Here is a 72,089-nt window from a genome sequence, read left to right as displayed (position 1 = left end):
CTTTTCTGTTTCAAATCAGATTGTATTTTTTTACTCTTTTCCTTGTAATTCAGAGTGAAATCTTAAAATCTAAAGTCACTACCTGGTCCAAGAAGTCATCCACCAGCTATGTAAGAGGCAATCTGGAAGAAAGCGATTGCATCAACCAGGCTAATAATAAGTTAAGCCTGAGGCTGATTTTCTGACACAGCAGTGCTGAGGCTATGAGGGAGATCAACAAACAACAACCAGTGGAGGGAGAAAAAAAGGAAGGCAGGCCTCTTATTGAGGCAATTCACATCTGCCCGACAGGGGGTGGAATGACTGCCTTGGGAAGATAATTGTGCCTGGAGAAAATCCAACCACAGGAACACTCAGAATTTTATCAGCAAACCACCTTCCTCCTTCGCTGATAGGCTCGGATATGAAAACTGGCAAGGTGCAGGTGGGGAAGCTGGGAGTGTCATTACTGGAGGGTCACCGCACATATGATAACCCTCACCAGTCTTTTATTTCTTTCACTTTGTTTATGCTCTCCACTCGGTTGCGTGCTTGATGAGGTAAACACATTGGTCTCCTGGCTTTTGAAATCAATTGGATTCTGGATTTGTCTCGGCAGGCTCCTGACGGACCCTGTGGTGCGGCCTGTTATGGGGCCGTAAGGAGTGCTCCTGCTGCCCTCCTTCCCTTCAAATACTGTGAGAGGAGGCACAAAAGCACTCATCACTAACTCAAAGGCGCAAGCAAAGATGCCACCACAGTCTCTCCTCACCCTGCTTCACTCAGCTCTCCAACTGTGTTGCAGTATTGGGCAGAGGCCAAAACAACGCAGTATTTGGATGAGCCTTGTTCCTGTGAGAGACTGTAAAGTAGGTTGAGAGGACAGCCGTGCACACAAGCCTCTTCCTAAGCTAATGAACATTCTGGAAAATAATTAACGAGATGCAGCCAAATGTTGTGTTTGACCTTAGCTACCTTCATCTGTCTCCTCTAAAAGCAGCTCCATTTTACAGCTCACGATGGCTTACTTATCCATTAGTTTTAGTCTATTGGTAGATTAATACAATTCATATTACATTTTGTTAATTGATGGCAAGTGTGTTTCTCCTGGACACAAATTACTTTGCATAACCTTTGGATGTGCATTGTTAACACTGTAAATTTATTTTTTTCCCCTTTTAATTCCAAACAACAATCTTTTTTTAATCTTTAAAAAAAAAAAGAAGGCTTGCGTGCATAAACCTAACCAAATGTCATGCAAAAACAAAACATTCTCAAGATTTGCACCACTTCTGCTGCATCTTTTTGTGGACTCTGTCAGTCTAAAATTGGAGTGTTTGCTTTCAGAGTTTTTTTGTTATTGAGACAGATGGTGCTTCAATGCACCAATGCCAAGGAGCACCTTGTGCTCATGTCAGGGATACTTGCAGCTTTGACAAACTGGCAGTATTTTAACACCCAGGGAATGAGAATGGGCTGGCTGTTTCTATCAGTGTTAATGGAAATATAAGCGTAAATAAATATGATATACTGGTTTGAGACCAGGCATCCAAAAATAACGAAGATACGTGTTCTTTTATTCTACCTGCATTACCGGGACAATTCCAGCTGTTCCATCTACTATTTCCATGATATTAAGCTTAGTTCACTGTTATTAAATTGATCCAATACTCTTCTTTACCTCCTTTTTTCATGCCAATAATAATCTATTTCCAGTTCTTTAAAGCAATTTTGTCATTCTGCCTTTCAAACTCTTATTTGTGTAACCCACCTGCATCCCCACCTTATCGTGGATGTTTAGAGAGTGTCATCCATGTTTACATCTACCACCTGCTCCACCACCAGTGCCTAGACTCTGGGGGTCCTGTCCTACTTCCTCCCATTGTGCGTATAATGTCAGCAAGTCATCTTCAAGCAGTGCTCAGAGTCTCTATATCAATAAATAATGTTAATTACTTTCACTTGATCTCTCTTTATTGACATCAAAGTTATTCATGCATGTGTGATATATGATGAAAAGGTGGTGATGTTTAAGGTGCTGTGTTCAAGTCAGTGTACACTACATTTCATTACTGTTTAGTTTAATTATCCATTCTTCTGTGCCAAGGTGACATATTGTAATTTTTACTCATATTTGACTGTTTGATGAACAAAATAATGACCTGCAGTTGAGTTCGGTGGAACGTTTTCTCGCAAATGGCAGATCTGTGCGCAAGCAAATATCGAACGCCATTTTTATCTGCATCTGAAGTGAGCGTTTGATTTACTGTGTGCTTTCTTTTTTATTACAGCTGTTTCTTGATTGATCAAATTTGTTTTTTTATGCAAATGCAAATGTTGCCCTCCGTGTTTGCGCAGCGGCACACATAAAGCTGTTCCAAACTTACTGTTTGAATTGTGCTGTAATATGTTTTTCCTACATTCACATCAACACAGCTCTATGTAGAATTCTAATGCTGGTCAATATAAGAAATGGGTTCAATTTACAACGACACATAAAAGTGGAAACCAGGATCGCGTATGAGAAACAAAATATTTTGCACATTTTCTTGATACAGTCATTAACACTGATTGCTTAGCTAAATGGAGATAAATGCAATTAAGTAAAAAAAAAGTATTCAGTTTCTGTAATAGGTAAATTTCTCATTTGTGATAGCTACAGTGATATATTATTAAATCACAAAGCTTGAGCCGTCTTCCCATTTGGGGGTGTCAGGCTATAATGTCAGCACAGTACCTGACATTATTTGTAAAAGGACTCTTCAGCAGGTTTCTGTCAGAAGGGCCTGAACCCAATCCTCCTGGCTGAAGGATCATCTCCTTAATTACCAGGTCACCCTGACACTGAAATGAGGTATGATTTATGAGGAACATTACAGTTCAAGTGTTCATAACAGTAATAAGAATCCAGGACACTTAAGGATGATTACAATTATTTCTGCGGTTCAATTGTTCAGGGACCAAGAAGGATGTGCACTCATGGTTCTCTTAATCAGGTCTGAGCTGATTAGTGGTTGTAAATAATCTTAATATTTATTTTAACCTACTTTAGGTAAGAGATGAGGTTGGATTTGTCTCTTTACTGCTCATATCCTATTAGATTAGTTGGCAGGTGTGAAAAAAGGCACTACTTTGCTTTTTTTTGTCCCACCAAGGTCATTGGAATTCAAAGAAAACAGACTTTTAAAGAAGATTTCTAATGTGACGAGATAGAAAGGCAGACTGCAGTGAGATATTCCCAGTGGTAGAACTTTTGTGATAGTTTGTGAAATAGCAAGGCAGTCTGTTCAAGGCTATTGCTTCTCGCTCCTGCATTAAATGCACAGGCATAAATATATCAGTTCACATGCGCTCGCTGGGAGCAGTCGAAAGGTGTCCGGGGAGATGAAGGAAATCAGTTAATGAAGCATGTGCAGCATGTGCAGCACATGAGTCTGACTGAAAAGAGATGGCCCACCCAAGAAAAATCGACATCAGCTGTTTAAGCACTCTTCTTAGCATTATTTCCATTTAACCATGACTATAATCATTCTCCAACCTCAGCACCTTTTTTAAATTTGGGAATGGTAGAATTATAATGTTTTAGAAGGCACTGTTAAAAAATGATGATGTCAACAGGGACAGCGGATCACCTGAACAGAAACAAAGACCATACAATCTCACAGTTTAATCTCAAGGACTAGTTTTAAAATGATAGATAATACAATTTTTAAAAGGGGATTATCAAATATTTCCTCTTTGTGTTTTGTCTTTTGTGTTTAAACACAAAAATAAAATAAAAATTATCATATACAAGAAGATATCTGCCCTGGTCCTATCATCTGGTTTTAGATAATACACAGCCTTATTTAATTTGCCTGTTTCCTTCGTAGCATCTTTCGTAGAAGTCCAGGAGCAGCTGTACACTTGAATTAGCTTGATTACTGCAGACACTGATAAATAAAGACCTTCACTGAAAAGTTCAACAGTGAGCTGACATGCAGCAGTATTTCTCAGCGCATGTCGAATAACTTAAGGTTGGATCAATAGGCGAGTCCCTTTCTACATCAGGCGAGTCTCCAGCAAACTACCCCTAAAGAGCCATTATTTACTGCTTGCCCACATTGCAACAAATGAACCCAGCATGGGCCCATTAATGTGTAATTAGAGAAAAGAATGAGACAAATATTTAACAACACGAGTGTTTCTGCTCATTAGATCAGCTTCAAAAGGGGAATTATTAATGCTTTCCAAGCTAGGCCTAGTGATAAGCTCGGGTTACAGGAGAAAAAGTTCAGCTGTGATTTATTCCTCTGCCGTGGCATTGTCTGTCTGTCTGTCAGCAAGATTACACAAAACCCGCCAAGCTGAACTTGATAACACCAGGAGGAGACGTGGAACACTGGCAGTTTTAAAAAGGCAAAATTGCAATCCACTCTTCAGTGCCTTACTGGTTTAGTTAGCTTACCAATGATATACTGTTGCTTTTTAAGTCTTGTTAAGCAATGCAGAAATCTCCTTGTGATGCCACAAAAATAATAACATGATATCAGATTAATTGCAAATAGGGGATTTACTTTGTTCTGTCTCCAGTTTGCCACTCAAAAGCTACTCCGTATACATATTTACCTAAAACGTGTAATGTTTCTGGTTTAAGACCAGGAGCAGATACAAGTTGGGATTGTGCCAGGAAGGGCATAAGGTTGTCATGAACTGTGTGTGGAGCAGGCCGGAGAGGACCCAAATGCAGACTCACAGAGACGGGACTTAAACTCAAAACACAGCTTTATTCGCTGAACGAATAAACAATACAAAACTAAACTGGGAAATCTAATGAACTGAACACACAGGGAAAAACTCAGAAAATCACACACAACCATGAGTGAGACTGCAACGCTGGACAGAAGAAAACAATTCCCTTCCCTCTGTATTTAAATATACAGGAAACACACGGGGAACACAGCTGAGGCCAATTACACACAACAAAACAGAGGACGCAAAGCTAAACATAACATATGAGACGAGGTACCTTCAAAGTAAGAGAAGCAAAACAAAACACAGCGCACAGGCAGGAGACTACCAAAGTAAAACAGGAAGTAACAGTGACACATGCCCAGAGACGCAGACAGACACACAGAGACATGACTGGGAAAACATGGATTAAGAATGAAACACAAAGAAGGAAGCAAGACACAAGAACTCAAGTATAAACACAGACACACACAAAGAGACACAGGGAAAACACATAAGAGGGAATCTAATAATCAAAAGCTAAACAGAACAATCTTGGCATTATAGAATAAACTCAAGACTAACAAAGTGGACTTAAACATAAACCATAATAAAAAATGACAAAAACTCAAAACGCTGGGTGAAATGACCCAGGACCATGACAAAGGTATAAAACTACCCTCTGTGGCGCTCTGGTCTTGTGAGCAAAGAAACAGCTGAAAGCAGTAGCATCTCCATGTACAAATTCAAGGCATGATTTTGCATTTATTTGTTATTTTGGAATTTTTCAAGCATAAAGTAATACTTATTACATTGCTGTAATGGTATGTTAACAATATCTTACTTTTCCCCAACTTTGTTGTTTAAAAAATTATTCATTAATACTGCAATGAGACATTTTTTCGGCCACACTGGTTTGGAATCAAGATGTGAACACACAACTGACATTATCACCTTCTGATCTGATGTGGTAAACAGTTGCTCATTTACACATCCAACAGATGCTGAGCAACATTAGCATTCATTTGAATTCATAATGAATCTAAGTCCAGTATTTACACTCTGCTCAGTCTACTCTGAATTTGAACGCCTCTCTTTAAACCGCCGCTTTGTTCACCGGATACCTTTTTCTGCTGTTTGATGCTGTGTGTGCTTTCACCAACACAGTAACAGTCAGTTAAAATACCAAGATTACAGGCCGTAATCAATGAGATGAAGAGAACTGCGAGGTTGGGTGAATTCACGGGGGGGGGGGGGGTCCTCTATATGAGTGACTGCTGAGCCATTTTCACACATTAACTTTGAACAATTTCAGGGGAGTCATGTGAGGATATTGGCCACAATCTCTCACATGCAGCCCAAAGCTGGTCAGCATGCTTCAGATGCATTTTCAGGGAAGGGAGATGCCTGGATAGAACGTGCAGGATGCAGACTTGCTAGCAATAAATGCACTGGGCAATTAACTGTGGTGACTAGTGAGGTGACAGGTTAAAAACCTACTAAGGTGGTACATTTCTGTGTCACATGCACATCTGTCAGGTGAAGTCTGGAGAAGTTCAACACTGCACCGCTTTTGTGAACACTGCTCTGTACTGATCTGCGGTGCTTTAAATATGCTGCAATAAAAAGGGTCAAATAAACAATGTGAGTACGAGTGATATTTTAAATATCACACCAGGTGTCTGGAGCGTTGGCGTTTTGATGAAAGATGCTTCCTCTGTAAGTCAGCCTGCATGGCATTAACAAAGCTTCAAACTCAGAAATTCCATTGCTATATGGATCCAAGAAATCCAACTGGCTGAGTTTCAGCTAGCTTCATCATCAAAAGTCAACATCTTTATCTGTGTAAACAGAGAAAGAAAATCTCAGTTCACAGTGAATTGCTGTGAAATACGAAACCTTGGTTTCACAGGGATTGCATTAAAGATTGTACCTGGCACTCTCTATGACTTAACAGAAGCACTGGAGTTAGTGCTGACTGAATTAAGCATACTGTAGGGACTGGTTGCAGTGGGAAAAGTGCTATCCAGCCTTAACTTACTCCTGTTGCTCTGATTAAAATTAATGCAGTAGCCTGCTTCATTTCGCAGTGGTGAAGCGTCTTCATGTAATGGTTAATTCATACGCTGGTTTTGTTTTCATCGTATTCCATATTATATTTGGGCTGTGTTTAGTCTCACCTGGGAAGAATTCCTTCCTGTCCATCCAGTTCTCAGTGGCAGTTGATCATGCTCCACAACATCCCCCATAATCCCTTGCTCTGCTTCCATTTGATGTCATCTTTTCCCGGGGATTAGCAAGGGTGCCCTGAGGGCTTGTGATAAGCATGCCTTCTTAGAACAGCCCAGTCAATGAAAAAAAGAATCAGGATACTTAAAAGTTTCACTTACACATACACAGATGGCAACGCACATACAAAAACACACAAATATGTCATACACCAGAAAACTAAAAAGAAACTCATACATGATCACCAAATACCGTCAATTATTCATCCAAATCTTTGACTGTGGATAAACCAATGGAAATTTACCAAATGAGAAAAACACTTAGAATATAATTTTGCCAATTTATTCATATATATATATATAATATAAATGTTCCCAACTGCAGTTTATCTGTGAGCAGTTGAACAGTGAGCCCCGAGGCTAGAGTGCGATGGCTGTGTGTGCAGAACTGTTTGGATAAAAACAATATTCTGTCAATTACACACTGAGTTTTTGCAGTGGTCCCTGTAGACTGGATTTTTTTTAAGCATTTGGAAGTTTGTCCAGGGCATTTAAGTTTTGAAATAATATTTGGCTTATATCCTTTCTGTCCCTCCCAAGTGCAGATTGATCTCATAAGCCTTATAGACAATAGAAATAAAATCGAAAAATTAAGCTTTTTTTCCCTCTTCTTTTTTTTTTTTTTAAAAAAATACTACTAATTTATCTCACTCAACGACAAAAAAAGGTAGCTGACAACAAACCCGAGAGGATGTAAACTGACATTTCAAAGGTAAAATGCACAAATGACAAGTGAAATAAACTCAGTGACAAGACTTTGAGGCCCGCTGTTAAAAAAAGGTCCTTTTATTCTTACACAAAGCTAATTGGGTGAAAATCAACCCACTGTTTAATGCTTTTCAGAGTAGTAAAATTCTACCACTTCAAAATGAACTGAAATAAACCACAAGTATAGTCCAACCACTTTTATGCACCTGTCAGACCACAATAGAGCAAGAAGCAGAGAGGACTGAGGACAGGTTTAATAACCAGAACACAAAACCGCATTACTACACCACCGTCATGATCTGACATCTTGGTTTTCAGTCAATATCCAGCGATCAATACTTGGACCATGCTGAAACCAACATTTTCAGATGATACCAAGCATAAATGATGTATGCCATGGCTGAGTTATTGACCCCAGAATGAGAAAAACAAAAACAAAGTATATACATAAACAACAGTCTCAGAGACCCAGATGTCCGCGTGTATTTAGGGCTGTCATTACTCTAACATGAGATGCTGCCACAATTTATAGTCCCGTCTCCTTTGCACATTCTTTCACCGCTTATGCACAGAAAAATAGGATCATCTGCATCTCTCTGGAGGACACCCCCATTGGGCTTTGTGTGGCTTATATGTGTACTACTAAAAATTTTCTTCTTTGCACTTCTAATCATTCAACAGATAAGGGAAGGGTGGGTTGTTCTCAGTGAAAAAAAATAATAATGAGAGACACACAAAAAAAGTTAATGAGGTTTTTCCTGTATTACACCTCTAGAGGCAGGGGTCCGCTAAGCAGCAATGTCATTAGACAGGAATTAAACTGGGACTGTTGTTTTGCTGTGCTATCAATTCATGTGCTTTAATTGCATAACCGAAGTGTTGTGCCAAAACAAGGCGAGCTGAAGATGCAGCAGCGTGAGTGTGACTGTTGCGTGTGTCGGTGAACAGAAGCCCTATTGCTGTTATTCTTCTAGAAAATAGGGTTTCTATACACACACACAATGCAACCCTGCTTTCTTTTTTTTTGTAAGTGCAAACTCTTAAACTGGAGCAGACACAAACTCAGTCCCAAGAGGAGCAATACATTAGCGAACACCCTTTAGCAAGCTGGGGACTATGTCCTAATAGTATTTTAAAGCAGCTACTCTTGGCAATCCATCATGGAGATAGCAATCCCAGCCTGTCCCCTCATACCGCAATCATCATACACACAGGTGGCTCTATGCACATTTATGCACCAGGTAATTCATAGGTGGAAAAAACAAAAAAAAAACCAAAACAGAAATATGCAACAAAATAATAGAACCTTTAGCTATTTTAAAGTTAAAGTAATCTATGTTTTTATCAGCCTACTAGAAGAGGAAAAAAATCCTCTTCTAGTCTACCTGGTCTGTGCACCGCAGAGCAGGTAGACAGCAATGACTTTGCTCAAGATAATGTCATTCAAAAAGAAACTGTCCCACTTCTTTAACACGCAACCCGTGTCCTCAAAGCTGAAAGCACTTTAGGGAATAAAATAGGCCACAGCTACATCTCTGGGAAATGCCATGTGAGCTGTAAGGTTAAGATATTTTGGGGGATAGCGATGGTGTTGGGGGTACGTTTGTTGAAAGAATAATGCAAGATACCAATTAAATAAAAACACAGATGGTATAAAACATAGACAGAACCACCCACTAGTTTTGGACTGTGTTTTAAAGCTTCAACAGAACAGAACACGACCTTATATGGACAAGGGTGGAATGCTAATTCATCAGCTAACCAAACGCATAAAGTTTATGAATGCAACAGCTAATTAGTGCCATATAACAAAATTCACTCACCCAAACTAAAGCACAAACATCTTGGTTGATCAGTACCCCACAACAATAATATTAGCAACATTACTTGTTAAAAGCGTATATTTATTTTCTTTTCATTTTTATATCTGTTTATTAGCTTGCTTTGCACTGATGTAACTGGAGCCTCGTTGTCTCATCTCTCTGTATGCTGCACTGGATATAGCAGAGATGACAATAAAGTTTACTTTGACTTTGACTAAAAATTCTCCAAAAGAACGTAACAGCACAAATGTAGTAAAGGACTCTGGTTTAATGACCAGAAATAATGGCCGAGGCCTAGAAGACGCTGATTAGCTCCATCTTCCAGCTGGTTGAGTTGGGACACCTGTCATTCAATGCTGTCATGCTGTCAAATCAATTATCCAGGTGGATGAAAATTCAACCCAGAGTTGTTATGAAGAGGAAAATTATCCACACACCAAAACTGTATTTTTGTACCAGACTATAAATATGGTTTTTAATGGTGTGAATGTGGGGATAGCAACTTTGCCTCAAGTGGCACCAAGAGGAACTGTAGTTTTTGCCACTTCAGCGCTGGCTGTTTTTTTCAGTCTCTATGTTGCCCCTCGCGTCAAAATGCAAGAAGTGGAACTACAGCAAAGCTACCGTTGGGTGAAATATATATGGATTTACTAAACCTACTGAGAAAAATTTATCTAAACTACTGACACTATACATGTGATGCATTTTTAAAAATGGGCTAATCTCTATGCTTTTAAGAAAGTAGTAATGAGGCTATTACAGAAAACAGAGCTGCTCAATTACCCAAATAACTAATGGCTTGCAACACCTTCCCTCAAGATTTCTTAACAAATTGATAAATCTTACTTCATAACATTAAAAAAAATTTAAAGAAATACTGCTGTCTTTTATGGCCCTAAATTATTTTTTATTATTGTCAGGCTATCTGAATAAAACAAGCAAATGTAGTTGAAGTACTAGTGGTCTCTTGCAAAATATACATATAAAAGAATCTCCTACTGTAATACATTACTCTGCATGAACTGAATGACACACATTTCAATTCCATGCAATGGATAAAAGCAGGTACATTCAAATGTCAGCTCAATAATAGAAAGCGAAACAATAATTGACAGAGATAAGGAAGAAAAGAAATCCACTGCTATGTTAGGTTCACTTATCTTGGAGTAGAGTTTGCTATATTTATTTAAACAATATAATCTGTGAACTGAAAACTGTGGTGTGGAAGTGAAAGTGAGGAATCAGCCCTAAGATTGTATTATGTTTACTGTTATTGTTGATTTGACAATATTATCCCATCATGTCTGTAGAGGCTGCTGAATTGAACACCATTGATTCGAACAGAACAGAAATGTCAGGGAGAACAGGCGCAGACAGACCAATACACAGACCAAAATCTGACAGATGTGTCAAAATATAAAAATACTACATTTTCTTTTCATCTCTCTGTTTTTTTTTCTTCCCTTTGTTGAGTGGGGGAGTAGAAATGTTTCCCTCCCTGCCACATTCCCTTTCCTTTGTTGCACTGGGATGATGAAGGCCTTCTTTATTCTCACACCGCCGCGCTGACTGAGTGATGCTTTGTTCAAAAGCGTGTTAATATTTTCATTTGCCTGATTGCATTATGAAGAAGTTCTTTCAACTCTGGGGAACAAAAAGCATAGAGAATAGTGGGAAAGAGTTTAACATATCCATCCTCAGCCCGCACACCTCAACCCTTCATGACTGCTATTCCTCCCAACCTTTGTAATTGAACCTGAGATATCAGGATGGGCGGTGCTGATGCCAGGTGCATACTAAAAATAGTGCTCTCTCATTGGACCCTCTCCTAGGGATGCCATTTTGTCATGAATTATGCATATATGCAAATACGGGACAAGAAAATGGATTACTTGAAAGGGCACCTGTGGTTCCCAGCTCAAAGATATACGCAACAGGGGAAATGAAGCAAACTGAGCTATCATTTAGCTGATGCACAGCTGTAAGAAGTGGAGAAACACTCTCTCAGACAGTTCAGTAATTCAAAAGTGGGTAATGACTGATAAATGGAGACAAAATCAAAAGCAGACAGGAGTGTATATATGTAGGTATGTGAAGGGTACTCTCATCTTTCAACTCTTTATTCACAAGATGTTTAGTGTAATTACTTTTAAAATTTAAGGAAATTTAAGGCAAGCTGGAGCACAGTATAGCATAATTTCTTACTACTTTAAGTTAACTTAAATGATAACAATTTGATTAAATGCAGCATGTAAAACACTACTACTACTACTACTACTACTACTAATAATAATAATGTCCAAGTTTTGACATAAGTGTCTATGTGATAAATAAATATTTTATGATATCAACGTTTATTAATCTGCACAATTTGGTCCAAAGACTGTATATAAAAAGATTGATGCAGGCACAATGACAGTCAGTACTTCCTGTTTTGAGGCCATGAGTTTTACAAGATACCAGTGTTAAATAGCAGAGCTATTAGCCAACACCAGCAATCTTCTTTAGCAAGGTCCAAAAATATACTGGTAATTTACACAGAAATGAATAACTGGTTATCAGTGTTTTCTGCTGATTTAATTATGAATAAAGTAGTAAAATAATATACATATTGAGTAATGTATGGGATGGGATTTTGGAATTTGGTGCTATCGACAAAAAGTCTGTCAAAAAGGCAAATTCAAGCTGTAGCACATTCAAATTCAATACCACAATAGGTACACTGAAACCCAGCTACATTATTGATCCACTGAAAATGATAATAAAAGCCTGTTGTCCTGCAAAACAAGTGGATTTTTTAAAAACAGATGAGAGCTACATAGACCATCTGAAGCCAAAACTTTAGAATTCTTCAATGCTGCACGAAAAGCACCTTTAAAGTCATATTTTCCCCATAACTAAATGCTTTTTAGGTGTTTTAAAAGCACTCCACCGGTGGCTGTGATTAAAAGTAATTACTGACTGATGTTACTCTGGTTATTCCTGTGGTATTTCCAACAGCCAGTCATATTTAGGCTTTTACTTTATCAAGTTATGGATTACTGTGTGCCACTGCTCAGGGTCTTCTACTACATAAAGGAACCTCTAAGGTAAAACTGCAGCAGACATAAATGTGCTCTGCTTTATTCAATCCCAAGGCATCAGAAAAGAAAACCAATCTTACCCAGCATTTCTCTGCTAGTGTCTCTGAATCCATCGCTTTAAATACCTCCTCTTACTGGCACCTACTTATATATGACTTCCCCGTGGTATAGTGCACTACTTGCTATCATCATGCTCTGCAGCTGCAGTCTCTGCATTTGGAAGCTTCTCTATAACCATTACAATTAATTGTTAAAATGTGAATGCAAAATTAAATCTACGATACCACTGAGAAATTATAATGTATGCACGGACAAATGCATGCAAATGTTTGCACCGAGTTGATTCAAATTTCAAAACCTTGTAGTCCAAATATGAAGCAATTCTATGACTGCATCCTGATATCTGAAACTTTCTAAAGGTCCGAGGGAGATGAATGAGGTCTAGCCTCTTGCTGTGAAATAATCCCCTTCCTCCCTGACGAAGATTCATCCAATACAAAGCAAACTAAGGCACACTTTCTTTTCTCCTTTCATGTGGGCACAAGAGAGCCACACACAGCCTTCTATAAAGTGTTGAAAGCAGATGGATGCACTGTTAGTACTGAGCAAAGGTGACAGCTCTCAGTCATCCGCTCACTGCAGGTGAAATTGGGGTCTCAGTCTTGACACAGGCGAGACCCATGTGACTGGGGCTCAGGCTTAAAAAGCCTGAATGACAGATACATAGAGGAAGCACAAGAACAGGGTAACAAGAAGCCGGGAAGCTGGGCTAATATCCTTAGTCACACGGATGTCTCTGTGCTTACATGTGCGGATATGTGAACTTCATGCTCTGCGAGTATGAATAAAAATTGATTCTGTTGTCTCTAAAGAAACAGAGCAATTATCCTCTATGTCTCCCTCCCATCTGCTGTTTTTGTTGTGCCTAAGATGTCTAAGCTATGTTGTCTAAGTGTGCTGGCTGGGGAAGACATATTTATCCCATAAGCTTTTGTCTCATTAGGAGAAGCTATACAAGCGTATTTCCCCAATGTCCTCTGCACATGTAATACAAAGTTCACCCGCTCTAAGCAATGTTTTCTTACATGTTACACAATGAACATCAGTTGACTGCACTGAAAGCATCCTTTAGTCTTTCTGTAAACTTTGCAAACAACATTGCTCTTTGTTATGCTTAGGTGCTTAATTAGAGGCCAATCTATCACTATAAATATTGGAATGACTTAAATATAGGTAAACTGTATTTACATAAACACATTACATTTCTGTACATTTTTTGTGTTTTGGTTATTAAAAGATGATGGCTGGTTATTATGACTGTCTTACTAGTCACAGTAAGTCCAACAACCAATGACTACTGATATAGTCCACTAGTGTAAATCCAATCTTGCATAGACATAGACAGAACCACCTAAATTATACAATTGAGGTACCTGAATGATGCAATCATATGAAAGATGGCTTGCAGTCTTGAAAAGAACGACCAGATGGGGATAAGATATGTTATTACTGTAAATGACGCTGCTGTTCTCATTTGCACAGCATCAAATATTGCTGTTTTGCCAGATCTGCTGGCTTTACATTAAATATACAAGTATAGCTTTCGTGTGACTCCCAACTCATTACGTTTGTACACATATAAAAGAACCCTTAGAATTACATTTAAATGCTCAGACTAAACATTGTTCTTTAATTTGGTTTGGTTTGTGTAAAGGGGAATACTTAAACCCAATTTAGCTTTGCTGCCCAAAGCTAGTCCAAGCAGTCACTGAAAGTAAAAGTAAAAAGTGGGTGGAAAGGAAACAAATTAAAGAGGAAACACAAAACTCCCAAAATGGACATGAATCAGAGCCTCCTCACTGACCTGTGACTTTCTCAACTGCCACCCCCCTACTTACTAATGCAGGCTTTATCAATCTTTGTGCATCTAATATTTCAACAAGCATTGCTTCAAACACATTTTAAGTTATAAGTTTCCACAACCTGCAACATGTGGTGGTGATTATCTAGCACAGGCTTTGGGAAATCTTGCAAGTTAAAACATTTGTTGGCCATGAGATTATAAAACGTGTCGCAGCCTTACATCACGAGAATGATCGAAATTTGTGTACATACAGAAGGCTTCAACATGTGGCTCCGTTTAGCGATTGTGCTTTGCAAGGTTATTTATTTATTTATTTATTTTTACCATATTGAATTCTCCAGGTGGCAGTCCACTAAATTAGCAGCTCGGCCAATTGCTGATAGCTGATATATTCATCCAATTGCTCAAGCCCTTGGGGTATGTGCAGGTGACTTCACAGCGCTTCATAAAAATAAACTTATTTGTGCTCTCTGGTAGCCAAATAAATAATTAAAACACTTTCTAATTAAAACCAACATTTTTGGCAAATGTGTGTTGCAGTTTGTTTGATACCCATTTTGCAGCATGATTAAACTGTAAATTCATTAATGATTGAAGTCAATTTTTAAGCACACATGTCAAAAACATTCAGTGTGTCGAACCCCTCCGATGAGAATTGGCCACTGTTTGAAAATACTCACTACTGTATTTGTGGGTCCGTGTCTCTATGTGACTTGTAACAGAAGTAATTGCGATGGTGCGGTCGCATGTCCTTGTAATGTGTGTGTATTTGTTCATGTAGGTGCTTGTGTGTGTTTGCGTCCACCTGATCTCTTGCCAGTTGTGGCCATTAGCTCAAAGCTGAGGCTGAGCGGACGTGCAGGTCAGAGTTCTGATCTAATCTGGAGGATCTGTGTCTGATGAGGTCTCCACTGTAAACAGAATGGCCAGCCAGAGCCAGCTACAGAAATCATGGAGCCACTGGGCAGCAGGGATGGAGTGGGCAGGCAGACATTAGCACAAGGGTAATTGCTGTCCCCGCGGCAGCCCACTGAATGACATCTAATATTGCTGGGGAGGGTAGCTAACCATTACCAGTGAAGTCCAATTGGGCTCGAAAATGGTTCATCATACTCCCCGGTCGACCAATTTAGCCTCCTATGTTGTTGTGTCTGAGAAAGGTATGGCAACTAGATTATTGATTGTCCTTGAAATTTTTTATACGCCAATGTTTTTCATAGACTTTGAACCGACAGCATTGTAAGGCTAAAGTGAAGAGGGTGACTGCTGCATTTATGGATGTGGTGCATTGCAGAGGCACGCAAGCCTGATAATTGGGGGCCTTTGGCGACTTAATCTAACCGTAGGCTCCCTCTGCTTTGCAGGATTTGAATTTACTAGAATAATGTGCTTTATAAGCAAAATATGGCCTCATATGTGCTTTGTGTTTGTTTGCAGCTAGTTTCATCATTCTGTAGCAATTCATTCTGACATATTGAACATGCTTTGATCGCTCTCTGAAGCAAAAAGGCTTCATTTTAAGAAGACATATATTTTTAAGCACAGTAAGTGTCACAGCTCATGCTTGCATAGCTGAAAGTTTTGTATGAAGGAGGAAGTGTCTCATGAATCCCCACAGGGAATGCGCACAATTATAAACAGATGCTGCAAAAGAAGGAGTAAGTAAATGAAGCCATATATTGGAATGATGAAACAGTTACTTCACAGCTACCGTTTACAGACGTCATCCGGACATATTTCGTTTCTCCCCATTACAGTGGAAATCTGTGATCCCAGAAGAACTTGTAAGTATTGAATTAAATGCTCCTTTTGATCATTTATTGTCGGCAGATATTTACGTTTGGATTTTTCCCCCCTATCTAATGTAACATTGCAGACCTAATTGCTCCAATTTATTTCTGAACCCAATCTCTCCTTTCTCGCATGCCAAAAAGCTTGAAACCAGGCTGGAACCCATCTGCTTCATAGCCTCCAGATCAGCTCTACAGCTGGTCTTCAGGCCCTGGCTGATGCACAGATGTGGGATTTCATTTATATAGCTTTACTTGGCCAAGAAAACACTCCTTCAATTTGGCAATTTAAATTTGCAGAGGTGAAAAGTTTACTCATGCTGGACAATTCCAACATGATTGTGATTCATACTTAAATCCCTGCAGTTGGACTTCATGAAATATTTAAGAATTTGATTGCTTTCCTAGTGTGTGTAGTTTCCACTTCCTTTGCTATGCATACACTTTCCTGCAAATTTTGTCATGGTTTGAACCTAGCTCTCAGGTCTCTGAAAGGTAGCACAGCTGCTTAAGTGACCTCAGCGTGTGGCATCTTGTGTGATCCACCTGAAGAATACTCCCTCCAGCTCTCTTTGTAAACCAAAACATTAGTCTACCAACATCTTACTCAGAATTTACACACTCACTCTTTCCTCATTTGAACTGCTCAAAATCGACTCAGCGGCAGAGTTGCTTTATCTTGCACGTGCTCGGACTCCAGTTCACCTAGTATCTTAAAAAGCAACATTGCATTGTTTTGACCCAAGAGTATGAATCAGTGAGTGCTGGGTACTTAACTCAGCAGTAGCTCTCCAGGACTAAAGGTCATTTCTGTGCAGTTGCTACTACATATATATCCTCAGTGATGCAGCTCCAGGCATCTGTGGGACGGACAATGTCGTTTGACAGTAGCATAATCTTTGTTGTGTCACATGTTAAAAGTATGACTGATTTTATTGTTACTATTAATATTATTTTTAATAATTTCAGGCTTTTTAACATATTTATCTTTCATTTGGCTGTCTCTCTCATTGCTCATCTGCTTCTGTTGGAACTACAGTACGTGATTGTTCCTCATTTTACGTAAGTTCTTAGTAGAGTGACATCAGTAGGTAGTTTTATACTGTATTAGAGAAGAAGGCATCTGCAGTATGCTTATAAATGAACCGATCACTCTGTCATTCATTTTGTCACAAGCCAGCTGGACCTGGCAGCAACCAAGCAGCAACCCAGTGCTAGAGGGGAACCGGAGGGGAGCAAGACACGGTGTATGATTATCAAAGAAAGCAGAGGGCTGTGTATCTAAAGCTTAGCAGAGGCAAACTAAACAACAAGAAGGAGGGACGTGGGGGAGTCATCTGGGTGGCAGAATGAGTGGGAGAAAGAAAGAGAAACGGCGACTAAAATAAAAGAATGATTCTGATTGAGAGGAAAACCACCGCTGCTGACAATCACGTGGGAACTGATGTTTGATTAGGTGTGTGTGTGTGTGTGTGTGTGTGTGTGTGTGTGTGTGTGTGAGAGAGAGAGAGAGAGAGAGAAAGAAGGAGGGAGGGAGGGAGACAGTGGGTGTCTGCATGTCTTTGCATCTGTATCCGCACAGCGAGGCACTCACATGGGAAGTTTCTCCCAGGGGCTGTTGTTTGTTTCCTGTCTGTCAAAATGTATACAGGAAATTTTCATAACATATTCAGACAGACACCTAGTTGGTGATGGTGAACTCTGGAGGTCACACAATCTTCAGGGGAAGACGGTGTTTACTGTGCCAAAGATTTTATGCAAAATAGTTTATTATTCATAGGAGTTCGTACATGTCCGGTATTTTCATTCCTTTTGTTTGTTCCATGCAGTGGTTCTAAATGTATAGGATGCATGAACTAAATAGATTCGCTAATAAGTCATGAGTCTGATCTATAGGTATGTAAACATAGCCTTATATGTGTCACATTAACAAGGACCAATGGTCCTGGATGACCGTTGTCCTCTCCTTCCTACATTTACTGTTGTGAGAATCTCAGCAAACCTGGGCAGCATACCAATTGGACTTTTGGTTCATAGTTTTTTTATTATCTCAAACCTGCTCTGAATGAGAATTGGGTTTACTTAATTCACACTGTACAATGAATGAACAATTCTTTGTACTGGAGATATATTAAAAATAAATCTAATAACACCGGTGGCAACTGTCAATACGCAGCATTGTTGCTAACTCGAGAATGGATCCTGAGCTACAAGCCAAACTATACTAGCTGATTCCAGCCTTAGAGCTTTTGAGGTTTTCGTATTTATACTTTGTTTTTTAAAATATGCAATCAGAAGACTTCATGATTTTATATCCCCGACTAATCGCATGGCAAAATAATAAGTAGATTGATTCACAGTGGAAATGATGACACTGTCTATAACTTGAATAAAAATTATTTTCTCAAATATGTTCTTCATACCAAACACATATTTTAGGTTATTTACTAAGTAAGTAGTCTTACTTCTACCTTACTCAAGATCTATGCTACAGAAAAGTAGTATAATTTATCACCTTTTACTGATGACTAATTACTTACAAAGTGAATGAACAGGATACAAAACATTGTTTTCATCTTCGTGTAATGGCACTTGCATTAATTAGTTTTTTTGTGTTGAGTGCTTTTAATTTATATGCTTCATGCATTTGAGAATTTTCACATGTGATACTGAATTATGTATATAACCTGAATTATTTGTCCCCAAAGATAGTCCCAGATGTTTTTTTTGGTAAATAACACATGCATTTACAGGTTTTTTTTTTTTATTTTTTTTTTTAGGTCTTTACATGGTGCAATGATTTAAAAAATTGATTCAAACCTGCACCCCCTAAAGAGTAAGTCCTCACTTGTGGGTTCAGTTTTTTTTTCCTCATGGCGAGTATGAGAGCGCTTCCTTCCAACTGCTGGCGTGAAATGATAGATAAATACATAAACAGTAAAGTGAAGCGGGACACCTGCCTCCTTCATAAAAAAGCTAAACTCAATTTCTGGTAGCAGTTAAATTTAATTTGCCAAACCAGTCTGGCTCTTTACGTTTGTTAGGAAACAGTGCTGTATTTCCCCCCCAAAGGATATATCTAATTTACTTTGGGAAATTGGAGGACATTTTAAGAAATTTTAGGTTGTTGTAGAACAACACACAAGGTAAACTGTGACAAATCTCTGTGATGAAGCATGAGAGAAAAATCTGAACCTTCACTGAAGGTCCCTTTGCTTGCAGTTACTGTTAGGACATCAAAATATACCATCATCTCTCATTGAAAATTAATGCAATTCAGTTTGTTGCCTACTACCCAGATCTAAATGTGGCAGGAGATGAGTCAAATGGTTAGAGGAGAAAGATGTCTCCTCTTCACTGAATGAGCTGCCTTGAAGCTTAGTCATCCTTCAAATGTCACACACACGCAGGCAGGAATAAAACATGTTGTTCATTATCATTGCCAGTGCATGTAAATATGATAATTAACACTGCAGAAATAAGTAATTAACATGACCATCATCAAAGAATCTCAAGCCATTTTCATCTACACACAATGATGATGTCAGATGTCACGTTTTCAGATTTGCTTGAGCATGCTTTTGCATTTGCACAGAATCAAATTACTGCTGCATTTTCTTGAGTCTGCTCCTGGTGGAATCTAGTATTTTCCTTTACTATAGCTTGCATGACAGCCAGCTAATAGAGATCAAACGCAATGCAACAGTGTCTAATTCCTGTGACATACTCACCACACACTAGCCACAGGTATTTCAAGCTGGAATTAATTTTTACCATGTCAGCATTTACCTCTTACCCCTGGGACAGCTCTTTTTCCTCGGAGGCCTCCTCTACGCCTTGTTAGCCAGAAAGCTGAACGTTCTGCAGACCCTGCAACACTGTCAACCTCTTCACAGCTGTCTAAAATCCCAACAAATCACCTCAAGCATCTCCTGACACTTTGCTCTTAAATTCAACTCCTGACAAATTTCCAGCCTATTTTACTTCATGTCCCCAGAAGAATGACGGCCTGTGGTCGGAGCAGTTTCCCTGTTAACCAACTGGGGGCACTGTTGCATTTCCAAGCTTGTTTTCCCATGTAGGACACTAAGGTGTTGAGGTACGGGCATACCACAAATATATCCTGTGTTATTCATGGTTTCAGGCAGAGCCCCACTGTTTAGGGAGACTTTGGTCAAAGGTTTGGGCACAATTTTCTGTTCACACACTTGCCAAAGACCTTTTAAGGTGCACGTCAGCATGCCGCCACACACCAGAAACACAGAGAAAAGAGGAGAGTGGGCGGGAGAGAACGAGAGAGAGAGAGAGAGAGAGAGAGAGAGAGTAGAATCCAGGAGCTGTGGGTGCTGCACTGTGTTGTCTCCTGAAGCAAATGAATATGACAAGTTCCTGCCGACTCAGTTTGCTGGCAAATACGAAATCATTCTTCACTAAGCCAAGACTTTGCGTTGGAGGTGCTCCTCTCCTCCCTTTGCTGAAATCACCCACAAACAAGTGGCTATCATTTTTTGCTTCTTAGGCTCCTGCCATTGTGACAGAAAGAAAGAAAATATGAAAAGAGAGCATTTTTCTCTGTGCCTCATCTCCCTACAAATGCTTAACTACAATAATCCCTTTTCAAAAAAGATTGTTGCTACTGAATTATTTTTAAAGCAGTGTTGTTCTCCTTCCCAGCAGGTCTGCGGAGAATCAAAACCTGCAGTCAGTGAAAAATTGATTACTCAAGAGTTCTTACTTGTAGGTGATATTTTGAAAAGTCATGTTGCAGGTATGGTGCCCCTTAATAATTGTTTACTCACACGTGAAAATATAATTAGCAGCAGAAATTAATTGTTAATTTTCAGTTAATTATACAAAAATGCAAACCTTCACTTGCCAATTATTTCCTATCTATAGTGATCACTGAGTAATTGGTATTTTTGTTGCAGCCCTGAAATTTAATCAGCTGCCCTACTGTTTTTCTGGCATTTAACAAGTTCAAATTCAGTTCTGTTTTCTGACTGGGTTTACCAGATTTGCAGACCATAACTCTTTTGTACGCATAGATAAAACCCATATGACTACAGAATACAAAGAACAAAGTGAAGCTTGACATGTACATACAAAATTTTGTAGAGTAACATCTATGTAACTGGGACCGCACCAAACTATCAGCCACATTTGTGTTGAATTTGTATTACATGCCATGCTAAACCATTTCATTTTCCTGCAGTGTTCTGACAGACAGCTAGTCCCATCAATCAGTAAATCCCATGATAGTAATTTCCTTTTTGTCTGATCAAACCTTCAAACTTGAAAGTCTCTCAGGGAGGTGTCTGGCAAGGTGATGGCTGGATGAGAGTGATAGTTAGAGAAAGAGCGAGAGAGAGAAAGAGAAAGAAAGAAGTAAAGCTAATTTAGAAATTACTATTGTGTAGTACTAGCCAAAACATTAAGCAATATATGTATGTGTTTTCCCTGTATACTAATATTTGTGAGTTTAAAGTTAAAAAAAAAAGAAAATATGGATTTAAGTATTCAAATATGTTTTAAAAGTTTATCATTAGGTGTAACACACCAAGACCTTTAATTATTTAAAAGAAACAAACCCTTAACCTTCTTCATGTAATAGTAATGTCATACTTCTTAAGCACGGTATCCGAATAAGGGCAGCAACAGAGGATGATGACACCCTTGATCCAAAACATCCATATAAAAGAACTAAGATAGCATCTTATTTGTATATGAAGCAATGGAGATCTAGTTGCCTGCCTGATCATGCTTCCAAGCTTTGCTCCATCTATGGTTGTCAGCTCTATTATTGCTTCTGTAACCTTTAAACTGACTGTAATTAAATTGCTAGAAAGAGACATAATCCACAATACGCAAAGTACAACATGGTTTTTGACCGATATGTATATATATTAAAAAATGTTCTGTTCTGTTTTATAGGAGCATAACTGAAATACAGAGGGGGAAAAAAGGCAATTAAGATCTCACACTGGACCTTGGCATATTGTACCTGGTATATTTTTACTATTTCTTTCTTAATATTTCACAATATTAATAAAATGAAACAATCTTTAAAAGAGTAATTGCATTAACAGTTACATTTAAACTTCAGTGAAATATGCAAAAAATGTAAAGAAAAAATACCTTATGAGTCTATATCATAAAAACACAGACTGGAAAAACTCTGCCAACAGTATCAGCAAATAAAGATCGCATTATCCCAGGGCTTAGTCTACACCCCCGTCCTACCTCAGAGAAAAAGAAAAGAAAGGAAAAAAACACCCTTTCTTTGGAAAGAAAGGGAAACGTTTGCCATGCATGTTGCAGTGTCTGTCATTATGCTGGAATGGCATTTCAAGAGTCAATTTGGTGCTGGAGTTAAAGTCGAAGCTTAGATGGCAGCAGCAAAATTACACTGGCATCACTGCAAGTCATGAACTGAGCCTCTGCAGCTGCGTCCCAAATCTCCCTAGCAACCACAGATGGTATTGTCATGAAGGTCCACAAGCTGTGGACAAATAAAGGTTTAACACATAACAGCTAGGAAAGAAAATGAGACTTAACTGCAAAGCAGATTTGGTGATGTGGGTGAAATTGTTTGGCTATGGCTGCTGGCATGGGTTGTGACATTATTGTAGTTTCTTGGCCTTCAACCTCTATGTCTTAACTACAGCACTGAGAGTGGCAGGACCCATTTCATTTAAAGAGACCTGAACCTATCATCATTACTAAACCTTCCTGTTTCCAGATTGATTTTTTTTTCATTAGTTATTCATAGTTTTCTCATAACATGAACTCAAAACAACTTAAAATCACTTAAAAATACACCTTTTAGAGGGACCTGATAGCTGAGTGGTTAGGGCACATACCTTACGGTGCGTTCACACCGAACGCGATAGACGCGACCAGAGCGTCAGGCCCCTGAGCAGAGTCCCAGGTCCAATATAAACCACCAAGACAACAGAATTAAATAGAATCCCTTTATTTATCACTGTAGAGGTGTACAGCAAAATTTGGACCGTCTCCCTGAAAGATACATACAACCAGTTCCTCTCGTTTTTATTCTGTACTTGCAAGTGTTAATGCTGCTGTGTCTGTGCATGTGGCCGACTAAAACTATATGCCTTTCCCCAGTAACTAAGGGTATAAGACCTACAAAAGAGAAACACCCACAGCAAGGCTATTATCACTTTATCCTGCAAAGAAAAACACCATTAGAAGTTGTGCAATAATAACAAAAAAGAACAACACTTCTAGAGGTCTCGCTGCATATTATTTTGTTGAGTTTTGAAAATAAAACACCTCTTATGCCTAGACAGAAATGTGTAATGATGTTGCATAATGGTAATATTGCAACAATAGAACAAGTTTCATTGTAGTTTTTGTTCATTAAGAAATGTCTTAAATTCTACCCGACATTGCAAGAGCTACTTTTCCACCACTGAAGAGCTGAGGATCTTTTCTATTGCTTCTGAAACTCGGTGTTCCTACTAAATGGCAGCCATTGTAAAGCTGCTGTACATGTTTTCTGATAATTAAACATTTTTAAGCTGCACAATATAATTTCAAAATACAGATAACGCTCTCTCTAAACATTTCTAAACAACATTTTTGTATCATTCCTCATGGCTACTTCACTTTTTACTCAGGAGTCCTTGGATTTTCTTTTGATTAAGTTAGATTGAAAGGAATTGAAAATACATACTTAACAGTGTTAAAGCCTACACAGTTCTATCGTTTTCACCTTTACATATGCCCTATGTGTACATTAAATGAACAATAAACAATACTAGAGGTTTCAAAGTTTTCCGTATAAATTGTGTAACAGATCGATCAAATTCATAGAGATAAATCTTCCAGATATCTGTTTTCCCTCTTTTTCAAGTGGCAAAAGTACAACTACAGTAAGTGTAAATGCCTACACAGCACAGGCATTGCCAATGTTTGTTATGCAACAACAATATTTAGCATGTTTATCGTCCAACCCCAATAGCTTAATGTATGTACTTTCAGGGCTGAGAGCAGGTATACAATAGTGGGGGTGGTTCTCCAATGCAGTGATTCACTGTTGAGAGTCCTGGAGGTGTTTTACTGTACATGCTTAACTGAACAAAACACTTGTTTTAAGAGATGCCCACTTGATGCCCACAATAACCTGCACTCATGTTTTTTAACCTCTAAGCTAAGGTTTAACTGATACAGAATGTGTGTAGTGCTATTTAATCTCCTTACTATGTTTTAAAAGTGTGTGTTTTCACATTTTACCTTTATTTTAGCTTTAAAATATCCCACATTTGGGTGGTTCAGATTGCATTTGCTCCTCTTTATGATTCACACTGACTGGCATATTCTCTCCTAACCCAGACACTTAGCCTCTTGTGGACTTACAGCTTTCACGTCTCAGAATGTATCATCTACATTCATAAGTGTTCAGCCCTGTAGTCCACAGTCTACACAATGGGATTCAGCCTTGGTGTGAGTGACTCACTGCTCAACATTATGCATACTCTACAGACTCTGCAACTGCTCATCTTTATTTTGTAGGCCTAAATCCATAAGCAACAACTTTCAATTGCTGTTTGGGGAATTAAGAGGCAGCTGTTGTAAATATGTTACAAAAACAATACTTCTGGCACTAATAGTCACTAGTATCAATAAAAATTATAACTACTAGACTAGAAAATGGGATGTAAATCAAGTCAAAAGTGATGTGCATAGATGTTTGTAATGTTCTTCAGCTGCAAGCAGAGCTTGACATTATTCCCATGTCTGCGCTTCACTGGGCTGAAAGTATGAGTCACAGTGAGTCAAACTATAGATAGGCACACATTAGAACATGACAAATCAAATGTTTAGGCATTACACTCTGAAGTTGTGCAAGATTTTAAAATAAGCTGTTAAACACAATGTAATACACTGAAATCAATATAGCAATTTTTATTCTGAAATTTCTTGTTACTCACTGGCTGACACATACACACATATCTGGAATGAATAAATATCAGATGAGATTAAGGTCAGGCTCGCCTAGATTAGCTCACTGCAGATAACCAGCATGCATGCCGTACTTCAGCTGAGCTCTTCCAAATTGTTCCAAGAAGCTCCCAAAACAGCTGGAGAAAACTGAGAGCAGAATTAGGTTTAACCAGACACATTTCTGACGAGAGGTTCCGAGACAGCACCGGTCATCAGGACACTGCTATTGATTATACACTTTGTGATTAGAACAATTGATTGACATCTGACATTTGATATATGTCATGTTCTTCTCCTATACTGTGTCTGCATGAGAATCTGAACTGTGGATGAAATTCAGCCAGATTCAGGTGATCTAATTTATCCTCTTACCATCACATAGTTTGTTCATACAGCATGATCAGATTTTTCTAAAAAAGCAAAGCACACGTGCAGTTAAATTAGTTATTAAGCAAACTAACCCACATCAGCACAGTTTTGTGGATTGTATCTGCTCTTATTGCTAATTTCTGATAATATTTCAATATTTTTCTTTGGTAAAATTTGAGTAAATAAGAAAACCTAAAAACATGAGTCAGAAACATCACAGGAAAAGCAGAAATTAGCCATGCTCAGCTGGAAGTAACTAATTTTAACAAATGTCGTTGTGAAAACCAACCGTTTAAACACTGAAACGTTGTGTAAAGAGAAGAGAGTATTTAGATCTTATGTCATATTTTGTGCATTATATAAATTCCTATTACTAGAAGAAAAGTGCTACTGTGAAATGTGGTTTCTGCTCCCTCCAAACTTTTTTTTTTGTTTTATTTATTTATTTAATTGTTTGGCTGATCATGATTTCCATTTTACAGTTTGTGCACCAGAGGGTAGTAAAATTGAATTTTAGTGAACTTAAGGTTAGGACACTAGCATCAGCACGCTTCAGCACACTCCTTTGTGCATTTACTCTTGATAAATCATATTCATTCAGCTTGGAACAACCCCATATTTTTTACCACAGTAATCTGCATGCAGTTTGAGAACAACTCGTATAATGATGCAGACTTGCACTCCTGCTGCATGAATAGCCATTTTTTACACTATCAAAAACAAAATTGCTGTATTGATAAATGTATATCAATACGAATATTGCACATTTAGGCAGTAACATAATGACATGTTGTATTTCATGAGTAGAGACTGTTAGAGAAGCTATAGTTAGTTAATATAATGATGCCAGGTTCTTTCGTATTTCCACGTCAGATTCAGTTTAGTGCATATCTGGTCCAACAAGGCATGTAGTTTGCTAAATTCTTGGCACGTAGTGGAAATAAAATAAAAATGCTCATCCTACCCAGGTTGTAAAGTTAGTCCTATATCAGAGAACATTGAAGCCATACTGTAAATGTGCAAGCTTTTTTCAATGTTTGAGAACAAATCAAACAAAAACAAAGCTAAAAGTAATGGGGGCTTAGCGAAAGCTTGGTAATCTTACATACAAAAACCCCCTAATTTGCCACAGTGACAGTGCTAAGTTCACATATCTGGACATGTGGCAGTGATAAGTTCGGGAATGTGATGCCAGTACCCTTGCACTTGCAATGAACTTCTTTTGGTGGATTACTTGCTTACAGGGATGAGAGTAGTATTAAAGAATTAAAATGGCTAATTCCCAGCAAAAGAACTTACAACTTTGCATCACCTGCATTAGTTACAGACATTAAATGCCCCAGAAGGGTATGTTGTCATGGACTTCTGCGGTGCATTACCGGTAAAAGCCTTTGGCATTTTAATTTTGAAAGCCATCCAAAGCTATTATTGTCATTGTCAACAAAGTCTTCTGAAAGCAATAGGGATCCTGTTTGAAACCTCTTAAATATACTCCTGAGGTAGAGCAGTCATCTTTGCTGACAAGAACAATCATTGCATTTCAATTGAGACTATAATTACTGCAACATTTAACCCTTTATTCGCTCAATGCACCATTCAAGAGGATCAGACGCACCGTTATTGCCACACACGCATGAAATGGCTTGATGACATTTCTAACATCTGATAGCATGACTACTGACACACAAGGTATTACACAGCACACATAGTAAACAGTGACTCACATAAAAAAAACAAAAAAAACCAAACCACACCTCACACACCGAGCAAAGGCACTGTGAAACACACCGTGAAAATATAAGCCATACATTTCATTCTCTAAACATACAGCGAGACTGCTTGTCAGCAAACAAACTGAAAACTATCATTTCATGCAGTTACTCCGTTATTCTCTTTCCATGCTTTCTATGGTAGGGTTGTATGTATAATGCTCAGGGCTGTCACTCCACTACTAAAAAAAAAAAAAAAAACCACTCAGTGATGGACCCTGGATGTCAAATTCACTTTAAGCTTCATGCGACATGTTGGTGGAGTCTCACACACAGACCTCAGCACTAGCTGTGAATGTAAACTAAGTTAGAGTATAATGTTGCAGCAGCACATGTTGTGTGGTTAAAACAAGCCCAGGTGGTTGCAGGTCAGCAGGTTGTACAGTATGAAAACATTTAACTATTCAAATAGCGGATATTTATCTTTGAACTCTGTGTGTGAGTTCTGAGTTTTAACCAATTTGTGAGGTCTAAATGCTCCCACAAGGTTTTGCTGCGATTTGCCCTGATTGCCTGACTCTTATCTGGAAGCCAGTCATGCATTTTCCCATCAAAGAATTGTGTTCTGGTTTGTCTGCTTTTTTTTGTCCTTGGTGTAAGGCCACAGTGATTCTGTTCAGCTAACTTTCCTGAGTCTGCTTCCACCCACACCTCCTTGTTTTGGGTGCAGTTGCATTGCCCTTCTCAGCCAGTGGAAGGATCAACACAGGCTGGGCGGGATAATCCCCATTGTGCTAATCTGAGAGAGTAGCCTCTGGGATGCCACAAAATTGACTTGCTGAAAAAGCGAGCTTGCTGCTCAGTATGAGCCCGGCTGACCACAAAACATAAACAAACTGGCTTTTAGTTATCTTGCCATTGTGAATGGCCTTACCTCACTAAAGCAGCAATGATACAAATTGAAAGAGACAACCTTAGGCCTAGGAAGAGGTGAGTCATTTGAGTTTTGTCCATATTTTTTCCTCCAGGTATAAACATGCCACACTAGCTCTAGGAGATGTTAAGCTGACAAACATAACTTCAGAAATAACAAAATCCTTTACAGAAGAGTAATGAATTTATTGCACCACATTTGCCTGATAGTGGACAGAATTGTCAACTCATTGCACATGTTTTACATCTTCAGTGTGACATTTCCACTTGAGGCGATATTCATAAGGGAGGGGTTTTGATTTTTCCTAACCAATTACTAGAGACCAATGTATCAGCCCAGGCTGTTATTTTTATATATATATGCTAGTAAACACTGATGTGAGCTCTGCAAAGCGAGCTCTAGTTTTTTCTAAGGGATTTTAAGAGTGAAGCAAAATGGAACAAAATCAAACCACAAAGCTGGGTGATCTTAAGAATGCATGCTGGTACACATGGCCTCCATTGCTCCATTACGTCTCTATGGTTCTGTTGCACAGCTTGACATCATTTGACAACAGCATTGCTTCCACCATTGGTACCGATTGGCTAATCGTTAGTCCTCATATGGTCTCATTTGACTGATTGTTTTCTATCTGAGAAAGCACCGTTTCATGCCAGACGATTCAGTTAACTTTAAGGAGTCAACCAACTCAATGGCGAGCAACCTAATGGACTGCAGAGATGGTTTTTGCTGATGAAACCAGTTTTCATCTGGCAACAGGAAACATTTGAGTTTGGACATGTTTGGGCTTGCATGCAGAAATATTAATAATTAAGAGGCTTATATAAGCTTAGTAAGTATGCAAGCTGAATAATTGTCAGACATCCATGTTTTGTAGTATGATTGAATTTCAGCCTTAGGCTGGTGAGCATGACCATTTCTCCCTTTGAGGTGATGTTATTCATAAATTGAGCAGTCTTTGTTATTTTGCATTAATTAGCATGCAACACGAAAACTGTACCACCACAAATTAATCATGACCTAAAAAGAAGAACAGACTGCAATTTTGCATTTGGCACCTCGCAGCAAACTAGTCTGCATTGCGTTTTAAACATGGCTTCCAAGTGTAGGCACTCAGTAATCCTTCATTATCACTTTATTCTTTACAACTCTCATTTAACAAGCAGAGATTTTTTTTTTAACAGTAATTCTGGGGGGCTTTACAGGGGTCCCTGGGAGGTTCACAACCTCACACATGCTGCCCTTCTGGCAGAGTCAGCAGGCAGATTTTCATGAGGGTGTGTGTCTGCTGTTGTCACCAGAATGGACCCGTGGCACACTCTGCTCTGCTGAACACTATTTTATGATACAGTTGTAAGAAAAATATTCCCTTACTTACAGACTATTTCAAAGACAAATACAAATGTATTTATTTTTAACTATTCCAACAACAAAGGAATACAAAATCATTACTCTTATGATTTGTGCTCTGCAATAACCCACTATAAGAATATAAAACTAGCCTTTCTTCTTCTCCTTCTGCACTAATTACTGTATTTATATGATTATCGGCCTCACAGTAAGCATAATCATTAGGAGAGACACTAGAAGAGGCTTGCAGTTTGGCATCATCAAAATTTAAACATTTTTTTTCCCTCAAGTAAATGACACTGTGCACTGAACCAAAAACAGAAGAATAAAAAACCATTAGCACCAACTTATGCATACAATTATGCTACTCCATCTTTGTCTCCAATTTGTCTGACCTACTTCATTTATCTGGCAGCTAAACTTTTCATTCTGAATCAATACGCCATGCTGTTATTCTATCCTCCACTGCTGCAAAGTACATGCTTAGCTTGTGCTGTTTCACCGACAGTACAGTCCATTTTCTTTAAGCGCCATTTGCGTTTCACCATTGTGTGGATGTGTACCTAAAATCAATCCAACTTTGTTTTGCCCAGTGGAAAAATGTCTTTTTGAGCAAGGCTGAAAAAAACAAAAAAACAAAACCCCACATAAACACACTTCTTTGTACACTGAGCTGCTGTTGTCCCATGGGATGATTATTGTTTCGAGAGGTTGGAAGGTTTTTGACTTGTTGACTGAGAAAGGCATTTCCCGTAGGACTGAATGTTGAGAAAACACTTTGCTGCCAATCCCACATGCCAGCCAATCATTTGACCACCATGGTATCCCACTGAAAATCAATGGCAAAAAAAATTGTTCAGACTTTTTTCCTGTCAGGGGAAAAATCTCATTCACAATATCACAGAGAACATTTAGTCTTACCATTTTCCCTAGAGGTGTCAATACAGGGAAAGTTGTTTGTAGTAGGAAATATACCAATAATCCAGGATGGCTTTTTTGTTGTTGTTGTCAGTTTTAAATTTGACCTAGAAAATAAAGAAAGTTAGTCTGCCATGCGTGTAAAGATGGCTCATAACATAGTGATAACTACATTTTCAAAGCATACATCGTTATTCGAGTCCCCTTTTAAGCCCTGCAGAGAAGCACCCTCAAGAGAGACATATCAATTATGTTTTGGCTGAAACACTGGTCACTAAAGGCGCTTTGTGCGTCATTGTGGATAATGTAAGTGCAATATTGCAGAGCATAGTTCTAAAGCCAGCTCATTTTCATTCGGAGATTGGGTATCCCTCATTCATACCATGATTGGATTTGTGACATGCTCTCCACTTAGGTAAAAGGAGTGTAATTATGGGCTTGACCTTTAGGGGCATTTTCTCAAAAGTGAGAATAAAGCTGTGATTGGTTGAGTTTTGTAGATTTCATGAGCCACACTTCTACTTCATGGGGTTAACTGATGTTGAAATGGTGTACGCCATCACTTGAATAGATTTCTTTTTTCCTTTTTAAATCCAACTATATTTTTCTGTAGCAAATGGAACGGTGGAGATATAGTCTAAGATGGTTGGCTTTTCTCTCCAGGCGTTCTAAATCTAACAACAGATTTTGTTAAAATTAATTGTTTTTTACTATTCTGTAGGGAAAAGAAAATAACATTTAGACCTGGTCTCCAGTTGCCAAATTTAACAATTTATATGTCTATGAAGACTTTATGTCTCATATTATTTGCTAATTTACATTTTTCTTATTGCACAATGTTCACTTTATTCATACTTAATTGTAATTATTAGCTGCTACAAAGAGATTTCTGCTATGAGTAAAATATAATGAGAAACACACATCTTATAAGACGTAAAGTACATAATAAACAAATTTCTTTTCCATATGAAATTCAACTATTGGAAAATTAATTTTCCGCATTATCACTACTTCTTTTTTCCATGTACATAAAAATGGATATATGAAATGGATATTTTTATGTGCACGGCCAGATCAGAAGAAGAGTTTCAGGTGCTTAAACTGTGAGGTAAAACCTTACTACGAAGGTCTGTTAGGGACATTATTGCTTAAACGCTCTCACTATCACTAGTGAAAACCAAGGCGTTTCAGCTGAACATGACAGTGACCAAGGAAAAACTGGGATATTTCAAAATATGGATAACACTATGCTAATGTCTGCTCAACAGCCTGCTAGTAGCCTAAGTGAAATATATTAGCCTCAGTAGAGACCATCAGAACTCAAATGCGGCAAGTGTGGATGTGCTGGATAGTCACTTAGAATCTCTCTTTCCCTCACGTCAGGATAGGAACTTGCCCATGCCAGCAGCATTTATGGCTGAGGTACTGTCAGATAGTCTTCTTTCCAGATTGTAGGTGCAGCTAACATGGTGCAGCTTAGCATGGCCAGGATGCCTAGACTTGTTGCAACAATGAGTTACTACCCTGCAAGAGTGTTTGGATGGTCACTTCCAAGGCCAGAGTAGACATCAGGGTTGTGTTAGTTGTGTATTGAAATAGGCTGTTTGTTTTCCTCACCTTCCTGTTCAACTGAAATCCTCTTGGTTTTCAGTAGTGTGTGCAAGCATTTCAGTAATTTGTGTGAGACTGTTTCAGTAGTTTGTGTGAAAGATATAATTTCAATAGTTTGTGTGAAAGGCTTTCGATACTGTGTATGAGAGCATTTCAGTAATAATGTCCCCTCATACCCTACAGTATTAGGAAGATAACCACAACAATCAGACGATCCCCTATATGCAGGGGATGATGGGAAGGAAAAACTGACTTTCAAAAGGAAGAAGCCTTCAGCAGAATCAGGCTCAGGTAGGGACAGCCATCTGCCACCACCAGTGGGGGGTATTTTGGTATTTGTACTGTTATTTCTTGTGTATCGGTTTGCTTTGGGGGGCACGGTTCTCTTAAATGACCTTCCTACTCTTCCAAATGAGTAGGTGGAAAGGCTGAAGGAACAGTGCTGCAATATGACTCAAACAGAGAACAAAGAAGGCATCAGCGACAACAGTTATGACACTGATTAATTTGCCAAGTGACTGGCAGAGGCAGCAGTTATAGTAGGCTGGCTAAAGCAACTTAATGCCATGTACTGCATGATATTTGCCAATAGGATGCACAGAATAGTATCCTGATATCTCAGCTTATATAGGATCATATTGAGAGCTTTAATAAAGTGATGTGCTGGCAGTGTGTGTTATGGTTTGGCTTTTCAAAAGGCTCAATGACAGTTATACTGGAAAAGTTTAACAGGCTTAATGAACAGTTACGGGAAGTACAAAAAGCAGGAATATCGGAATAGAATTGGAATTTCAAACTTTTCTTATTCTTAGGTTTCTTCAGCAAGGGATCGGGTTTCATCTCCAAGATTCTACAGGCTCACCACATCTCTGAGGTTACAAAAGGTCTGCTATCAGATAATTTCCTTCAACGTTCCACAGAGTTACACAGACCAGTTATGCTCTAATCTCAGGTACTGTAAGTGTAAAGTAAAAGTGTGAATTAGGCAGGTAAACCCAATGGGTAGAGGACAAGCAGGTTAAGTATTTTAGTCAGCAAAAGCTTTAGGTGGTCTGAGCATCAATGGTAAATGACTGGGCCAGAGTTTAATACTGCAAGTGAGTATAATGAGGAACAGCTGTTTCAAAGTGGAGTTCTGGGGCCACTGGGAGGGGGCAAGAGAGAGGCTGGGTCCTTGTCTGAAGAACAGAGGGCTTAGCTTGACCCCATGGCTTCTTGAACTAGCAGTATGATCAATAGTGCAATCTGTTTACCAAATGAACATGATCAAGTAAACTGACTTGTATTCAGATACCAAAAATGCAGGAATTATTCAAGTGTTTTTTGTTTTACTTTTGTTTCCTTGTAGCTTTAAATAAATTGATGTACCATAGGAAGAATACGTTTATAATTTCTGAGTGATGGACATGATGCCTCTAACATGAAGTGCTGTTGATAGCACTTCATGTTAGAAGCTTTAAAAGACAATTGTGAACATGTCTGATACTGTTTTGCTTCCAACAATATTTGATAGCAATGCTACAAAGATGTTGCAATATTCATTGCTTTGAATGGGACAATTTGCTTAAGAAGCAGAACATGTCACATACTAGATATTACAAAAGAGATGCTTGTTTGAGTGACAGTTTGTTTCTGACAACGCGCTGCTTGAGTATCGCTTTGACAGTATTTGCCGGCAAGTCGGGTGTGCCATTTCTAGTGTACTGTGACTGGATTTTGTGGCCCCATAGCCAGAAGCAGTGTAAATAAACTCCACAAAAAGAAGCCATCCTCTATCACCTGCATTTGAATTAAAAGGAAAGTGACACCTTTGCACTAGCACCTGCTACCATAGTGATATCAAAATCAATGCAAGCAGATATTTTCAGGTATTACAGAAAGATGAAACCGCATGCTTGCATGCAGAGAACACTTGATGCTCAGAGGCAGTCAGACATCACTTAAGTGTCTCTTTCTATGACAGCCTCTTTTCTGGGGGTCCTGTTGGCAGGGGGTCACTGTCCTCCCAGTTCACCACACTCATTGCCTGCGTGACTGACTCTGAGCTGCAGATCTGCACGGAAAGCTGTTTGGATAACTGTCAGCTCTACCTCTCCCTCACTGCCATCAAAGATGAAGGGTCATTTTTCTTCATCTAACTATGACTCTGCTCAAGACATCTCCCTTCAAAATGCAGAAGGATGGTTTCCTGACCTCCCACACACCAGCACGTAATAGATGGCTCATTTCTGAGTGACAGTCAATCTGGTACTTATGCTGTTTTTGTATTTTTTTGGTAGGTATGTCCTATAGAATCGAGTTTATGTTAAATTAAGTTCAAAAGCGTCAAAAGCATATCATGTTAAGGGCCACACTGATATGTGAAAAGGGATGAATATGTTCGATGCCAGAATGTAATTTACTTTTTGTCGTACTGAAAATATCAACGTTTGATGTGATGTGCAAACAAATACAAAATCCCACAGCCTGAACAGCAAAACAGACACTGGATTTCAACTATGCCTGCTGGTTTGTGAGCATACTGAAGCTCGTCTCCAACATGGAGTTAAAGAGCACTCCAGAAAAGTGCAAATGTTATGGATAGGCATGTACCATTTTATCTGCCCAACATTCTTCCTGTTGACAGGAGGCAGAGTGATAAAAGGATGAAAGACTTTAAAACAGTGAGTTCTTTATTTATAATGAAGATTTCCTTCTTTCCCCTGGCAGGGGGCACAGGATGAATGAATAACAAAGACAAAATAAACAAACAAGCTAACATTACCATCAGCTATAGGCCAAATTGTTATTTTTTAAAAAAAAGTGGTATTGGCCCAGAATTTCACTGTGCTGCATCCCTAATTATAGCAGCTTCCTCTCCTCTTCCATTAATCAACCTCAGTCAGAGAGCTGCAAAGCATTTCTCCCTTTGGGTGAGGGATTGATGGTCACCTAAGCTTGGTTTATCGACCGTGAACCTACTCTTCTTGCCTAGCGAGCACTAACCATGGTGCCTACTATTCCTGTCCAACATCCTCCCATAGCTACGAAGAGGCAAACACATTTCTGTATGGTAGTTAGACCTAGACAGATAGGATGGCACGAGCCTGTCTGATGTACTCTGGGGACATGTTTGTTTCAAAAAGCATAATTTCAAATGTATGTGCAGTAAGCCCACGGAAAACACTGCCCTCTGTTACAGCATCGTATGTACCAAAGGTTGAAAATCGTTGAATATTTCAGTTTTTATACACATGACTCTTTCCCCCCAGGTTGTTCATTTGTTGCTAAAAATATATTTTGTAAACATCTCAAAATCCCAACGGAGAATCTTCACTATGTTTCTTCAGTTGACATTCATTTCATATTTGCAGTCACCTGGAAAAAAAACACCATCAGTTGCAACACACCTGAGACATTCACACAACTCAACCTAGCTGACAAGAAATGATTGATTTTTAAATAGAGACGTTATTGATCCTTATCCAGGATGTAAATGAAAGCCTCCTCTACATCGCTCCTGACAGCCTGGGCTGCTTCTATTAGGGAGATGAGAGGAAACGTGTGAAAAATGAAGACCATCTGTCTTGATGGTGCCATGTCCTCTGTATGCTGTGTCTGATGTAAACAACTCCATTTGTCAAGATATGATGAACCTTGAACTGTCATAACATACACCGCATGCACTAAGATCCCCAGCCTACACAAAGCAAAACTCAGCAACCTCTGACTGGTTTGGGCTCAGTCAAATCTTTATGGTGATGCAACGCTATACAGCTTTTGTGGACCGATCTCTCTCAGATAACAAAGATTCAAAAGGTTAGGGTGGCAGAGGCAGAGAAATATACTTGACGTTAAGTATATGGTGAGATAATAATATATATTACAGTGTGGGGAGACCAAGCCCATTCCCCTTATTATCCCACTTTGGGCACAAGGGCAACTCCACCTTCACCACAGACACACCTACACACAGTGAGCATTAAAGCCAATGTTCTCTTCACATTTGCTCAGCTGCCCTCTACAGCAGCAGGATAGGCAGATATACTTACTATAAAAATCAGACACGATAATATTTTAAAATAATCCTGTAAAGAGTCAGAGTGACATAAATTATTAAAAATATATCAGGCAGATTCACAGTAAGTGTTTAAAAATGATCGTAATGTAAACAAAATCTGAAGTCTTTCCAATTACTCGCCAGGAACCAGAGAATCAACCGTATTTATTACAGTCAAACCAACAGCACAAAAGACTATCAACTAGTTTTAGCTTATTTTAAATATACCTACAAAACAGGCTTTTGGCAGTTCATAAATAAGAGAGCTGCAGCACTGCCATGAAAAAGGAACTGTCTGTTGTTGAAGAAGCAGTGACAGCATTACAATCCTGTTCAACAGACAGCAGTGACTGGCTTTTTTCTGTTCTTCTATAGTAATAAAGTGTTCTGTTCTGCACTAATCTTGTTCCAAAAAGCAGAAAAAGAAAATGTGGATATTGTATGGCTCAAATATAATCCTGTATTGGGTGCAGTGTTTGTAATAAAAGCCAATTACATGCTTTGGCAAATATGCAAGAATGTTATTTCTCCTACATTAAGTTTGATTCATGTCGTATTTCTGGATGCACTGATATGTCTCCAGATCTGCAGCACAAGCCAGTATTGGTGACCGACTTTAGCCGATGACTGTGGTCCGCGTTTACGTGTTCCTGCAATTTTTCCACTGGCTAAATTGTCAAAGATAGTGTGATGAAGAACTGAAAAAACCCCCAAAACCTGAAACCAACCTTGACACAAAAAGTGGAAGTAAATAACAACAAAATGAAACAAGTACAGCTGCATTCCTAGTTTATGGCTAAAGGTTAACCAACATTCAGGAATATTTGGAGGCAGTAATGGTAATATTTGTGAGAGCTTGATTTTGTACGATTGCATTTTTTCCCTGCTTTAATTATTGTGATTGCAAATATTACTTTTTAGCTTTTTGGATCCACTAAGCTGCCCTCTCAGCCTGCAGCACTACCGCAGAAAATAATTTTAGTTGGATGAAAAAATGACTGTTAGCTTAAGAGACTTAAGTCATTTAAAATTGTGTCTCTTTGATACAGAGTATTTCATAATTGTGTCCTTCAAATTTTTTACATTTTATTTTTCTTAAGCTTCTGGTTTATTTATCTGACAAACTTGACCTGTTTTGATATTTGACAACCATAGAAATACGATAAACGACTTTCCTTGAAGTAGCCCAAAATAGACAAAAATTTAAATATATGAACATTTTATATAGTTGTAACTAGGGATGGGTACCGGTTCTGACATAAACGGTAGTAACCAGACCGAAAAGCAGCGCACATTTCGGTGCTTTTTTTGTTCCTGAGCCAATTCTAGCCAATCATTTTACGTTTCCGAGGATAGTAGGCGGGGCCAGGTACGTACGTTCTTTTAGAGCAGCGCTACAGATTAAAAACGCCCAAGACAAAGTGGTCAAAAGTCTGGCTGTACTTCACAGCAAAATATGCAAACTCGGCTGCCTGCAACAAGTGCTTTAAGGTGATACTGTGATACTGTCAAAGGAGGTAACACCTCGAATCCGATGAAACACCTGGCGACGCATAGCGTTTTTTTTTTTAAAGCCGAGAAATGCACCGTATTTGATAGCTTGCTGCGAGACCTCACACCATGCACATCTACTGCGGGCGTGGTGCCTGTTATCGGACCTGGAGTTAGCAACATCCCCCAAAAACTCGAAGAGGAGAGTCCTGGCCCCTAGCCCTGCCAGTGTAGCAGAAATGATGACGGATGATGATGGCAGTAAGTAGCTTAATTCTCTGCGTGAGTAGCTTAATGTTGTTCGTGTGTAATTCACGTTGAGTAGGCTAACCACATTATTAAATTGATGCATGTAAGGTGAACTAGCAAACACCGTCGTAGTTACATGCGGCTGTCTTCTTGTTTGATGGCAGATACTCCCTTCACCCTGGCCAAAAAGGCTAAAATGACCAAAGAAAAAGTGGAAAACAGTTAAACATGAGAGGTTTTTGGACAAAGTTTGTGTTTTTTCCATTGTTTAAGCACTGCTTCCAGCCAAGAGTGATACCATATATGCCCTATAGCTGAAGAAAAGGCTAACATTGTTATCTTTTTACAAAAAAAAAACAGCTAAACATGACAGGTTTTTGGACCAATTTTGTGTTCTCCATTCTTCAAGCACCGGTTTGAGCACCGTTTAAGCACCGGCACCGTTTCAAAAGTATCGGATAAAACCTAAACGATACCCATCCCTAGTTGTAACTAAATGTTTTTACATCGAGGCTGTTCTTGATCATATGTTTACCATATCCATAGAGAAGTATTTCAGTGTAGGTCAGATTAATGAAAATGGTTGTTTTAGGGAATTTGGAAATTGAACTGATTACGTCCCCCACCACATTTGCCGAGGTTCCACAGAAGCAGGCATTTTTTTAAACTGTGAAATAATAAAACAGTGCAGGAGTGATCATATATGATCATATCACACAGGGGTCAGAGGATACTTTGACAGAAGATGCTCATATGAGATTTGCACCTAAAAGCACCTGTAATATGACTAAATACTAACAGTAAACAAATTAGAATCCTTTTACTTCCTAAACTAAGTGAGATTAAAACAGAGAACAAAGGATGGATTTTGCTTACCTGCTGTGAAATTACGCATTGGCTTCTGATGTTTCATTTTGAAGTCTTGAGATGAGCTTTCCTGCCATCCAAGTTCCAGAATATTCTTGCCATTTTCACTTTCGATAAAATATATGGAAATCATTTTAGCTGTTGTATTTTCATGCCTTAGGTAGAACAGGACATGATACTATGTCCTAGATTTTTTTTCCCAAAAAAGGAATGTTGTGAAACTAAAAAAAAAACCAACAACAAAAAAACCAAAAACACTCTCTGCGCTCTCTAAAACATTAATTAAGAATTATTCATCCTATCCCTCATGTCAGATAGGCTATTTATTCATTTTAAATAGATCTGTAGTTCCACATTTGGTATAGACACTTATTATGAGGGACCTATTAGCCTGGGTCAAACTTAACTTGAACCATGTTGTGAAAGCATGGAAATGGATAGTATGCAAGTGTTAAAATGATTACTATAATATCCATACAGCAAAAAGCAAAAACACTGAACTGAAAGAATGCAAACCATGAACAGTTACATGATGTAATGAGCCAGAAATAAGATGTGTCTCAGTTTGCTGAACTCAGACTGCACAAGGCACACAAACCCAACAATAGGAAACTGTTTTGGTTTGTCATCAAGTTACTCATGGAATTAATTAGCAGCAGCTGAAATGAGCTGCCACCAGCAACCATTTTAAATAGTGGAAATAATAGTCAGCCCCAGCTAAAATGAAAAACTACTTCCCAAATGTTTTGTACACTGATCTTTTTTAATGAGAAAGGGAGAGAAGAAACAATGGATCTGCTAAGCTAAGCAGCTTAGTGAATTTTGCTAACCTGGGATTCAGAGCAGTCAACAGTCAGTCACCATCTTATCCAGTTCTCTTTTTTTCTTCTTCTACTTCTCTTATGCAACAAATGTCTACCATTTGGAGAAAGAAAGAATCACAATTTAAAAAAAAGACTTCAGACACCCATTCATTAACATATAGCTGAAGCTCAACCACGAAGCACAACTACTCCATCACATCTTAACTATTCACCACTAATGGTTAAAGAAACGCCTATTTCATATGTAGGTGAAGAAGCACATCACACTGTTATTTCAATTGAGTTATCAATTGGTGTTTTGTGACTTTTTTGTATAGTGTGACCTCTGTAACTTATTTAGTTTCTAATCAATGCTAAGGTTATTCTAAATTGACTATGGCTGCTGCTGTCTCTGCCCTTAGCCACTCAGTCAGAAACCTAATTTTTTTATAGCAGGATAAGCAGGTGGAACAACTAACATTCAAGAGTAAGCACACCAAGAGTTCTTAGTCTATCTCCAAACCCCTGCATAAGTTTGAAAAATGTTAAAAAGTGATGTGCATGAGGCAGAGAATAGGGGTTTGGAGATGGGCTGAGGAGGGGGGATGTGGACGTGTAAGGCAAGAGTTGTTCAGTGACATCCCAAGGCCATAGGAAAATGGAGAGCAACACCGAATCGCAAGACATCTATCTATGAAAGTAAAAGGCTCTTTCGAAGTGGAGGAGTTTTCCTCCTCAAAATACCCTGAAGCAGACATTAGTGTGGCGGAGGACCATGGTGGTCCCAAGCTGTATCAATTTGAGCAATTGGTTGCAGGCCTGCAATGCCCAAAGCTGGAAATCTCTCTCTGTTTCTCTCTCACCCCCTTAGGAACTGTCTTGCCAGCTGCAACCATTGTCAGGCCATGTAATGGTCTAAAGGGAAACACTGCAGTTCTGTGGCACTTTGACAGCAGTCAAAAGTACTGTACAAGTCCAAACCATTGTGCAAAATTTTGAAAACAATGTGCAGAAGATGAAAGAAGAACAAAACTGACAAGTTTTGTTCAAAATAGATTGAAAAAAGGAGGAGGTGGTGGTAAAAGGAACTCTGTGCTCTTGTTATTCATTGTAATTTTATTTATGTAGTGCCAAATAACAACAACAGTCGCCTCAAGGCACTTTATGTTGTATGGTAAAGACACCGATAGAGGAAAAAAAACCCCACAATCATATTTGCCCCTACGAGCAAGCACGTTTCAACAGTGGGGAGGAAAAATCTCCCCTTTAACAGGAAGAAACAATATGGGCATACTTGCACTCTATTCTCTCCCTTTCCTTTATAGCATAATAACAAGAGAGCTTAGTTTAAGAGATTCAGTATGAAAGAGTTACACAATCTGAATTTTAGATATTGGAAAACTAAAATGGTATTCTTTTAGCGATTCTTATTTTAATTTGTGGTAATATTGAGGTGAAAGTCAGTAAATGTTATTTTACCTCCACCTCATTAGTGTGGCCCAGACAAAACTTTATTTATTCTTTATTCATGAATTTAAAGAGTGGTGACCTTCATAACAATACCTGGATGGTTGAAATATAAAAAAATTGCCCTTTTGATTATTACATATACTTCTGTAAATTCCAAACGCAATATATAAAAATGGTTTTTAGGGTTTTTGTGCATGAGATTAAGTTATCTTCCCTTTGGTAGGGCACTAATGATAAAATTGCTGCCACTAAGAGGATATCAGATGAACAATCTCCATCTTAATCACATGAAAATGAAAAAACAAAACAAAAAACCCAAAACAATTTCTTTTCTCAGTGGGTGAAGTGTTTGTATTTTACAATTCAGTCATTGCACAATTGAATAACTTCACTCAGTAACTACTTACTGGATTGGATGGCCTATTTTTGAGCATGCAACACTCATTCTCCTCCCCTCAAAAACATGTGATATGATCACATAGCCTCAAGCATGTTTTAATGAGTTGCTGAACAAAAATAACTCTTCTTGCTCTCCATGGTGTGTATAGATTTATTAACCAAAAATGTAAAATGTCTCAGTTCACCTCACCAGCTCACAAACATCTTGTTTTTATTTTTTTAAAGAGATTTTAAATAAAAGAAGTATACTAACACAGGTTTCAATCAGTCTTCGGATGCTTCAAACTTACAAGGAAACTAAGAAAGAAATCACCTTGTCTGTTATTCAGTCTCAAGCAATGCGAATGAGCAGTGTTTCCTCTTCACACTGGATCTCTGTTGCTTTTGATCAAGTTCCCAATCACATCTATGTCGGACCTGTTCAGACTCCAGCCCTCTGTCGACAATCATGCCATTTCCGCTAGCAATTTATACCTCCTGACAGGCGACTGGATTGAATCTGCAAGACAGTGTCCAAGTGGTTTCTGCTAGAAAAGACCTACTCCATCAGAAGGCAAACTTTTGTTGCAGGTTTTGAGTAGCAAGTGGTCATGTATTCACAGTGCAGTTTTACTCCCTCAGCACCAATATCACTCAGTGTCTAAATGAGGAATTGCCACATGTTTCCACATCAAGAAAATCCATTTAGATACACATTAGGCCAAAGACCCCAATTTCATTAGCACTTGTTCCAAACCTCCTCATTTAATATGATCTTTTTGGAGTTTTGGAACAAAATTATTTTACAATGTGTACAGAATTATTCAGCAGTGTGCACTGTGCAGAGAGCAAGAAATAATGTGGGCAATGATGCTTGTAATCTGAACAATCATCATTTTGCTTAATCGTTTCCATGGGTTTTAGGGTAATGAATAACCTTTTTTTTATGTGATTTGGTACCAGAAGACGACTCGATAGCCTAAACCTGACCCAAAAGCTAAAGATTTTACTACAAAGTCTAAAGAATACACATATCACTTGAGTGAATTACATCTCTTTTCTGATTTTGCAAAAAAGAAAAATTAAAAGGCAAAAGCTGAAAAGTGGTGGTGGTTCTGGCTTATTAAAACCACCAAGGAGAGAGTGGGAGCAGCTGTTAGTTAGGCGAGGGCAATTAATATAAATTAACCTTGAAACTATTTTCAGAGGTAGTGTAGTGTAGAAAATAATAAAATTGAAGTAGAGTGGCAAAGTGTTCGAAAAACTTCAACACATTTCAAACAGGACAGTGTTGCACTAATTATACAAGCAAAAATAAGTATATTCAGATTTGTAATAGTACCACAGCACGTTTGACATTTAAACAATAGATTTCCAATAGTGTATGTTCACACTTACAACAAGTAGTGTAACATGATATTGCTTCGGTTTCCTGTTTTTAGCAGACAGCAGTGGAACCCAGTGTGGTCTTCTGCTGCTGCTCTATAGATCTTGTCTCTTTTTCAGACCAACCTCTGTAAACCATAGAGATTTTTGTGTGGGAAAATCCCAGTAGTTCTGAGATAATTACAATTTCAGACCACCTCACATGGCACCAACAACCATGCAAAGTTCAAAGTCACTTCAATCATCTTTCTTCTCTATTTGAACTTCGGCAGGACATGCATCTAGGCACTACTCAATATTCTCAGTGCTTTCCAGTTCACTCCAGCGTGTTATATCACCAGTATCATACCATATATAGTCTATATGGTGACACAGAGTCATTGTAGGGTCCAGTTACTCTGCCCTCAGTCCAATATTAGAGGATAAGTCAGGATAAGACCTGGGGCACACTAGCTAACTTTCCCTGTGTGTGACAGCTACCTCCCTGAACTGCTGCACTCAGCAGGCATGTAGTATCTATATAGACACTGTTGCTATGGCACTATTACTGCCAGTCCACAGAAAGAAAGAATGCAGCAGAAAAGAGGACATCCTTATCTCACTGCTTCCTTAACTTTTTTGAAAAACACAATTATAGCCTAGACTGGGCTCCTACAGTGACCATATATAGTACATATGTAGGCACCCTCGTTTCCCATGAACGTATTTCTAAATGTCTGTGAAATTATGAGATATAGCTCATGCATTCAAACTTCTAATCTGCCATGATTGCATGTATTTTTTTTTTATTTTCATCCCTAAATACCCACTAACTACTAACTCAGTGTCAGTAAAACAAGAAAAAGTGCAACACAAACTATAAGTGGAGCATCACCTTCAAAATAAAAGCAGTCAGCAGTGATCAACATCTTTTAAAAATTCAGGAAACATAACAATGTTAAACAAAGGCGAATGGCTACTTAACAGAATAGAACCTTATGTGCTGTTACAGTGTGTAAAAGAAGTTAAATATTCAATTTATTTTTCATTAAACTGGATAAATGCATTCTGGATATCTTAAGCTTCCATGTTTCTTCATCTTATTTTTTGTTAGAGCTATCAGACGTGAATTTAATGAAGAAGGTTGTGGATGGTTCTTTGATGAGCAGGGGATCAATCCTCTGAGAAACAAAATAGCCCAAAAGCTCATCAAGAAATAAGCTGGTATATAATTTGTTTTCACTAGTTATTGTAATGCAAGCTTCATTTATTTCATGAAATAAAATGATGATCTGTAATCAGCAGATGATTTGTCTGAACTGTGCTGGGTATGTGGCCATCATAACACATGCACTGAGTTAGGCAAGGTTGGGGCTCTTGCAGTTGATTAATGTCTTAATTATGGAACTGCCATGCATGTGCAATGGAGTCTGGACATGATTCACTATTGTCAGTGTTTCTGTACACAATTACATTGTGTGCTCTTCTGCTTTAGGTACATTTGATTCTTTTCGGTGCTCTCTCCTGAGCACATTAACTGTACCTGTGCTGAAATAAGACATTTGAGTTTTTCAGGAGAAAAATTATCTGTCTGTACTTTTCTACAGTTTGTAACCTAGTGACACCAGCTTTTCTCTGCTGGACATCCGCAGAAACAGTGCTTCACAAACACAAGAAAAACTAATGTCATTTCTTTTAAGTTATTATCTTTCCTGCCAAGACTAAGTGCATGCTTTGCGGGATCCTGTTCCACTGGATATGGTCAACTACTTCTTATTGTCTTAGCTTTTGTTGTCTTAGCTTACATGTGCCAAGCAGATGAAGGAATTAAAATAAAGACTTCTTTGTCATACAATGTCTGTTCAATTGAATTAGAAAAGTGATAATAGAGCTAGCAAATTAATACTCAAAGCCTATTTAAGTTTAGAGTGCTTTATTTAGGGCTTGAAGCTCACCACGTAGGGCTGGTTAAACACAAATTGCTCTTTTGATCAGGGGATTTAAATCCTGCTTAATTACTTATTTTGAAATTATTGTTCTTGGTTTATATTGTCTAAAAAGGAAGTTCTACATACAGTACACACATAATACATAAATACTGCGTATACTGTAAGGTGTTTCTACATGTTATTCTGAAAATTATAGTAATAGATTAACTGATGATAGCAAAACTGCTTTTATCTGAGCTTGTTTCTGTCTATCAGGCAATAGTTGACTAGGAATATGATGTTGTTCCATTGCTTTTAATCTTGACAGAGACATCAGTGGTTTGGGGCTGACCTTCCTTCAGTTTCCACAGGGAAATCTAGCGTTTTAAGCTTTCCTTTGGTAAAACAAAAGTGCATTACAGCAAGAATGGAAAAAACCATTACAATATTTGTGAATCAAATAAACAGTAAGTTTAACTTAAGTGGACAAAAAGACAGTGGAGTTTAAATATCTGTGCTTGGAACACAGAAACTGAATCCACACAGACTACAGTTTTATTTGACTTCACTATTGTTTTCTGCACACGCACACATGCACACACACAGCAATATACTATCCATCTATACTATCCATCTTCAGATATATACTCTTTCATTACTGCTACCATTATGAAATCATTAGCATCATAATAACCAATGATGCATTAATAGATGCAATTATAACCTGTATTGATCCATTCAGCTTATTTTTGTTGGTATTTTTGCCTTTCTCTCTGATTGAAAACCGATTGTGCTTTGTGCATTTAACCAAATCAACAGTGAAATGTCTAAGCACTGTTAGTTTCTAACCTTATTAGAATCAATACCCACTACAATATTTTCCTTTTTTTTGACGGTACAAATGTGATGGTAGGCTTTGTTGCACAACTTTTGTTTTTTTTGTAGGTGTAGCAGTAACTTATCAGCTGCTTTTTTAGGCTTGAAGTTTGGTATCTTTTTAATGAACCTATGTTATGTACATTCCACTATGTTTCAGAATTAGACTAGCATAGAAATCTATATATAATTAATTCTCTCTCACCTGTGCAAGCAGTCTTTATCCTTCAAGCCTCTACTAGAGGCCTGGGAGCTTGAGGGTCCTGCACAGTATATTTGCTGTTACTAGGACTCCGGTCTTCTGAACTGAGATCTCTGATGTTGTTCCTGGGATCTGCTGGAGCCACTTGCCTAACTTGGGATTCACTGCGCCTAGTGCTCCGATTACCACTGGGACCACCATTACCTTCACCCTCCACATCTTCTTGAGCTCTTCTCTGAGCCCTTGGTACTTCTCCAGCTTCTCGTGTTCCTTCTTCCTGATGTTGCTGTCATTCAGTATCGATACATCTATCACTACAGCCGTCTTGCTCTGCTTGTCCACCACTACTGTGTCCGGTTGGTTAGCCATCACCATTCTGTCTGTCTGTATCTGAAAGTCCCACAGGATCTTAGCTTGGTCATTATTGACCACCCTAGGGGGCATCTCCCATTTTGACCTCAGAACTTCCAGGCCATATTCGGCACAGATATTCTGTATATTATGCCGGCCACTTGGTTATGGTGTTCTATGTGTGCCTTACCTGCTAGCATCTTGCACCCTGCTATTATGTGCTGGATTGTCTCAGGGGCATCTTTACACAGCCTGCACCTGGGGTCTTGCCTGGTGCGGGGTCTTGCCAGCCTCGATGGATCTTGGACTTAGAACTTGTTCCTGCCATGATTAGTGTCTCTGTGCTGTCTTTCAGTCCAGCTTTGTCCAGCCACTGATAGGATTTCTGTATGTCAGCCACTTCCTTTATCTGCCGATGGTCCAGCTGGACAGCGTAGTGGTAAGACTACAAGCCTTTGGAACGGGACTCCCGACCAGGACATCTGTATCTAGTAAGGGTCCCTAGGCTAGACCCCCTATGCTAATCAAGCCTATGTCAGATATGAGAGAGGTGGGCTAAATAAATACATAAATTTGTATCTAAATAAATGTTATGAAATCCAGACACATGCAGACTAATGACTGTGCAGAAGTTTTTTTTAACAGTCATTGATGCAGACATTTTTCATAACTTTCCCTGTAATACTGACATGATGACAACATATGGCAGGCAGTGTGTGTTCTGTTCACTCTGAAAATATAAATATTGTATGTTCTTCAATATGTTGTTTTTCTGAAGTATTTGCATTTCTTGCAGTCCTGTTCACTCAAATGGCTGGAGGGTAATTGAGTTCACATTTTATACTGAACCTTTGTAAAAGTGCAGTGAGTGGAATGGCTGATTTGACAGTAATCAGCTGATTAGCATACAACCCTCACTATACCATACCACTTAAAGTGAGTTATTAAAAATTTCCAGATCGCCTCCTGCCAACAATGTGTCACCTTCTGCTGTAGCAATTACACCCAACATACCAGCAAACTCAGATTTTTCAGCCAGAAAGCAGTCATTATCTTTCATTACACACGAAAGCTACTCACCAAGCTTAGCTTGACAACCCAGAGAAACAGGACTGTCGTCCAGGAATTTTATTTTATTTTATAAATTTACATTTTAAAAAAGTTCTTGCATTGTTTCTCTAAAATGGACATTATTGTCCCATTGTCGATAAGAGTGTTTAGTAGACAATGTGAATATATCTTTAGTGATATTTTGAGCAAGGAAGCGAGGCTTTCAAAGGGGATTGTGGTTACTAGGCAACAAGCAGCAGAACCAATTGAGGACTAAAGTTAAAAAAAGAAAAGAAGTTTCCATCTATCTCAATCATGCAGTCTCTCTCTCTTATACAGTCTCTCTCTTACACATGTGTAAGTCCGTGTTTTGCCTGCAACCAAAATCCCCTCTGAATGGGGTTTGACCATAGATGGGGACTTAGCCCATTTCTTATGCTCACGTGCAGGATTTATGTCCGGTTGACACTGACAGGAAAAGCTTAGATAACAGAAAGGGTACACAAGTGTTGGTAAAAATCCATATTGGTATGCTCTTTGTTCCCCTTTGAAAAGGCTTAAGAGACTGAAAAGCAAATGTTGCTGATACAACCTTCAATGACGAATAAAAAGAAAGAAATGTCATTGAAAAGTTTGAATGACCATTCAGGATGTCTTGTTTCTCTTTAAGCTCCTGTTGAACCACTTTTGTGTTTTGTTTTTTTGCCTTTGCTAGCACAGGACAATTAGCCACGCAATATGGGCACAGTAATTGAACATAGTGCTTTGATGATGTAGACTCTTGTCATTTGAATCTGGACATAATTTTTCTGTTGTCTCACCTGTCATAGGATGAGACTTTAAATATAAACTGATGATTACTGTGAACAAAAGTGCTTACATCGTTATCACTGAAATAACTGTTGTTAAAATAAGGAACAATACCCTACAGTCATTGTTACTAGCAGTCCCTTACATGGCTGATTCTCAACATCTATTAGGGGAAAGCCATGGAAATGATGTAACCCCCCCTTTTCCAACTTTCAAAGCATTGGTCTTTGCACTAAAAACATAATACCCATTGATGAACTGCATGCAAATGAAAAACCTGCAGAGTTGTGTGTTACAGAATACCTCAGCTTGGCTTTCAGTTAATTTCTTTCTTTTGTTGTGTTTGCACATCAATTTTCAGCAAGTCATGTCAGGTGCATGGACAGCAGCAGGTATTGACTGGTGGAAAAATCAACACCGACTCACTGCTGGGAATGGATAATAACACCTGGAGCATCCTGTAAGCATTTTTTCTCCACTCACTGCAGATGCTACAGCTGCCACAACTGCCAGTGTAACAAAAGCATAATCTGCATTCACATTGATAGGGACCTAAGCTCTCATCGCCTATCTATTCAAGTTTGGGACAGTTGATTTTTTTTCTGTTATCTTCCTCTGAAGATGTTTTGTTAGAGACTCGATTTGACATTTTAGGAAGATAGGGAAATGTACTTTTGACAAAGGCTAGAGAATGAACCTTAATCCAATTTAAGGTGTTATCAAAGAAAAGGTCTGTTTAAAAAAAAAAGAGTGAAATTGGCTGCAGAGCACACACATACATAAAGAGAATGATTAAAAGAAGTCTCATGCCAACAAAGACAAATCCTCTCTGCTGTCTGGAATCAGACAACATTGGGAAGCTGAAAAAAAAGTGTGGTTTTAAAATGAAATCTCGACTATAGCAGATTGAAAACTTATGATCAAGGATTTTTGGCTGTTTGACATCAAGGGCAGTTATAGCACAAGTTGCTCTTAATAGAAAGCCAGAAAAAGTGCATCTAAAGGAGCTGGTGTATTTTAGTATCTCTGGTCATATAGGGGTTTGATTTGGACATTTGTTTACACTGCCTCTGCATCCAAGCTTTGGAATATAAAATCCTAGTTATGTAAAAATGTTTCAAATTAAACACTACAATTAGACTGATATGATCAGACTAGTAAGGCTGAGTCAAAGTATGCCTGAGGTTAAAAGAATGAGTCATAGTTTTAAGCAGTGTCTTGTGAAATGTCAGGACTTTGGGTTGGCCTTGAGTAACTACTGTGTTTTATACATAAATGCTAAAAAATACATCTTTGTGTATGTGTTTGTTCAAAATATAAACCCGATTAGACGGGGAGGAGTAAATTAGGGACAAATCTTGTGTTAGATTTGCAGAATGGTTGAATGTCAGTAAAACAGCTTGGCCCTTTGAGCCCTGTAAAATACAGATAAATGCTTCAATGTGCGTTAGGGTATATTAATAAAGACAAAATAAATAGTGTTCGATGACATACGAAGCACTGCTCTATTTATTTGCACTTGAAGGGGTTGAAATGATGCCAGAGCATAAACTGTCTTGTAAGTCATGTATTGACACAGCTCTTGACATTTCTTTTTTTATTAGTTATTCAGGCCCAGTTTGCTAAGCACTCAAACACATTTTGCATACTACCATTTTCACACTTGTACACATTCACATCCAGGGGCTACATTAACAGTGTTTCCTATTGGCAGCTGAGAACTGACAGCCTGGATTTGAGTTCTTACCTTAAGGGGGTCTCAATAAATGTTTTTTTTTTGTTTTTAATTATTAGTGAATAGTAAAACAAAGAGTTGGTTGAACAGCCTTTTTGTTATTGTGCTGTGTTTATTCATTTCAGGTAGTTGCACTGGGGTGATGAATACTGATATTAATAGCTTACAAAACCACTTTGGACGACTGGACCCCTTAAAACAACTTAAAGCAAATTACTCCAATATCCTATAGTATATTTAAATACATTAAATCCTAATATGTTCACAAAGCCAAGTCAAGTGTTACAGAAAACCTGTCTTAATGCAAATTCTACCTTTGCAATCAGGACTTGAGCAACCAAACACACAACGGTACATTTTAGGCCCCTGAAGATTCTTATCTATATCAGATATAATAACATGACTATGTTGCATAGCAACCACCAAGCAGCAGGATAAAATGACCCATTTGTAGTTTTTATGCACCTTAGAAAAGCATTGTATCATTTTAAATTCATGACAGTAACATCTCATTTTTATCCACTAAACTTGAATTATGCATGAAATGTTATGATGTCATCATGTTGTCTAGGAACCACGTAACAGACAAAAATCACAGACCAAACAATGCAGTAGCATGAGCGCATACTAGTTAAAATGACAGACCATATTTTAGTGTTTTAAATTAAATTTCAAGCTACCCAGAGTTACGTATGGTTATTTGCATCATATCTCCTGTTCATATATATTCTATACTTAAAACAGATCATTAAAAATATTCATCTTTAGAGTTAGCCGTTTTTATTATTTCACTCATTTCAGTTTTCAGATTTTCTATAATTCACATCATTTGCATTATTAAATACTTTCTATAGCATGCATATTTATAAGATCTTGAAAAATTAAACATGCCAAAGGAATATGTTACAATAGGTTTTCATGCTTTGTTTTTAATCTCTATTAAAGAAAATACATTGTCAAAACTCAAGCCACTTATTCAGTGTGGGCGCTTAACAGGTTGGTTATACAACTGACAGCAGGTGTGACCAGTGTTTCATCTGTATGCAGGACAGTGGCCAAGCATTTTTATATTTAAAAAAAATATTTTCCAGAAAAATAATTACAGTCAGCAGGAGGATTATTTGTGTAACCTGTGGAGCATCCATTTTGAACTGACTACCTGCCTGACATGATTATACACATTTATGATTTGAGGGGATTTCTCAAATACTAACAAAACAACACTCTACAGCTAAATGATAGTAATGTATTAGAAGCTCCACCCTGAGCAACAGTTTAAATTAGACTTTTGGGTAAAACTGCTTGTTTACTTCAGCTGTTCTCAAAAACATGGGTGAAAAGGTTTCATGTGTAATGAATACCCAGTCTGAATTAAAGTAATGGGAAGCATTTCGTTCACATGTAAATTAATCTCTAATTGTTGGCCTTTAAGTACCACCAACTTGCAATTTCTAGTTAGCATTCTTGAAAGATTAATACTACGAAGGAAGAATAACCATTAGCTTCATAGTTTAAGGTAGTTATAAAGATGATATAATTCAGTACTAGTTTTCAAAATGTTTTCAGCATAAAGTAAAGGCATCAAGTTTATAAAACTACCAAGTTTACCTTAGTCCACACAGTTTGAACTCCATGCCCTCAGGTCATGTAGATATTGACAATATTTCAGACATGAATCACAAAGTGGGATGATATTTTCTTGACAGTTTGAACACTGCATTTATATTCGTGTGAAGCACTTTTGCTGATTTTTTTTTATTTTTTTATAGCTGATCTGAGAGGTGAAATTTTTTTGCACAATCTATCCTGCAGTGGATACTGCAGATTAGTTTTTGTAGCATCACATTTAAATTGTAAAAATATAAGGCTTACATTATCTTTACAGTGTCATGTTTTTCTTATTTTGTTAAGTTTTTATTTAGTTTCATTCATATTTCATATCAAACAGAGAAAAAGAGACATGGTTTGCAGATCTTAAGGTGTAGGCACCTCCTACTGGCAGTCTACCAAAAGTATTGAGGCAGACTAGAAATTAATGTTTTATTCTCTAACTGTAACATGCATTATAAATTACATTTTAGATAAGGTAGTCGAGATTCTAGCTGCGTAAATTTTAAGCACTAAAAATTTTACCTAAAAATTGAGGTCCTCACACAAAAACAGGAAAGTGGGATGTTTTTAGGACAGCAGAGCTTGTAGTTATGATTGTAGGCCAACAATCACAATTGTTTGTATTTTGGGGTATTTTCTGAATAGGAATTCTGTTTCTTCTTCAAAAGCTTTATGTTACTCAGCAACGTTCTGCTTTTAGAGTAGTGGTACATTAGAACTGTGTGGTGATCTGAAAATAATATGCATCATATTTTTAAATTGAAAGGTTTAACGTGTATGACAGTCATATCAAAAATACTACTAAAACCATATTTGCATTCCACTTTATAAATAAATCACATTATCAAGAACGAATTTGTTTCCTGTGGCTGCTTGGGGGGGGGGGGGAGCGAGTGCCTCACTCATGTTATTGCCTGGCCCTAGACGGGTCGTAACATGAATTGGGGGCTCATCCGGGAGAAAATGCAAGTTCGTAACAGATGTTTTTGTGCCTTTCCTGTTTTATTAGGAAAGGCACAGTATTAATTAAGTAAAAAGCAAATTAAAATTTCTAAAGATTTCAAAGTATGCATGAGTCCTATAGCACCTTGGCCACAGAAAAGCAAATGCACAGAGTGTAAAATTAATATAATCCTTAAAATATGAATCCTTTAAATCAATAAATGCTGAACAGTTTGGGTGCACAGGCTGAATATAATCTCTACTCTTTGAGAGCACAAGAAGCCTTAAGGTATTAATGTCTGCCAAATCTTTGTTTTTCCAAATTCATGTGTGGGGAATAAATTCCTCCTAATCATGAAGCTGTGTCAATCATGCTGTCTGTTCAAAAGAAAAAACAGCAAAAGAAAAAAGTTATTCCACATAAAGCTCCATTGGGTACATAGAGGAAATCACTCACTGTGGACCATTATCTTTATTTTGGAGCTCCCTGCAACTGGCACCCAGTCAGACGAATAAAATTGATTTTGTTAAGAAAAGGTGGCTATAGATGTCAAGCACTGATGAGGTGTGGATATCACTGTTATGCTTTTGTTTCCTAAATTCTTATGTTTAGCTTTTCCAGGTGAAATATTCTTTCTACCCATGCTAGACTGTAATAATCCCAGTGATAAGTCCATTAATTTTCCTCTGGACTCTATTTCTACAATCCACCTGAAACATCTGCAGCATTTGATTGAAACCTGTCTTGTTAAGCAGAGGAGGCACTTCTTTAATCCGTCTTCAGATAGCATTAGCTATAGGCTATTGAATCAGGACCAGATTAAGCAGTGTCAGAGGGAACAGAGTAACACAAATACTTTTATGGTGAGAATAAAAAAAATATTATGGACTTATTTATAAAAGTTGCTATGGCTCAGGAGAATATGCCGATAGTTAAGCGAGATTGCAATATTGCTGTGAATCTGTTGAGCAGTCCGACTGGAAAGCAAAATGTTGCCCTTGGAATTTCTTCCACTTAAAGCACCACATCTTTCTAGGAGTCTTTCTGTGGACAGATCTGAGCCAGGCCCTTTTTAACCTCGGACAGTTGGGCTTAACAGCCGGAAAATAAAGGGTTAGCTTCTCAGTCTATATAGTGAGTGAGTGTGTTTGAGAGAAAGAATGTGTACGTGTGTGTGTTTGTTTTTCTATTTTTCTGGGATCCATGACCTGACATATCAGTCATGCTACGGGACCAATTTTTTTTTTTTTGTTTATGTGTATGTAAGAGAAGGAGTGAGAGACCAAGATGCGTTGAGTGACAAACCAATAACTTTATGACCACAAACAGATGCTGCTTTTTCCACTTTGTTTGGCACATCTGAACAGAAAGGTATATCAAAGCCTGCCATTTATGTCGCACATGCTTTGTCTAAAATCTTATAAGGCGAGCTGATCTTACTTAAAATGATTTAATCAGTTTCTACTGTCAGCCGCAATTTGAGAGACCTGAATTGTAGTAAATAATTATAATATTTTAAGAACAAGCAGATTCTAGGTTTTCTAAAAATTCAAAACATTTAGCTGCCTGCTTGAAAAAAAAGAAGTGAAATATCAAGAGGAAAATAACAGCTATTACAGCAACTGTTATGAAAACTAATTAATGAGTGCACACAGGCTCATGAATTACAAACATTTTTATATAGCTACAAACGAAGCATAGGTATAGCATCAAGGAACTAAATTCTATCCAACTCTCTGGCTCTGCTGTATAATTGAGATTTTTCATGAATGTCCTTTTACCAGACGTTGATGCATTTGATACATTAAGTGTGATTGAAGGGTCAGGCATGGGCTGTTGCTTTCAGCATTAGCTGTTTCTGGCTACAGCTGGCATGAGTTAGCTTTTCCTCATCAATGATTTCATAGCAGCAAGGAAACTGGGGCAGAAGCACGACTGTTTTCCATACTGGCAAGGCTCCTGAATTAGATTTTGTAAGCATCTGCTCACTGGGATAGCTCAATATGTCTCCAAGTTGGGACGCGCTGTGTGAGTAGTAGCTCTCCACCCAACCACAGCAGCCTGTTCACATGTAGATGGAAATAATCATTAATGCGTCATGAAAAATCAATTGTCTCAATAAAAGAATAGAGCTCTACAGCTGAAAGATGACAAAGGAGCTGGCTTCTGATGATGAATCAATGTAAGCATGTGGTTGCACCTGCTGCAGCAGGCTTTAATGAATATCTGGATGCTGCTGTTGTAGCCCAACAGGAAAATATAATTACAAGTCTTTAATTTCCACCATCTTGAGTGTCTCACTATGTCCCAGGGAAACCAGTGTCTGGATTTATCACATGCTTATTATTATGGGTCATAGCTCCTGCCCATGCTGTTCTGCCCTCTTTTACCCTCCTTGCTTGCTTTCTGCTTTCTACATAAACAACAATGACTTCTTCTGTGTCGTTCTTAATTAAAATCAAGTATAGATTTTTTAAATTTCAGAAGTTTATGATCATAATTTGAAGCCTTATTTTTTGTTTTTTTTTTTATTTTAGGCATGCAGCATATCTGCTATACATATGTATGTCTTTTTGATGTGCTAGAAGTTGTAAAAGAAAAACAAAAGAAAAAAAACCCAGGAAATGCAGACATATGTTTGGGGGTTCATTATGCTGATATCATGATAGGCTGTAGGGAGCTGATTTAGAATATTTCACATGCTGTTTTTCTTCCCTCAACCTTTGTTTCCATTTCGGTGTATGCTATAAATTTGTTCAGCTTCTGGGTCTGATTAAGGTTGATGCCATATATTCCTTGCACAAAAAGTTCAATACTCAGTTTGGAAAGTTAATTTTGCACGGACGGACGGACAGACAGACAGACCATCCATCCATCCTCTGGATATTGTAAACTCCAACCATCTGGGACTTTATACGGATTAAAACAAATTAAAGCAAATGCCAGGAATTGTACACAACTACATAATATCCTCATAGAAATAACCTCGTTAAAGAATGATTTAACTTTTAATACCTCTGCTTTAATGATGTTCATGTCACTGATTGAACTGGCACAGTCTTAAAAGCTATGCCCAACATATTGGTGTAATCGATGCAGTGAATCCTCAGGGTGTCAGAAACTTGTAACCAAGACTCAGACCATCTGCTTCTGCAACAGTAAATGTCAAATGAATGAATAAATATGCTAAATGGTGTAGGAATACTGTTTGTCAACATGACAACACCCACACAACCCGTGCAGGAAATGTGATCGAAAGTGTCTTTGTGATAACTTTGAGAATTACAATCAGTTGACCTGTGACATCATTAAGGCTGTTTGTTATTGAGCCACTTAAAGTGGGTGGAGGAAATGCAGTTTAATCATGATTTTGTACAACACTAAAAGTGACTGACATCTTAGCAGCAAATGAATACTAAAAGCTCCAAGGCCAATATCAAATAAAGAAGTGCTGTAGATTTAGTAGGAGTGCAACCATATGTGTAAGATAACGGCGATTATATACAAGATCCCAGAAAATCATACTGAATATAAGTCAATACTGACACATCAGGATATTTTTTTCCATGTTATACTGTTTGCTTTAATCAAAGGTTTGCCAACCTTGGACAAGTAGGTAAAGAGGAAAAACAAAGCACAAATACTACATATACTAGACTTTTTTTAAGAAAGATAATTTTATCTTTTTGTATCTTGAAGATTTTTGTTTAATCTTAACCAGCTTAAAGTGGAACATTATCTTCTCTTCAAACCATGAGTTTGTTACCTCTCTCTAGCAAAAGAAAAGTGATGAAGCAAGTTTTAGGTTCCTTGAATCAACTTTAATTATTGAGCAGATAAAACTACTGTGCAGAAAACCGAATCAAAGTTTGCAATGATTTTTTTGCATTAAAACGTCTGCTGTGATTTTTTGGGATGAACATAAATTTATCCATCCACCTATCTGACACTTAGTGTGATAATGACTGTAAAGCAAAAATAAACCAAAGACCAGATTACTGTATGCATTGTTTGAGCTATGTAAATGATCAAAATAACTGGTCTGCTGATCTAGTACTTTTTTTGAAGATATTGAGTCAGCTTTCTTCTATTTTCAGAACTGCTTAATACTGGTCTAATTGTGTAAAATAAGAGATAGTAAATTGGAATGTATTAAAAACACATCAACTGCTGCTAACCTGGCCGACCCTGTTTGACTCTGCTGCCTTGGGGTCCTCGATGATGACTTAATCCAGGGTCAGTCCAGTGATTGTGACTCAGGTTTTTTTTTTTTCCTGCTATTTCATATTATTATTATTATTATTATTATTATTATTATTATTATTATCATCGTCATCATCATCGACCCTTTTCACTGATCATAGTCTGCTTACATATCCTTACCTGTTCTGTGTCCTGTATTTTTTATTTTTTTTGGGGGGGAAGAAATTTTTGAGGTGCAGCAGTATTTTTAATATCTTTTATTTATTGCAATATTTATAGTCACGTTCCTGGCCAAGATTAGAAATTAGTATATCAAAGGGACAGCTGAGGTTGAGCAGTTTGGAGACAAAGTTAGAGAGAGAAGACTGTAATCACTGGACATGTGCAGAAGAGGGACAAAAATAAATGTAGAACCTGGAGCTGCCAGGCAGGAGGAAAACCACAGGGGAGGTTTGTGGATGTAGCGCAGGGGGACATGCATGGGGTTAGTGTAACAGAGGAGAATCACTAATTAACCTAACTCCACCAACTGCATGTCTCTGGACTGTTAACATTCTGTTCTGTTATATAGAGAGAACCCAGACACAGGATTCAAAACCCAGGACATTCTTGCTGTGATCTAACAGTGGCAACCACCACCAATTCATTTACTTTAGAGTATTCTTTTATTACCATATATGTTACTTTTAATAATATTTAGTTCCTGAGATCTGCCAAAAAAAAAAAGAAAAAAAAAAGAAGTATTCAAACACATTTAAGACACAAAGTTAGGTGAGGCAGACACGGGACCCTTTTTTTAGGAGTCAGTGCTAAAAACAGCAACACTGTACAGTGGTTATACAGATGACCCCCCCACCAAAATATACATAAAAATGTCAAAAAGCAAAATTGTCATCCAGAATTCCACCAGGAATATCATCAGTTGAAGTTTACTGATGACACCTTGCAGACTAGCTGAAGTGCTGCAGGCCCAGTGTGATGTGCGTGTGTGCTGAATGTAAAATTTTATGGCAAGATAGGGGACTATCTGGCAAACACAGCCAAACTGCAACCAATTTTACATTGAGGATCAAATATGTGATTTTGAGAAGCCAGATAACAAAAAGAAAACACCTAAGCTCAAGTCTCTTTAAATGGAGAACATGCTCATGCCCAGACAGAGCTTACAGTTATAAGTCAGTTTCCTTCCTATACAGTAGTATATAGTTGCTGATATCTTCCTCTGAATGGCATCTCACACTTCAGTTCATCTACACATACTGAAGGGTGTCAGCTGGCTCTCATTTAAAATCATCTGGCAATTCTCCTGAAGCATGGGATATGAGGATGTCAAGGAGTAGAGATCAGCGACTTTGCTTGATGAAAGGAGCACTTCCTATCAAACACGCTGTAAGATTATTGCTGATGACACATCAGCCAGGTCAATAGGAGAAAAGTGTCCTCCCTGGGCCAATTGACTCACTTAATCAAGAGCTGTGTCGGAGCCCCACACTGCACATTGCAGACTATGATGATGTGAGGAGGGTTCACCTTGTATTTTGCCTTTTGAGAGGTGAACATACTCTTGATGTGAACTAATTTGAAGATCTCAAAGGGACAGTTATTGACAGATTATTTTAGATGCATGTAGTCAAATCATTGTATATAATCATCTCTATATAATCTCTTCACCTATGGAAAGCATATGGCAGGCAGTGTAAATTGTTATGTAAAGAAACTGTAGGTATTGATTGAGATTAAATTAAGATGTTACATTTTTTAATGCATTTTCTTCTTATTTTTTTCAGAACATGAGCATTTTAGTTTTTCCATTTTTTGTAGTTTTTCTGTCTAAAACGAGACAAAAGAACATTAAATCCATGTGGCTCATAGAGTGATAAATAAACAGGTTTGAGTCTTAATGCAGCCAAAACCAGGACATGACTAAGAGCTTGGAAAGGTTTTGTGGGTGATGGCCAGTGTGTAGCAGGAATGAGTCAGCTAAAGGTCATGCAGTTCAAAGATGTTGACACCGGTGCTCACTTTAAAAAAAAATAAAATAAAGCTGTATAATGTAAGTTTCAATAGGCTGCAATGAACAAACTCTGTTTCCATTATCACAGCCTGCAACATATTTTCATTTACTCACTAATTCAGTGTAGGGATCCTACACTTCAGCAGTGCCGAGTAAGGCTCACTTCCCAATACTGCTGATGTATTTCGTTTCCAAAATATATATATTTTCACCCTTTTTAGAGTCTTAGTCACTGCTTCCATACCCTAGGGCTGGGACTCCCAAGGGGTCACAAGATAAATTTGGGTTGTAACATGATGAATAACAAGGCAGGGAAAGAGAAACAACATTTTTTGCGACAAGTGTTGTTGTTTTTTTTTTTCCCTGCGTTTTCTCAAATAGATCATTTTTTCTTCTTTTACAGGTCTCTTAAACCTGACAGTGAGTGAAGGAAATATCACTCTTTAGTTGAACTGCTGACAGCTCATAAACAATCCAATGCAACTGTTCTGCCATGTCAACATCTATCTGAACAAAGTTTATAACCTGATCATTGCCAGAAGTGGTGTTTACTCTGACGTACACTAGTGATGCAGAATATTAGAAAATCTGATATAGTTCAACATTGTGTTACCTGCAACTTCAATGATGAGAAATAACTGAATTAACTCTTATTAGAACTCTTATTCCAGAGGAGCACTATAAAACTAAGCTGTATATCAATAATATAGGTTTTATGTTACTTGATACTCAAGGCTATTTCAGGATTTTCATCTTTTGGTTAGCTCATAACCACTCACCTTGCACACCAGTGACCTAACTTCTCCTTAGGGTTCCATAGCTGACTGATAAGATCTTACTGTATATGACTGGTTAACTATAAGTTTTCAAACAGATACCTTTAAATTTGGTTAATATATATGAATAAAAGCCCAGGTATCTTGGGTATGTGTTTAAAGCAAAGATGATGATTGAAGGAGGAAATTAACGAACTTTAGAAATTAGAGCTTTTCGAGACAAAGACTCAGATGGGCAGATACAGATGAGAAGCAAGATGGCCTGTCATTGGTTGCAAGACTAATTACTTTTGTGGTGATGTTTTCTACCCTACCTGCTTCAGGCACAACAATGATGGAATTCCAATGATGTGAAATGCCTGGCACGGCAAATTGCTTGGCTGTTCTGGTCTCCCCACTTACTAATGCCTGCCAGGTCTCTTCACAGTAGTGATAGGCCCTCTCCAATGAAAGCCTATCCCTCAATTACACTGGCAATAAAAGCAGGGCAAGTCCAAGCATATAAATATCCACTCCTCACACCAAGAAAGGACAGAATTACTTACCCAAGAAATATGTGTGGATGTTCAGATTAACTTTATGTATGGCAAGTATTTGTTTTTGAGCTTTAATGGGTCCTTGTGAATTTGGTTATATTGGCATCAATGTAATAAAGGAGATAATGGAACTGACCAATTGGAAACTCAGTAGAAGCAGTTATCCCTAGACCCATAAATAGATGGTGAATGATGGAGACTGCGACCCCAAATGCGATATATGGTTGCATGCTCAGAAAATGAACTTTAAACTTAACGAATAGTTTGATGCTTTTTCTTAAAGAACCACGAGTTGAAAAAATAAATATTTAAAAAATTGCATTGGTATGCCTTCACAAAGAAATCGCTCTATCAGAAAGGACATTGGAGCTGCAGCAATTTAAACATATGGTGTCTGGAAGGAGTAATTCACTAACATTGATCCCTGAGCCAAAGGAAAACCACTTGGACATTGATCAAATATTCTGGAGTTTTTCCTTTGGGAAAACACTATTTATTTCAGAGGAGAGTTGGGCAGCAATTGTCCTGACCTTCAGTCTCAAAGTGATACTATCACAAGACACGCCTTTCCTTTTACACTTAGCCTCAGCTGTGCTCTCATTTAACTGCCTTAATTCAAGACCTGAAAGATGCTCATCACAGCAGTGTCGATTTTAGAAAACATGTCTTAAAGTTGCTTTTGAAACACATCTTTGATTTTATTTTTGTTTCCATAACCCTGAAATCTAACTACTGTACATAAACATTTTATGCTGAAAGGCAATATTCAGTGCCACTCAAACTAATGTGGTGCTATGTTAAAGTATATAGCAGCTTGAGGGTTATGAATACATCAAGCATCTGCAGCACATATGCAGACAAGGGTAACCAGTCGAAATAAAAAACCTAAAACTTGATGGAATAAATTTGTATAGTGATGCTCATATGGTGAGATTTGTTTAGAGCTGACACTGTTAAATAATTTCCTTACCTTACTTAATTGCTTATTCTTTGTTCCTCTCATCTTATACAATGCAATTCAAACTGTGCTAAGTGTTTGTGTATTAACCTTCGATAGCATGACTAAATGGTACAGTAAATAAAATGTATTTAAAGCAGGACTATCTTCAGAGGATGTCAATATAGTGCAAGAGTATGACGATGAAATAAACTTTTACTGTGTAAACTTAAGCACTTGAAGTTATATTATTAAAAGTATTTTTTTTTTTAAATGTCAAGATGATTTTATGTGTATCAAGTCCACTTACTGATGGTTGACACTGTGATTTAATCAGCAGAATTTTTCACAAAGGTTGAATAAGTGGATGTGACAAAATGTTCACACTCAAAAACACAATCTGGCTGTTGTTTCTGTTTATCAAATCAATCCAGTTTTTCTTTTTAAAATATGATACTGTTCTCTGCGTTTGAAGAAACACTCCATTACATGATTTTTCATTAAATAAAACATCAAAAACTTTTTTTATCAAGTTATATCAGAATTATAGAAAAGTCTTTTAGTGTAAGCCAGCTACTAAAAGGACTTGTAGCACAATTAGTTAAGATGTCTGGAAGGCATCTACCATTATGGGAAAATGTACACACCATCAGTTCTAAGATTTTACATATCAGGACATTAAATATTTTTCTAGTTCTTACCATGTCTTAAAATTAATTAAATGTAATCCAAAATATAAATTTCACAGTTTTTATTAAATACACAATAATACCAAGTTAAACTGTAGAAGAAAGTACATCCCAAGAATCAACAGCTTTTAGCATCAATAAGTTAAATAAATTAAAGCAATCTCTCTCTCTCTCTCTCTCTCTCTCTCTCTCTCTCTCTCTCTCTCTCTCTCTCTCTCTCTCTCTCTCTCTCTCTCTCTCTCTCTCTCTCTCTCTCTCTCTCTCTCTCTCTCTTTTTTTGCAGACCTAAAGTAATTTGACCCAGTTTCTTTTAATAACATTACTTGGGGTTTGGAGACATTTATTTATGTGCAGCTATTTTTGACTGAGCTATTGCAACACCTTGGAGTCTTTTTTTCAGTCATTCTATCAATTTGATTCTCAGTACCTGGCTGCTACTTTACCCTTGAATTCCTATGGAAGCTCTATGGCTGCACGTTTTCGCACATCTCCTCATCAGTTTAGTTTTTGTCTTATGTTATGTTATAATCTGCTAAGGACCACATTACTTTTATCATGTCCTGATATGTGAGGCCTTAAAATTAATAAGCGTTCTCTCTTTTTACCATGACCATATATACCCATCATATTCATTTTTTAAACTTTATAAATGCTTTTGGCTAAGTTGTCAGTCTAAATGTGTGTGCGTGCTATGTCACCCGAACGTTGTGGTTAACCTATAACATTATAACTAAAATGTATGCTCTGTAACCAGTCTTCATAAATATGCTAGATCAGTTGATTTGCTCTATAGAGAAATAAATCCATTTACTTGATCCATCCCTCACATTATATTCTTTGTCTAGTTTCAGTTTCCATTGTGTGTGTTGTTTTTGCTGTTAAAACACAGCTACTTAATCACAGTTTGGTGATGAGTATTTGAGCTTGTGATTGGGAGGATACCAGAGTGGAGACAGTTAATGGGGCAGAAAGCAGCCCTATCACGACTCAGAAACAGACAAGGATTGGCACTTGCCATTGATTTCTTTTTCAAATTACTTTCAGGTTTTCTCAATGGTCTGTAGTGAAGTGTAAGGCTAACCAGATTTGTTATTGTCCCTGAGCATAGGTATGGAAAAGCACCCACTATTAATTTAACAAAAAAACAAACAAACAAAATAACCCATCCCAGAACAACCGAGACCATTTAGATTTTTTTTGTTCATTTGCATTTTTTCCACTGTTGATTTACATCCATTTATAAATTTGAGTTTCTTTGTTGTCTCTTTGGGGTTTCTTGTGTGTTATTCTAGTCATTTGGTGTCACTTCAAAGACACCCTGGACTTTTGGTCCCTTTGGCCTTTAACCAGTAGCCAGTCATTAGTTCATCTTTGAAGTGAAATGTTCTACCACCTATAAATTTTCTCAGAGAGGTGTGCCTTAGTTGGTAAATTCAGGTATCTTACTGTACTTCTGTACTGCACTGCATTCAATACTAACACCTTTTGCGAGTAAATACAGCATGCTATTCCTACAGATACTTCATGGCATAGCAAAGAAATCATTATAAGTGATGCCAAGGAGTTGGAAGACCTTTCTCTTGGCAGACTGTTAGACTCCATCTCTGCCACATGCTGGGTGTCTTTTTGAGATCTTAATAGCCCAATTATCACAGCTCTGGAACAGATCAATGGAGACCTGCCAGCCAGGGCTCCTTTCACAATGGGGGATGGGAAAGGTGTGACAAGATGTACGGAGACCCTTTGAAGAAGGTGACAGGTGCAGTCACTTCGCCAGAAGTCCCTCTTTCTCCAAAAAGTAAAGCTGTGACAGCAAGCCATTTATACATGAGACACAATGGATGTATTACATGCAGTAAATTTACTATGCTACTGTTATATGGCAGTATGCAGCTGTGTTTCTTGCTGTCAGTGGGGAAGTCTTGAGTAGGGTTTACAGTATAAAAACCCAGTGGCAAGATGTGTGGCATTATGCATTTTCCTAATTTGTGTAGGCTACATATTTAGATTCTTATATGTGGTAGTATCAACAGAGAAGCCCCTGGTCAGTTCTAAATACATCCTTCAGCCAGAGTCATAAGGAACAACAAATTCAACAACAAGTGGAAGAAGCCCTGAAACATATGGTATGAGCCCCAGAAAGCTCTAAGCTCAGCATAATGGAGTCAGTCTGGGGTTACATGAAGAGAGAGAAGCAGGAAAGGGAGCCTAGGTTGTCAGAAAAAAATATATATCAAAGAAGGTAAAGAACAACCTACCTACCATGAGCCTTTCTAAACTACAATATATGGAAGTGTATATGTGTGGCTGCATACAAAATTGGATTTTCCTTCTTGGTTTACTGCATTTCGTATCAATTACTCTTTGTATACAGAGAGTAATTGATTAGTGTGTGAAAACATGCTTCATTCATTCACAATACCAGGAATGGACCATTAAACCTAATATGATGTTTGGCTGTTTTAAGTCCATATAAAACCACTTACCCTGAGATCAGCTTACACTATATCGGCCCACTAATTACCTGATCCGACACAGGTCCAAAAATTTGATTAAACACAAAGGAGTTGGTGAGCTTTTGCATTTGTCTCCCAGTGGGTTCCCAGTCATCATAGTAATGTAAGGAGCATGGAAAGAAGGGACGACAACACCTGCTCAGGTTTAAATACCTGGGACTCTCCACCATTTCGTTTTAGAACTGATGAAGCCTCTTGAATGAGAAATGAAACATCTTCTTGACATTTAACCTCCTAGGACCTGGCGTCCACATATGTGGACATCACATTTTGAGTTGTCTAGAGCAAAATACTACATTTTGCTCTACAAGGGCCTGATATCCACTTACGAGGACATTATACTGCCACTGTTCTATCGAAATTTTAAATGAATATCCTCATATGGGAATCTAATTTTTCTCAGAAACAAAAATTAGGCAAAAAAATAAAATAAAAAAATCTGGTAATTATTTGTTTTTACATTCATCAGGTCCCAATCAGCCCAAATATCAAAGAGAAATTAAAAATGCATCCCATGAAAGAGTTCGGGTCTTAGGAGGTTAAAGAAGTTCAGTTGCTTTCTTGCCAAGCTTCTTAGATTTTGCATTTATGGGTTTGTCTCAAAAACTGTTAGATAAAATTACAACATGTGTTCAGTCTTTGCAGTCCCACATCCTTCTGGTGAAATACTTACATTTTGTCAGGGTGTAATTTCCAGGGGGGTTATGACCTCCCTCCCCCAATAATCAGACCCAACCAATATAACCCCCACAATAAAATTATGAATTACCTTGCATAAATAGGTTGTTGATTTTCTTTACTCATTTCAGGTATTACCAGCAAAATAGTTGCATGTCTAATCATCTGGAAATTTACCCAAATGTATTTATTTATTTAGACAGAGCTCTTGACCCCCCCAATGTTCAGCACAAAGTTATGCCGATGCATTTTGTAAAAGAGACTTACATGTCCTTCGAATTACATGTTGTGTAAGATAATGCCAATATGTCCTGTGCCCCATTCCATTACCGAAGATCAGAGAAGTCTCTATTGTATAGAGTGTACATCTAATCTAATGATGCAGTTAGTCATATCAGATGGAGCTGCAAAGTTGGTCCTTGATATATCCGTCTAGTATAAAAAACAAAGTATGCTGTGGAAGTTATGAAAGATGCACTAGTCTGTAGTCTGCCATAACCCTAACTAATAATTTTATAGCATTATGACTGCTCAAATCTAATACTGTGGCTTTATTAAGACAAAAATGTGGTGAAATCGAATCCCAGCATTATCAGACCACAAATGTTGTCTATATGCTCGCATCTTCTTCACTTTTACTTTTTGTGACTGAAGTTCTTTTATAAGCTTGTTGAAATTCACATTAGATATGTGCTAAAGAGACAGGTCATAGATTTTTTTTAGATCAGATTCACTAACGTCAGCCTTTACGCAATTATTGTTTTTTTTCCCCCTTTGGCCTATTTTTTGTTAAAGAAAACAATGAAAAAGAAGAGACCTTAAAATGAGCCACCTGTTTAATGTCTGGTATTGCATTTTTGATAAATGCAAAAGCTAAAAGTGAGCAGCAATAACTGTTCACTCAAGCAGCCTAATCCATCTTATCCTACTTTGTTTCAATCTGATTAGAGGTTGTTTAGCTCATAATGCACACATGCAAATTACCCAAGTGTATCTTTGTTCTTTGCTCATACACTGTACAAGTGGTGCACTGCTTCACAGTCACGCAGTTAGTACTAGCCCAAGGCTCTAGATGTGCTCTGCACTTAGCATTGGGAAATCAATGCTCATTGTGCATCTTATACCTGAGTACAGGGGAGCCACTCAGAGCTGTAAATTGCTGCTTTACTGGAGCTGTGATCGCACACAGTGAGGACCTCTACCACCATTTTCTCTCACATTTGGCTTCAGTTCATTAGCAGCAGAGGGAGGTCATCATAACCTAGGACTCTCATGAGTGGCATTAGCTAGTATTCATATGGTTTAAGAATCTGCTCTGGCTGATAGTATTATTGGACGGGCAGAAAAAAGTTATCCAGCTGTAATTATAATCTACCAGCTTAGCTTTTGTTTTTATGCGAGTGCAGTTCAATGAAAAAAAAAAAAAAAAAAAAAAAAAAAAAAAAAATTCTGTCCCTACTCCCACTCTTTGTCCTGAGGGATTATTCATCACCATTAAAACTGAGCTCTTCAGCTCTTTATTTGTTTCTTCTAACTGAAAGACCTGCTGACTAATGAAGGCTGTCATCGCTGCTTTTCACCCATCGTGATTCCAAACCACTTGAGACCAAGTTTTACCCATTTTTCTTTAGTTGTGCATATTGTAAGTTGAAACAGCCACAGAGGCAGCCTGGCACATGGTTTAACAGCAACGCTTTGAAAAATAAAGACTAAATGTATATAGGATGTGTGATTTTTCAAGCTGCACCAGTAACCTCCAGTAGACGTAAACACGTCCAAAAGAAAATTCCACCAATTTCTCATTTAGTAGAGTAACAATGTCAGACTGATCTTGGACAGCTAACAAAAAAAGGGGGAAAAGGATCAAACTTAAAGCAGCAGAACTAGAAAGAGCCTACTAGCAGTTTTTTGTGTCAAAACCTGACACATAGCACCTAGTAACCCACAACATGTCTAGATCACTGACGGTTTGATTGGAGACTACAGTGTTTTATGCTAGGAGAGAGGTAGCTTTTTGAATGTCAAAAGAAGAGATGGTGAGCAGGCTACAGAGCTTTTGTAACTTTTCCCCCTCTTTATTTTTATCTAGCTCTACATTCAGATTTTTTTTTTTTTCCAAGGAGACTTCAGTCCCAATTATGACTCATGTGACAGGGCAAAAATCAGACTTTGAACAGCTCCTTCTGCAGCCACAAATTGCTTTATACAATGTATTTCACATATGTTCTCCTTTAAGATCTGTAATTAGACTTGATGTGTGAAATCTGTCATTCTCTAAGGCTTAATGATCATAATTTTGCCTGGTGTTGGTTTTGTAGAATTTGAAGTGGTAATTAAAGCCGCAGTATTTCTTCATACTTCTCTAGGAGTAATGCTCCATGTACACTAAGAAGCTTTGCAGCCATTTCATTAGCTGAACATCTTTAGGTGCCATCATAGCTACAATGAACGCATTGTGCAGCAAACAAGTTTTGCCCTCGGGCTTGTCAGAGAGAGAAGGATGTAACTGAGTCAAAACTCTGTAAAATCTTACCATTCTCAGCAAATGCAGAATATTGCAGCTCTCTGGAGGATCAGACATCACCCGTACAAATGCTGATTATAACAACTGGAATTGGATTCTGAGCAAAGCATCAATCTGACTTAGCTTTATGTAGCGCTCATTCTCCCCAAACCTCCACCGGAGACCCAACTGGGTTATAACTTGAATCTCCAGATTACTACCTACAGTTTCCCGATTCTCCCTAAATGGAAGGATGTTGAAAATTAAAACATAATAAAAAATATTATTCATGATTATGTTCAGAAGTTACAGCATCTACTAACACCCACAGTGACAGTTTGCAATGCCTTGTGGGCCCTAAATGGGTCAAGAGTAAGGAAAGGAGGGCTAAAAAGGAATAAAAGGCATTTCTAAATGTTGCCTGTCCTCAATGCTAATTTGGCCTTTGTGGCACAAGAAAACAATGGGGTGAAAATAATTTAACTGGCTGTCTTCAGCCAGAGGAGATGAGAAATAATGAGCAAATAGCAACAATAAAAGTAGAATAATACCAGGATTAGCAGTGGCCTCACAGGCTTCTGTCCAGCTTGGTTTATTATTTACAAGTTGTGTGCTCTGAGGCCTGCAGCTGCAGATAATAATATTGTCTTCGGTAGCAAAAGCAATAAGGGTAAGCAAAAAACTTCAGGCACACCCCACATCACTCTCCCACTCCCTAGTGAAATATGTGGAGGAAGGAGGAGAGGATCATGGGTAGTCATTAGTGAGCTGGAGGTGATGCTTTTTATTGTTTATTGCTAATTCATCTAGTTTGAGAAAAAGATGCATCCTGGTGTGATGCTTGGTTGCAGAAATTTAAGTGTGACTTCCTTGAATAATTTGGAGGAAGCAGAAATTTGTTTTTGCATAAATGACTTGAGAATGAAGCTTTTTCTGTTACAACTTGCATTTAAGCTTTTTCAGAAATGTTATGCAGTCGGGGAAGATTGAAAGTACTTAGAAATATCTGAACAATAGATGTTTCATAGCTATTAAAACAAAAAAGCTTTTGCGTTCGCTTCAAAATGTTGGATACATGGAATAGCTTGTGAAACTGAAGGTTTGATAGTGTACATATTGTTCATCAATGCTTTGGACCCATCAATCAGATGTCTGCTTTGTTCTTTGGACTAATGCACTAACACATATTCCCAAGACAATGGTCTGAAAATTAAAAAAAAAAAAAGAAGAAGAGATAAGCTCTTTCAGTATTTTAGAACACAACAGTGCTTCAAAAGCAGGTCATACATAGATTTTTGGCTCAGTGTGTTGCATTGATTTCTGTTCCCTTAAGATAGTTTTCAGCTCCATGGTGAAGTCTGGCACCTTCGGTCTCGAGAAGAACTTGAGTGTGGTGATTAGTTACTCGCAGCGCATGCAGCTGCTCCTCTTCTTTGACTGAACCCACTTTAAAATCCCTTTGTGTTAGAATCTTTCTCTTCACGAGAAGTTCATTTGCTGGCCAGTACTCAGGGGTCACATAGGCCCTGCTGGCTGCCGAGGGGATTGCTGCAGGGCTGGGGGAATGGGGAAAGAGCACACACAAAGCGGGGGTAGCTCGTGGGCTTTCACACCTCTGCAGCAAGTAAAATTAGATACACAATGACCCCTTTCTTTCTGATTCTGTTGACTGTTAGAGGCTTCTTTCAAAACAACAGCGATATGTACTAGTAGGATTTTACTTGCTAGTATATCTTATGTTACAATTCTCCATATTTTTCTAGAAATGTATAGTAAACATGCATTCATTAAACTGCATGAAGTCTGTAACAAAGTAGAACTTGGCTAATGTTTTTAAGAACTGTAATGAGACTTGTGTTGGTTTTCCCTACAGGATAGCAGGTTAATAAATGCATCAGGTAAGCACAGTTCTAATAAATACACATCTTTTGTTTCCAAGCAGAGATTCATTTGTAATTTCACAGCATGAACCTAAACAAAACAACCCACCAAAAATGCAATGAAGAAAGCATATATTCAGAAAAATTAAATAACTAGTTTTAAACATGCTTTTAGTTTTGCCTCCGACTGTGCAATTTAAGGTTAAAATGCGCATGCTGATATTGTAATTTTGCTTGCTCCCAGGAAGCTGTACAAGTCAAGACTTGCTTTTATTCACTAATTGAAAGGTAAGTACATTTAAAAAGAAGTGAGGACTAGAAAAGAAACTTTAATAGGTTTTCCACATATATATATACACACAAATCATAACTGTTTTACCCTTAAGGTTTGTGCTTGATACAAAAGTGTCTAAAAACAACTGAACAAATAACTGAGAGGAAATAAAGGACAAAATTAACACTTAGTTAATTATAAAAATCTGTACTGTGAAAATAACATGAAATGCTATTTTTTCCTCAAATACTGAAGAGGTAGTTGTAATTGTGACAGGCAACTTAAAATCTAAACTAGGGAACGTGCAGAGCACTACCTATGCCAGAAGAACACAGAACTTATGGATTGGACAGAAGCCAAAATAAATTCTCTTCTGGGATTTGGAAGAAGGCTCGAGCAAAAAGGAGAAACCTAGCAGAACCAGGGAATTTATCAGAACATGTGCTGCAGCATGTAAGAAACTAGTATTGTTTTAGAACAGCCTATGCAGAGAGGTTGTTCGTGTCTGTGCACACCAATTTGATCTTATTATTTGCAATTAACTGTGGTTTTGACTGTCTTAAAGATGTTATTTGAGAAACAAATCTGATTTGTTTCTCAAATCTGTGAATTTGAAAGTTGTTAAGGACAGTTGGGCACTTAAATATCTAAAATCAGGGAAGGGAGTTTTTTTACAGCCCTGCATTTCTAGACCTCACAAGGTATGCATTTATGTGGGATCTCTGGAAAAGTTTTTTTTAGGATCCCTTCTTATTTCTTGCTGCTGGTTTGACAACACACTTAAAAACACCACTTTGAGTTTTACTAAATTACACTCAGTTAACTAGAAAACAAATTCGCATCAAACCACTCCCTTCATTGTCTGGTGTAAGATGTAAACATTGGGAATCTTTCATAATCCGCCATCTAGTCCAAAAACTTTAAATAATATGTTCAGTATGGCTTAGAGAACGTTAACATCAAGACCAGAAGCAGATTGCTGTTTTCTGACAAAGCTGATTAAATAATAGTGATTTTTCTTTTTGACACTGTTGCTGAGATGCAGTAACAAAGAGCGTAGCAAAGACCATTACACATGTTACAGGGCCAGCAATATTTCACATTTAGTGGACAGTGACTTTGATAAAGCACGTTGTATATAGATTCCTCAGATATACATTAAGCATGGTCTTACATCATCTTGGGACTTTATATAATCCTATCTTCTCACAGCTCTTCCCTGAACAATTGTATGAAAATATTTTTCGGTGTGTGTGTTTTATTTTAATCAGGCATTTCACAATTCCCATATTTGATTCAGGAAGTCTCAAATGAAAGGAGTGTTTCTTATTTCTCATCACAACTGACAGACAAAGTAAAAATGCATCTCACTGAGGCAATCCACTCTTGACTGGCTATGGCTCCCATGAGAGAGCATTCTCCCCACAACAATGAGCTACTTAGACTGCCAGAGGACACAATGCTTGTGCAAAGAATAGAGATAAAAAGACAAGTTAGATGTGGGGAGAATAGATGAGGAAAGGGAGGAGGAAAAGGAGGTTATGAATTTAGCATAGAACAGCTGTGAGACATATTGCACTGGCTTCAATGAGATTTACAGCATTCAAATGCTGAATGAAAATGTACATGATATTACGTCATGAAATTAAGCTACAGTTAAACTGATAATTAATGGTATGTAATTAATGGTATGTCAGCATAAAGTCCAACAAACTCATGTCCACAAGAACGTTTTCACAAGCCTGTGCAGGCCTGTGAAAAACTATGATTCAATAATTTGTAGAATCACCTTTAGCAACAATGACAAAGTAATAATTTTCTGTACAACCATCAGTCTCTTACATCACTGTGGAAGACTTTTGGCTTTCTCTTTTTTTCCTAGGCATACTTTTTTGTTTACTCTTTTTGTTTTAGTTAATTGATATTTGTGTTTATCCACAGCTCTTTTAAGGTCCCACCTCAGATCACAGTTGGGTTGAGATCTGGACTTTGCAACAAGTCTTTTCATTTTCAATGGCCCAGAAAGACTTTCTGTTGTAGTTTAACTGATGTCCTTAGGACAGGGGTGTCCAACTCCATGCCTCAAGGGCCAATGTCCTGCAGGTTTTAGATATCACCCTGGGTCACCACATGTGAATCTAATGATTAGTTCATTACCAGCCTCTGGAGAAGTTCAAGACATGTTGAGAAGGTAATTTAGTCATTTAAATCAGCTGTGTTGGATCAAGGACACATTTAAAAACTGTAGGACAACATCCCTTGATGCCTGGAGTTGGACAACCCTGGCTTAGGATCATTGTCGTGTTGCATGACCCACATTCTGCTACAATTAAAATTTTTATACAGATGGATTCACATTTGACTCTGGAATGTTTTGGCATAAAGAAGAGTTCAAGTAGACTCAGTGACTGCAACATACCTACTGTAGGTCACGCTTATGCAAACATCACCCCTCCACCAGCTGGTATTTGTGCTGGCGTGCTGTGTTTGGCTATAATGCATATTGCCACATTTGGCTAAAATCAAACTCCACCTATTTCATTGAGGTCACCTCAGTCCAGTGTTTACTGTCCCAGAAATCTAGTATTCTTTTTCTAAACCATGTTGCCATGGTCTTTCTACAGAGACGGGGTTTTGTCCTCACAATCCTTCCTTACTTGTTTAGTCTTTTTTGAAATTCTACTACCATCCTCTAACATTTAACATGCTAACTGAGATTTGGCAATTTCTCTGAGCATTGCATGGTCTGACCTTAGGTTGAATTTGCTGTGATGTCCACTCCTGGAAAGATTGTAACATTGTGTTAACACAC

The sequence above is a fragment of the Pelmatolapia mariae genome, linkage group LG2, assembly GCF_036321145.2.
Source record: "Pelmatolapia mariae isolate MD_Pm_ZW linkage group LG2, Pm_UMD_F_2, whole genome shotgun sequence".
Lineage (NCBI taxonomy): Eukaryota > Metazoa > Chordata > Actinopteri > Cichliformes > Cichlidae > Pelmatolapia > Pelmatolapia mariae.
The sequence above is the reverse complement of the archived record's forward strand: the minus strand, read 5'-3'. Positions refer to the sequence as shown.